Source organism: Capricornis sumatraensis, chromosome 5 (genome assembly GCF_032405125.1).
Source record: "Capricornis sumatraensis isolate serow.1 chromosome 5, serow.2, whole genome shotgun sequence".
NCBI lineage: Eukaryota > Metazoa > Chordata > Mammalia > Artiodactyla > Bovidae > Capricornis > Capricornis sumatraensis.
This window is the reverse complement of record NC_091073.1, coordinates 1,190,165-1,258,598: the sequence shown is the minus strand read 5'-3', so window position 1 is coordinate 1,258,598 and position 68,434 is coordinate 1,190,165.

The window sequence follows — 68,434 nt, the reverse complement described above, 5'->3', positions numbered from 1 at the left end:
CTGAGCAGAGCTGGAACTCTGACGTAGTGGAAGCGCACTCGGCTCCGACCAAGCAGTGATTGCAGCCTCACGGAACTGGCATGCCTCCACCTTTCCCAAGGAGGCTCGCTTCCCGCATGCTGTGAACTAGGCTTCCAGGCGGGGGCGCCTCGCGCCTCCTACAGGTCTTGGCTGAGGAGCTGCTTCCCTGAGCTGGGGCTGTGGTCGGGAGCCCAGACACGCAGGGGCAGGCCCAAACCACCTGCACATGTCTCTGCTGGGGAGGAGAGCACTAGGGAAATGACGTCTGTCAGACACCTTCTGGGCGCTCACCGAGTCAGCCTCCGCGTGTGTGGGGCTGCAGACCCCAGCCAGGGGCCCTGTGAGCCTTGTGCTCTCCGTGCTGTACTGAGTCTGGTAGGTCAAACAACCGCTGGAGGAGCCCTGCAGTTGCCCTCCCATTACCTCTAATAGAGCCCTCACTGCTGGAGCGCTTGGCAGTGTGCAACCCACCGGCAACTAAGCCCTCCACAGGAACGCCTGGGGAATAGGTGCAAAGGCAAGGCAGGAGTGGAGCTGAGGCCAAGAAGGCGCCAGTAGCATCTCCCAGTCTCGCGCAGCCTGCTCCTTCCTGGACTGGAAGCCTACCGCGAGGCAAGTCTGGGCAAGGCTCGCCCTGGGCAGAGCAGCCTCAGGCCAGCAACTCTGCCAGATCGGGTCTCTGAGCAGAGCTGGAGCTCGGCCGTCCTGGAGGCGCACTCGGCTCCGCCAAAGCAGTGAATGCAGCCGCACACAGCAGGGCTGTCTCCTCTTCTCCCGAGGAGGCTCGTTTCCCGCATGCTGTAAACTAGGCTTCCAGGCGGCGCTCCCTGCGCCTCCCACAGGTCTTGGCTCAGGAGCTGCTTCCCTGAGCTGGGGCTGTGGACGGGAGCCCAGACACGCAGGGGCAGGCCCCAACCCACCTGCACACGTCTCTGCTGGGGAGGCGAGCACTAGGGAAATGACGTCTGTCAGGCACCTTCTGGGCGCTCACCGAGTCAGCCTCCGCGTGAGTGGGGCTACAGATCCCAGCCAGGGGCCCTGTGAGCCTTGTGCTCTCCGTGCTCTGCTGAGTCTGGGCGGTCAAGCAACCGCTGGAGGAGCCCTGCAGTTGCCCTTCCATTGCCTCTAATAGAGCCCTCACTGCTGGAGCGCTTGGCAGTGTGCAACCCACCGGCAACTAAGCCCTCCACAAGAAAGCCTGGGGACTAGGTGCAAAGGCAAGGCAGGAGTGGAGCTGAGGCCAGGAAGGCGCCAGTAGCATCTCCCAGTCTCACGCAGCCCGCTCCGTTCTGGACTGGGAGCCTAGCCGTGAGGCAAATCTGGGCAAGGCTCGCCGAGAGCAGAGCAGACTCACGCCAGCACTCTGCCAGATCGGGCCTCTGAGCAGAGCCGGAACTCTGACGTAGTGGAAGCACACTCGGCTCCACCCAAGCAGTGATTGCAGCCTCACGGGTCTGGGATGCCTCCACCTCTCCCAAGGAGGCTCGCTTCCCGCATGCTGTGCACTAGGCTTCCAGGCGGGGGCGCCCCGCGCCTCCTACAGGTCTTGCCTGAGGAGCTGCTTCCCTGAGCTGGGGCTGTGGTCGGGAGCCCAGACACGCAGGGGCAGGCCCAAACCACCTGCACATGTCTCTGCTGGGGAGGAGAGCACTAGAGAAATGACGTCTGTCAGGCAACTTCTGGGCGCTCACCGAGTCAGCCTCCACGTGTGTGGGGCTGCAGACCCCAGCCAGGGGCCCTGTGAGCCTTGTGCTCTCCGTGCTGTACTGAGTCTGGTCGGTCAAGCAACCGCTGGAGGAGCCCTGCAGTTGCCCTCCAAATACCTCTAATAGAGCCCTCACTGCGGGAGCGCTTGGCAGTGTGCAACCCACCGGCAACTAAGCCCTCCACAGGAACGCCTGGGGACTAGGTGCAAAGGCAAGGCAGGAGTGGAGCTGAGGCCAGGAAGGCGCCAGCAGCATCTCGCAGTCTCGCGCAGCCCGCTCCTTCATGGACTGGAAGCCTATGTGCGAGGCTAGTCTGGACAAGGCTCGCCCAGGACAGAGCAGCCTATCGCAAGGAACTCTGCCAGATCCGGACTCTGAGCAAAGCTGGAGCTCAGCCGTACTGGAGGCCCACTCGGCTCGGCCAAAGCACTGAATGCAGCCGCACACAGCAGGGCTGCCTTCTCTTCTCCCGAGGAGGCTGGCTTCCCGCATGCTGTAAACTAGGCTTCCAGGAGGGGCCCCCTGCGCCTCCCACAGGTCTTGGCTCAGGAGCTGCTTCCCTGAGCTGGGGCTGTTGACTTGAGCCCAGACACGCAGGGGCAGGCCCCAACCACCTACAAACGTCTCTGCTGGGGAGGAGAGCACTAGGGAAATGACGTATGTCAGGCACCTTCTGGGCGCTAACTGAGTTAATATCCACGTGTGTGGGGCTGCAGACCCCAGCCAGGGGCCCTGTGAGCCTTGTGCTCTCCGTGCTGTGCTGAGTCTGGCCGGTCAAGCAACCGCTGGAGGAGCCCTGCAGTTGCCCTCCCATTGCCTCTAAAAGAGCCCTCACTGCTGGAGCGCTTGGCAGTGTGCAACCCACCGGCAACTAAGCCCTCCACAAGAACGCCTGGGGACTAGGTGCAAAGGCAAGGCAGGAGTGGAGCTGAGGCCAGGATGGCGCCAGTAGAATCTCCCAGTCTCGCGCAGCCTGCTCCTTCCTGGACTGGAAGCCTAGCCGTGAGGCAAGTCTGGGCAAGGCTCGCCCAGGGCAGCGCAGCCTCACGCCAGCAGCTCTGCCAGATCGGGCATCTGAGCAGAGCTGGAGCTCTGCCGTACTGGAGGCGCACTCGGCTCCGCCAAAGCAGTTAATGCAGCCACACGCAGCAGAGCTACCTTCTCTTCTCCCGAGGAGGCTCGCTTCCCGCATGCTGTAAACTAGGCTTCCAGGCAGGGCCCCCTGCGCCTCCCACAGGTCTTGGCTCAGGAGCTGCTTCCCTGAGCTGGGGCTGTGGACGGGAGCCCAGACACGCAGGGGCAGGCCCCAAGCACCTGCACACGTCTCTGCTGGGGAGGAGAGCACTAGCGAAATGACGTCTCTCAGGCACCTTCTGGGCGCTCACCGAGTCAGTTTCCGCGTGTGTGGGGCTGCAGACCCCAGCCAGGGGCCCTGTGAGCCTTGTGCTCTCCGTGCTGTGCTGAGTCTGGCCGGTCAAGCAAACGCAAGAGGCGACTTGCAGTAGCACTCCCTTTGCCTCTAAAAGAGCCCTCACTGCTGGAGCGCTTGGAAGTGTGCAACACACCGACTACTAAGCCCTCCACAAGAACGCATGGGGACTAGGTGCAAAGGCAAGGCCGGAGTGGAGCTGAGGCCAGGAAGGCGCCAGTCGCATCTCCCAGTCTCGCGCAGCATGCTCCTTCCTGGACTGGAAGCCTATGTGCGAGGCAAGTCTGAGCAAGGCTCGCCCAGGGCAGAGCAGCCTCACGCCAGCAGCTCTGCCAGATCGGGCCTCTGAGCAGAGCTGGAGCTCTGCCGTACTGGAGGCGCACTTGGCTCGGCCAAAGCAGTGAATGCAGCCCCACACAGCAGGGCTGCCTTCTCTTCTCCCAAGGAGGCTCGCTTCCCGCATGCTGTAAACTAGGCTTCCAGGCGGGGCCCCCTGCGCCTCCCACAGGTCTTGGCTCAGGAGCTGCTTCCCTGAGCTGGGGCTGTGGACGGGAGCCCAGACACGCAGGGCAGGCCCTAAGCACCGGCACACGTCTCTGCTGGGGAGGAGAGCACTAGGGAAATGACATCTGTCAGGCACCTTCTGGGCGCTCACCGAGTCAGCTTCCACGTGTTTGGGGTTGCAGACCCCAGCCAGGGGCCCTGTGAGCCTTGGGCTCTCCATGCTGTGCTGAGTCTGGTAGGTGAAGCAACCGCTGGAGGAGACCTGCAGTTGCCCTCCCATTGCCTCTAATAGAGCCCTCACTGCTGGAGTGCTTGGCAGTGTACAACCCACCGGCAACTAAGCCCTCCACAAGAACCTGGGGACTAGTTGCAAAGGCAAGGCAGGAGTGGAGCTGGGCCAGGAAAGCGGCAGTAGCATCTCCCAGTCTCGGGCACCCTGCTCCTTTCTGGACTGGAAGCCTAGCCGCGAGGCAAGTCTGGGCAAGGCTCCCCCAGGGCAGAGCAGCCTCACGCCAGCAACTCTGCCAGATCGGGCCTCTGAGCAGTGCTGGAGCTCTGCCGTACTGGAAGCGCACTCGGATCCGCCCAAGCAGTGAATGCAGCCGCACGCAGCCGGGCTGCCTTCTCTTCTCCCGAGGAAGCTCGCTTCCCGCATGCTGTAAACTAGGCTTCCAGGCGAGGCCCCCCGCGCCTCCCACAGGTCTTGACTCAGGAGCTGCTTCCCTGAGCTGAAGCTGTGGACGGGAGCCCAGACACGCAGGGGCAGGCCCCAACCACCTGCACACGTCTCTGCTGGGAAGGAGAGTACTAGGGAAATGACGTCTCTCAGGCACCTTCTGGGCTCTCCCGGAGTTCACCTCCGGAGTGTGGGGCTGCAGACCCCAGCCAGGGGCCCTGTGAGCATTTTGCTCTCCGTGCTGTGCTGAGTCTGGGCGGTCAAGCAACCGCTGGAGGAGCCCTGCAGTTGCCCTCCCATTGCCTCTATTAGAGCCCTCACTGCTGTAGCGCTTGGCAGTGTGCAAACCAACGGCAACTAAGCCCTCCACAAGAACGCCTGGGGACTAGGTGCAAAGGCAAGGCAGGAGTGGAGCTGAGGCCAGGAAGGCGCCAGTAGCATCTCCAAGTCTCGCGCAGCCTGCTCCTTCGTGGACTGGAATCTAGCCGCGAGGCCAGTCTGCGCAAGGTTCGCCCAGGGCAGAGTAGCCTCACGCCAGCAGCTCAGCCAGATCTGGCCTTGAGCAGAGCTGGAGCTCTGCCGTACTGGAGGGGCACTCGGCTCTGCCAAAGTAGTGATTGCAGCCGCACGCAGCTGGGCTGCCTTCTCTTGTACTGAGGAGGCTCGCTTCCGGCATGCTGTAAACTAGGCTTCCAGGCGGTGGCGCCCCACGCGTCCTACAGGTCTTAGCTGAGGAGCTGCTTCCCTGAGCTGGGGCTGTGGAAGGGAGTCCAGACACTCAAGGGCAGGCCCCAACCACCTGCACACGTCTCTGCTTGGGAGGAGAGCACTAGGGAAATGACGTCTGTCAGGCACCTTCTTTGCGCTCCCGGAGTTCCCCTCCGGTGTGTGGGGCTGCAGACCCCAGGCAGGGGCCCTGTGAGCCTTGTGCTTTCCGTGCTGTGCAGATTCTGGGCGGTCAAGCAAACGCAAGAGGCGACTTGCAGTAGCCCTCCCTTTGCCTCTAATAGAGCCCTCACAGCTGGAGCGCTTGGCAGTGTGCAACCCACCGGCAACTAATCCTTTAAAAAGAACGCCTGGAGACTAGGTGCAAAGGCAATGCAGGAGTGAAGCTGAGGCCAGGAAGGCGCCAGTAGCATCTCCCAGTCTCACGCAGCCCGCTCCTATCTGGACTGGAAGCCTAACGTGCGGCAGGTCTGGGCAAGGCTCGCCCAGGGCAGAGGAGCCTCACGCCAGCAACTCTGCCAGAGCGGGCCTCTGAGCAGAGCTGGAGCTGTGCCGTAATGGAGGGGCACTCGGATCCGCCAAAGCAGTGATTGCAGTCGCACGCAGCTGGGCTGCCTCACCTTCTCCCAAGGAGGCTCGCTTCCCGCATGCTGTAAACTAGGCTTCCAGGCGGGGCCCCCTGCGTCTCCCACAGGTCTTGGCTGAGGAGTTGCTTCCCTGAGCTGGGGCTGTGGACGGGAGCCCAGAATCGCAGGAGTAGGCCCTAACCACCTGCACACGTCTCTGCTGGGGAGGAGAGCTCCAGGGAAATGACGTCTGTCAGGCACCTTCTGGGCGCTCACCGAGTCAGCCTCCGCGTGTGTGGGGCTGCAGACCCCAGCCAGGGGTCCTGTGAGCCTTGTGCTCTCCGTGCTGTGCTGAGTCTGGGCGGTCAAGCAATCGCTTGAGGAGCCCTGCAGTTGCCCTCCCTTTGCCTCTAATAGAGACCTCACTGCTGGAGTGCTTGGCAGTGTGCTACCCACTGGCAACTAAGCCCTCCAAAAGAACGCCTGGGGACTAGGTGCAAAGGCAAGGCAGGAGTGGAGCTGAGGCCAGGAAGGCGGCAGTAGCATCTCCCAGTCTCGGGCAGCCTGCTCCTTTCTGGACTGGAAGCCTAGCCGCGAGGCAAGTCTGGGCAAGGCTCGCCCAGGGCACAGCAGCCTCACGCCAGCATCTGTGCCAGATCGGGCCTCTGAGCAGTGCTGGAGCTCTGCCGTACTGGAAGCGCACTCGGCTCCGCCCAAGAAGTGAATGCAGCCGCACGCAGCCGGCCTGTCTTCTCTTCTCCCGAGGAGGCTCGCTTCCCGCATGCTGTAAACTAGGCTTCCAGGAGGGGCCCCCTGATCCTCCCACAGGTCTTGGCTCAGGAACTCCTTCCCTGAGCTGGGGCTGTGGACGGGAGCCCAGACACGCAGAGGCAGGCCCCAACCACCTGCACACGTCTCTGCTGGGAAGGAGACAACTAGGGAAATGACGTCTGTCAGGCACCTTCTGGGCGCTCCCGAATTTCGCCTCCGGTGTGTGGGGCTGCAGACCCCAGCCAGGGGCCCTGTGAGCCTAGTGCTTTCCGTGCTGTGCTGAGTCTGGGCGGTCAAGCAAATGCAAGAGGCGACTTGCAGTAGCCCTCCCTTTGCCTCTGATAGAGCCCTCACTGCTGGAGCGCTTGGCAGTGTGCAACCCACCGGCAACTAAGCCCTCCACAAGAACGCCTGGGGACTAGGTGCAAAGGCAGGGCAGGAGTGGAGCTGAGGCCAGGAAGGCGCCAGTAGCATCTCCCAGTCTCGCGCAGCCCGCTCCTTTCTGGACTGGAAGCCTAACCCGAGGCAAGTCTGGGCAAGGCTCGCCCAGGGCACAGGAGGCTCACGCCAGCAACTATGAGAGATCGGGCCTTTGAGCAGAGCTGGAGCTCTGCCGTACTGGAGGGGCACTCGGCTCCGCCAAAGTACTGATTGCAGCCGCACGCAGCTGGGATGCCTTCTCCTGTACTGAGGAGGCTCGCTTCCGGCATGCTGTAAACTAGGCTTCCCGGCGGGGGCGCCCCGCGCCTCCTACCGGTCTTAGCTCAGGAGCTGCTTCCCTGAGCTGGGGCTGTGGAAGGGAGTCCAGACACTCAAGGGCAGGCCCCAACCACCTGCACAGGTCTCTGCAGGGGAGGAGAGCACTAGGAAAATGATGTCTGTCTCGCACATTCTGGGCGCTCCCGGAATTCCCCTCCGGTGTGTGGGGCTGCAGACCCCAGCCAGGGGCCCTGTGAGCCTTGGGCTCTCTGTCCTGTGCTGTCTGGGCGGTCAAGCAACCGCTGGAGGAGCCCTGCACTTGCCCTACCATTGCCTCTAATAGTGCCCTCACTGCTGGAGCGCTTGGCAGTGTGCAACCCACCGGCAACTAAGCCCTCCACAAGAACGCCTGGGGACTAGGTGCAAAGGAAAGGAAGGAGTGGAGCTGAGGCCAGGAACGTGCCAGTAGCAGCTCTCAGTCTCACGCAGCCTGCTCCTTCCTGTACTGGAAGCCTAGCCACGAGGCAAGTCTGGGCAAGGCTCGCCCAGGGCAGAGCAGCCTCACGCCAGCAACTCTGCCAGATCGGGCCTCTGAGCAGAGCTGGAGCACTGCCGTACTGGAGGGGCACTCGGCTCCGCCAAAGTATTGATAGCAGCCACAGGCAGCTGGGCTGGCTCCCCTTCTCCCGAGGAGTCTCGCTTCCCACATGCTGTAAACTAGGCTTCCAGGCGGGGCCCCCTGCGCCTCCCACAGGTCTTGGCTCAGGAGCTGTTTCCCTGAGCTGTGGCTGTGGACAGGAGCCGAGACACGCAGGGGCAGGCCCCAACCACCTGCACATGTCTAAGCTGGGGAGGAGAGCACTAGCGAAATGACGTCTGTCAGGCCCCATCTGGGCGCTCCCGGAGTTCACCTCCGGTGTGTGGGGCTGTAGACCCCAGCCAGGTCCCTGTGAGCCTTGTGCTCTCCGTGCTGTGCTGAGTCTGGGCGGTCAAGCAACCGCTGGAGGAGCCCTGCAGTTGCCCTCCCATTGCCTCTAATAGAGCCCTCACTGCTGGAGCGCTTGGCAGTGTGCAACCCACCGACAACTAAGCCCTCCACAAGAACGCCTGGGGACTAGCTGCAAAGGCAAGGCAGGAGTGGAGCTGAGGCCAGGAAGGCGCCAGTAGCATCTCCCAGTCTCGCGCAGCCCGCTCCATTCTGGACAGGAAGCCTACGCGAGGCAAGTCTGGGCAAGGCTCGCCTAGGGCACAGGAGGCTCACGCCAGCAACTATGAGAGATTGGGCCTTTGAGCAGAGCTGGAGCTCTGCCGTACTGGAGGGGCACTCAGCTCCGCCAAAGTACTGATTGCTTTCCCACGCAGCTGGGCTGCCTTCTCTTGTACTGAGGAGGCTCGCTTCTGGCATGCTGTAAACTAGGCTTCCCGGCGGGGGCGCCCCGCGCCTCCTACAGGTCTTAGCTGAAGAGCTGCTTCCCTGAGCTGGGGCTGTGGAAGGGAGTCCAGACACTCAAGGGCAGGCCCCAACCACCTGAACACGTCTCTGCTGGGGAGGAGAGCACTAGGAAATGACGTCTATCAGGCACCTTCTGCGCGCTCACCGACTCGGCCTCCGCGTGTGTGGGGCTGCAGACCCCAGCCAGGGGCCTTGTGAGCCTTGGGCTCTCCGTGCTGTGCTGAGTCTGGGCGGTCAAGCAGCCGCTGGAGGAGCCCTGCAGTTGCCCTCCCATTGCCTCTAATAGAGCCCTCACTGCTGGAGAGCTTGGCAGTGTGCAACCCACCGGCAACTAAGCCCTCCACAGGAACGCCTGGGAACTAGGTGCAAAGGCAAGGCAGGAGTGGAGCTGAGGCCAGGAAGGCGCCAGTAGCATCTCCCAGTCTTGCGCAGCCCGCTCCTTCCTGCACTGGAAGCCTATGTGCGAGGCAAGTCTGGGCAAGGCTCGCCCAGGACAGAGCAGCCTAACGCAAGCAACTCTGCCAGATCCGGACTCTGAGCAGAGCTGGAGCTCTGCCGTACTGGAGGTGCACTCGGCTCCGCCAAAGCAGTGAATGCAGCCGCACACAGCAGGGCTGTCTTCTCTTTTCCCGAGGAGCCTGGCTTCCCGCATGCTGTAAACTAGGCTTCCAGGAGGGGCCCCCTGCGCCTCCCACAGGTCTTGGCTCAGGAGCTGCTTCCCTGAGCTGGGGCTGTGGACTGGAGCCCAGACACGCAGGGGCAGGCCCCAACCACCTACACACGTCTCTGCTGTGGAGGAGAGCACTAGGGAAATGACGTCTGTCAGGCACCTTCTGGGCGCTAACTGAGTTAGCCTCCGCGTGTGTGGGGCTGCAGCCCCAAGCCAGGGGCCCTGTGAGCCTTGTGCTCTCCGTGCTGTGCTGAGTCCGGGCGGTCAAGCAACCTCTGGAGGATCCCTGCAGTTGCCCTCCCATTGCCTCTAATAGAGCCCTCACTGCTGGAGCGCTTGGCAGTGTGCAACCCACCGGCAACTAAGCGCTCCACAAGAACGCCTTGGGACTAGGTGCAAAGGCAAGGCAGGAGTGGACCTGAGGCCAGGAAGGCGCCAGTAACAACTCCCAGGCTCGCGCAGCCTGCTCCTTCCTGGACTGGAAGCCTATGTGCGAGGCAAGTCTGGGCAAGGCTCCCCCAGGGCAGAGCAGCCTCACGCCAGCAACTCTGCCAGATGGGGGCTCTGAGCAGTGCTGGATCTCTGCCGTACTGGAAACGCACTCGGCTCCGCCCAAGCAGTGAATGCAGCCGCACCCAGCCGGCTTGCCTTCTCTTCTCCTGAGGAGGCTCGCTTCCCGCATTCTGTAAACTAGGCTTCCAGGTGGGGCCCCCTGCGCCTCCCACAGGTCTTAGCTCAGGAACTCCTTCCCTGAGCTGGGGCTGTGGACGGGAGCCCAGACACGCAGGGGCAGGCCCAAACCACCTGCACACGTCTCTGCTGGGGAGGAGAACACTAGGGAAATGACGTCTTTCAGGCACCTTCTGGGCGCTCCCGGAGTTCGCCTCCGGTGTGTGGGGCTGCAGACCCCAGCCAGGGGCCCTGTGAGCCTTGTGCTTTCCGTGCTGTGCTGCGTCTGGGCGGTCAAGCAAACGCAAGAGGCGACTTGCAGTAGCCCTCCCTTTGCCTCTGATAGAGCCCTCACTGCTGGAGCGCTTGGCAGTGTGCAACCCACCGGCAACTAAGCCCTCCACAAGAACGCCTGGGGACTAGGTGCAAAGGCAGGGCAGGAGTGGAGCTGAGGCAGGGAAGGCGCCAGTAGCATCTCCCAGTCTCGCGCAGCCCGCTCCTTTCTGGACTGGAAGACTAACGCGAGGCAAGTCTGGGCAAGGCTCGCCCAGGGCACAGGAGGCTCACGACAGCAACTATGAGAGATCGGGCCTTTGAGCAGAGCTGGAGCTCTGCCGTACTGGAGGGGCACTCGGCTCCGCCAAAATACTCTTTGCATTCGCTCGCAGCTGGGCTGCCTTCTCTTGTACTGAGGAGGCTCGCTTCCGGCATGCTGTAAACTAGGCTTCCCGGCGGGGGCACCCCGCGCCTCCTAAAGGTCTTAGCTGAGGAGCTGCTTCCCTGAGCTGGGGCTGTGGAAGGGAGTCCAGACACTCAAGGGCAGGCCCCAACCACCTGCACACGTCTCTGCTGGGGAGGAGAGCACTCGGAAATTGACGTCTGTCTGGGACCTTCTGGGCGCTCCCGGAATTCCCCTCCGGTGTGTGGGGCTGCAGACCCCAGCCAGGGGCCCTGTGAGCCTTGGGCTCTCCGTGCTGTGCTGTCTGGGCGGTCAAGCAACCGCTGGAGGAGCCCTGCAGTTACCCTCCCATTGCCTCTAATAGAGCCCTCACTGCTGGAGCGCTTGGCAGTGTGAAACCCACCGGCAACTAAGCCCTCCACAAGAACGCCTGGGGACTAGGTGCAAAGGCAAAGCAAGAGTGGAGCTGAGGCCAGGAAGGCGCCAGTAGTATCTCCCAGTCTCACGCAGCCTGATCCTTCCTGGACTGGAAGCCTAGCCGCGAGGCAAGTCTGGGCAAGTCTCGCCCAGGGCAGAGCAGCCTCACGCCAGCAACTCTGCCAGATCGGGCCTCTGAGCACAGCTGGAGCACTACCGTACTGGAGGGGCACTCGGCTCCGCCAAAGTATAGATTGCAGCCGCACGCAGCTGGGCTGGCTCCTCTTCTCCGGAGGAGTCTCGCTTCCCGCATGCTGTAAACTAGGCTTCCAGGCGGGGCCCCCTGCGCCTCCCACAGGTCTTGGCTGAGGAGTTGCTTCCCTGAGCTGGGGCTGTGGACGGGAGCCCAGAATCGCAGGGGTAGGCCCTAACCACCTGCACACGTCTCTGCTGGGGAGGAGAGCTCCAGGGAAATGACGTCTGTCAGGCACCTTCTGGGCGCTCACCGAGTCAGCCTCCGCGTGTGTGGGGCTGCAGACCCCAGCCAGGGGTCCTGTGAGCCTTGTGCTCTCCGTGCTGTGCTGAGTCTGGGCGGTCAAGCAATCGCTTGAGGAGCCCTGCAGTTGCCCTCCCTTTGCCTCTAATAGAGACCTCACTGCTGGAGTGCTTGGCAGTGTGCTACCCACTGGCAACTAAGCCCTCCAAAAGAACGCCTGGGGACTAGGTGCAAAGGCAAGGCAGGAGTGGAGCTGAGGCCAGGAAGGCGGCAGTAGCATCTCCCAGTCTCGGGCAGCCTGCTCCTTTCTGGACTGGAAGCCTAGCCGCGAGGCAAGTCTGGGCAAGGCTCGCCCAGGGCACAGCAGCCTCACGCCAGCATCTGTGCCAGATCGGGCCTCTGAGCAGTGCTGGAGCTCTGCCGTACTGGAAGCGCACTCGGCTCCGCCCAAGAAGTGAATGCAGCCGCACGCAGCCGGCCTGTCTTCTCTTCTCCCGAGGAGGCTCGCTTCCCGCATGCTGTAAACTAGGCTTCCAGGAGGGGCCCCCTGATCCTCCCACAGGTCTTGGCTCAGGAACTCCTTCCCTGAGCTGGGGCTGTGGACGGGAGCCCAGACACGCAGAGGCAGGCCCCAACCACCTGCACACGTCTCTGCTGGGAAGGAGACAACTAGGGAAATGACGTCTGTCAGGCACCTTCTGGGCGCTCCCGAATTTCGCCTCCGGTGTGTGGGGCTGCAGACCCCAGCCAGGGGCCCTGTGAGCCTAGTGCTTTCCGTGCTGTGCTGAGTCTGGGCGGTCAAGCAAATGCAAGAGGCGACTTGCAGTAGCCCTCCCTTTGCCTCTGATAGAGCCCTCACTGCTGGAGCGCTTGGCAGTGTGCAACCCACCGGCAACTAAGCCCTCCACAAGAACGCCTGGGGACTAGGTGCAAAGGCAGGGCAGGAGTGGAGCTGAGGCCAGGAAGGCGCCAGTAGCATCTCCCAGTCTCGCGCAGCCCGCTCCTTTCTGGACTGGAAGCCTAACCCGAGGCAAGTCTGGGCAAGGCTCGCCCAGGGCACAGGAGGCTCACGCCAGCAACTATGAGAGATCGGGCCTTTGAGCAGAGCTGGAGCTCTGCCGTACTGGAGGGGCACTCGGCTCCGCCAAAGTACTGATTGCAGCCGCACGCAGCTGGGATGCCTTCTCCTGTACTGAGGAGGCTCGCTTCCGGCATGCTGTAAACTAGGCTTCCCGGCGGGGGCGCCCCGCGCCTCCTACCGGTCTTAGCTCAGGAGCTGCTTCCCTGAGCTGGGGCTGTGGAAGGGAGTCCAGACACTCAAGGGCAGGCCCCAACCACCTGCACAGGTCTCTGCAGGGGAGGAGAGCACTAGGAAAATGATGTCTGTCTCGCACATTCTGGGCGCTCCCGGAATTCCCCTCCGGTGTGTGGGGCTGCAGACCCCAGCCAGGGGCCCTGTGAGCCTTGGGCTCTCTGTCCTGTGCTGTCTGGGCGGTCAAGCAACCGCTGGAGGAGCCCTGCACTTGCCCTACCATTGCCTCTAATAGTGCCCTCACTGCTGGAGCGCTTGGCAGTGTGCAACCCACCGGCAACTAAGCCCTCCACAAGAACGCCTGGGGACTAGGTGCAAAGGAAAGGAAGGAGTGGAGCTGAGGCCAGGAACGTGCCAGTAGCAGCTCTCAGTCTCACGCAGCCTGCTCCTTCCTGTACTGGAAGCCTAGCCACGAGGCAAGTCTGGGCAAGGCTCGCCCAGGGCAGAGCAGCCTCACGCCAGCAACTCTGCCAGATCGGGCCTCTGAGCAGAGCTGGAGCACTGCCGTACTGGAGGGGCACTCGGCTCCGCCAAAGTATTGATAGCAGCCACAGGCAGCTGGGCTGGCTCCCCTTCTCCCGAGGAGTCTCGCTTCCCACATGCTGTAAACTAGGCTTCCAGGCGGGGCCCCCTGCGCCTCCCACAGGTCTTGGCTCAGGAGCTGTTTCCCTGAGCTGTGGCTGTGGACAGGAGCCGAGACACGCAGGGGCAGGCCCCAACCACCTGCACATGTCTAAGCTGGGGAGGAGAGCACTAGCGAAATGACGTCTGTCAGGCCCCATCTGGGCGCTCCCGGAGTTCACCTCCGGTGTGTGGGGCTGTAGACCCCAGCCAGGTCCCTGTGAGCCTTGTGCTCTCCGTGCTGTGCTGAGTCTGGGCGGTCAAGCAACCGCTGGAGGAGCCCTGCAGTTGCCCTCCCATTGCCTCTAATAGAGCCCTCACTGCTGGAGCGCTTGGCAGTGTGCAACCCACCGACAACTAAGCCCTCCAAAAGAACGCCTGGGGACTAGCTGCAAAGGCAAGGCAGGAGTGGAGCTGAGGCCAGGAAGGCGCCAGTAGCATCTCCCAGTCTCGCGCAGCCCGCTCCATTCTGGACAGGAAGCCTACGCGAGGCAAGTCTGGGCAAGGCTCGCCTAGGGCACAGGAGGCTCACGCCAGCAACTATGAGAGATTGGGCCTTTGAGCAGAGCTGGAGCTCTGCCGTACTGGAGGGGCACTCAGCTCCGCCAAAGTACTGATTGCTTTCCCACGCAGCTGGGCTGCCTTCTCTTGTACTGAGGAGGCTCGCTTCTGGCATGCTGTAAACTAGGCTTCCCGGCGGGGGCGCCCCGCGCCTCCTACAGGTCTTAGCTGAAGAGCTGCTTCCCTGAGCTGGGGCTGTGGAAGGGAGTCCAGACACTCAAGGGCAGGCCCCAACCACCTGAACACGTCTCTGCTGGGGAGGAGAGCACTAGGAAATGACGTCTATCAGGCACCTTCTGCGCGCTCACCGACTCGGCCTCCGCGTGTGTGGGGCTGCAGACCCCAGCCAGGGGCCTTGTGAGCCTTGGGCTCTCCGTGCTGTGCTGAGTCTGGGCGGTCAAGCAGCCGCTGGAGGAGCCCTGCAGTTGCCCTCCCATTGCCTCTAATAGAGCCCTCACTGCTGGAGAGCTTGGCAGTGTGCAACCCACCGGCAACTAAGCCCTCCACAGGAACGCCTGGGAACTAGGTGCAAAGGCAAGGCAGGAGTGGAGCTGAGGCCAGGAAGGCGCCAGTAGCATCTCCCAGTCTTGCGCAGCCCGCTCCTTCCTGCACTGGAAGCCTATGTGCGAGGCAAGTCTGGGCAAGGCTCGCCCAGGACAGAGCAGCCTAACGCAAGCAACTCTGCCAGATCCGGACTCTGAGCAGAGCTGGAGCTCTGCCGTACTGGAGGTGCACTCGGCTCCGCCAAAGCAGTGAATGCAGCCGCACACAGCAGGGCTGTCTTCTCTTTTCCCGAGGAGCCTGGCTTCCCGCATGCTGTAAACTAGGCTTCCAGGAGGGGCCCCCTGCGCCTCCCACAGGTCTTGGCTCAGGAGCTGCTTCCCTGAGCTGGGGCTGTGGACTGGAGCCCAGACACGCAGGGGCAGGCCCCAACCACCTACACACGTCTCTGCTGTGGAGGAGAGCACTAGGGAAATGACGTCTGTCAGGCACCTTCTGGGCGCTAACTGAGTTAGCCTCCGCGTGTGTGGGGCTGCAGCCCCAAGCCAGGGGCCCTGTGAGCCTTGTGCTCTCCGTGCTGTGCTGAGTCCGGGCGGTCAAGCAACCTCTGGAGGATCCCTGCAGTTGCCCTCCCATTGCCTCTAATAGAGCCCTCACTGCTGGAGCGCTTGGCAGTGTGCAACCCACCGGCAACTAAGCGCTCCACAAGAACGCCTTGGGACTAGGTGCAAAGGCAAGGCAGGAGTGGACCTGAGGCCAGGAAGGCGCCAGTAACAACTCCCAGGCTCGCGCAGCCTGCTCCTTCCTGGACTGGAAGCCTATGTGCGAGGCAAGTCTGGGCAAGGCTCCCCCAGGGCAGAGCAGCCTCACGCCAGCAACTCTGCCAGATGGGGGCTCTGAGCAGTGCTGGATCTCTGCCGTACTGGAAACGCACTCGGCTCCGCCCAAGCAGTGAATGCAGCCGCACCCAGCCGGCTTGCCTTCTCTTCTCCTGAGGAGGCTCGCTTCCCGCATTCTGTAAACTAGGCTTCCAGGTGGGGCCCCCTGCGCCTCCCACAGGTCTTAGCTCAGGAACTCCTTCCCTGAGCTGGGGCTGTGGACGGGAGCCCAGACACGCAGGGGCAGGCCCAAACCACCTGCACACGTCTCTGCTGGGGAGGAGAGCACTAGGGAAATGACGTCTTTCAGGCACCTTCTGGGCGCTCCCGGAGTTCGCCTCCGGTGTGTGGGGCTGCAGACCCCAGCCAGGGGCCCTGTGAGCCTTGTGCTTTCCGTGCTGTGCTGCGTCTGGGCGGTCAAGCAAACGCAAGAGGCGACTTGCAGTAGCCCTCCCTTTGCCTCTGATAGAGCCCTCACTGCTGGAGCGCTTGGCAGTGTGCAACCCACCGGCAACTAAGCCCTCCACAAGAACGCCTGGGGACTAGGTGCAAAGGCAGGGCAGGAGTGGAGCTGAGGCAGGGAAGGCGCCAGTAGCATCTCCCAGTCTCGCGCAGCCCGCTCCTTTCTGGACTGGAAGACTAACGCGAGGCAAGTCTGGGCAAGGCTCGCCCAGGGCACAGGAGGCTCACGACAGCAACTATGAGAGATCGGGCCTTTGAGCAGAGCTGGAGCTCTGCCGTACTGGAGGGGCACTCGGCTCCGCCAAAATACTCTTTGCATTCGCTCGCAGCTGGGCTGCCTTCTCTTGTACTGAGGAGGCTCGCTTCCGGCATGCTGTAAACTAGGCTTCCCGGCGGGGGCACCCCGCGCCTCCTAAAGGTCTTAGCTGAGGAGCTGCTTCCCTGAGCTGGGGCTGTGGAAGGGAGTCCAGACACTCAAGGGCAGGCCCCAACCACCTGCACACGTCTCTGCTGGGGAGGAGAGCACTCGGAAATTGACGTCTGTCTGGGACCTTCTGGGCGCTCCCGGAATTCCCCTCCGGTGTGTGGGGCTGCAGACCCCAGCCAGGGGCCCTGTGAGCCTTGGGCTCTCCGTGCTGTGCTGTCTGGGCGGTCAAGCAACCGCTGGAGGAGCCCTGCAGTTACCCTCCCATTGCCTCTAATAGAGCCCTCACTGCTGGAGCGCTTGGCAGTGTGAAACCCACCGGCAACTAAGCCCTCCACAAGAACGCCTGGGGACTAGGTGCAAAGGCAAAGCAAGAGTGGAGCTGAGGCCAGGAAGGCGCCAGTAGTATCTCCCAGTCTCACGCAGCCTGATCCTTCCTGGACTGGAAGCCTAGCCGCGAGGCAAGTCTGGGCAAGTCTCGCCCAGGGCAGAGCAGCCTCACGCCAGCAACTCTGCCAGATCGGGCCTCTGAGCACAGCTGGAGCACTACCGTACTGGAGGGGCACTCGGCTCCGCCAAAGTATAGATTGCAGCCGCACGCAGCTGGGCTGGCTCCTCTTCTCCGGAGGAGTCTCGCTTCCCGCATGCTGTAAACTAGGCTTCCAGGCGGGGCCCCCTGCGCCTCCCACAGGTCTTGGCTCAGGAGCTGCTTCCCTGAGCTGGGGCTGTGGACAGGAGCCCAGACACGCAGGGGCAGGCCCCAACCACCTGCACACGTCTCTGCTGGGGAGAAGAGCACTAGGGAAATGACGTCTGTCAGGCACTTTCTGCGTGCTCACCGACTCGGCCTCCGCGTGTGTGGGGCTGCAGACCCCAGCCAGGGGACCTGTGAGCCTCTAGCTCTCCGTGCTGTGCTGAGTCTGGGCGGTCAATCAGCCGCTGGAGGAGCCCTGCAGTTGCCCTCCCATTGCCTCTAATAGAGCCCTCACTGCTGGAGCGCTTGGCAGTGTGCAACCCCCCGGCACCTAAGCCCTCCACAGGAACACCTGGGAACTAGGTGCAAAGGCAAGGCAGGAGTGGAGCTGAGGCCAGGAAGGCGCCAGCAGCATCTCCCAGTCTCGAGCAGCCCGCCCCTTTCTGGACTGTAAGCCTAGGTGCGAGGCAAGTCTGGGCAAGGCTCGCCCAGGACAGAGCAGCCTAACGCAAACAGCTCTGCCAGATCCGGACTCTGAGCAGAGCTGGAGCTCTGCCGTACTGGAGGCGCACTCGGCTCCGCCAAAGCAGTGAATGCAGCCGCACACAGCAGGGCTGCCTTCTCTTCTCCCGAGGAGGCTGGATTCCCGCATGCTGTCAACTAGGCCTCCAGGAGGGGCCCCCTGCGCCTCCCACAGGTCTTGGCTCAGGAGCTGCTTCCCTGAGCTGGGGCTGTGGACTGGAGCCCAGACACGCAGGGGCAGGCCCCAACCACCTACACACGTCTCTGCTGGGGAGGAGAGTACTTGGGAAATGACGTCTGTCAGGCACCTTCTGGGCGCTCACCGAGGCAGCCTCCGCGTGTGTGGGGCTGCAGACCCCAGCCAGGGACCCTGTGAGCCTTGTGCTCTCCGTGCTGTGCTGAGTCTGGGCGGTCAAGCAACCGCTGGAGGAACCCTGTAGTTGCCCTCCCATTACCACTAATAGAGCCCTCACTGCTGGAGCGCTTGGCAGTGTGCAACCCACCGGCAACTAAGCCCTCCACAAGAACGCATGGGGACTAGGTGCAAAGGCAAGGCAGGAGTGGATCTGAGGCCAGGAAGGCGCCATTAGCATCTCCCAGTCTCGCGCAGCACCCTCCTTTCTGGACTGGAAGCCTAACGCGAGGCAAGTCGGGGCAAGGCTCGCCCAGGGTACAGCAGCCTCACGCCAGCAACTCTGAGAGATCGGGCCTTTGAGCAGAGCTGGAGCTCTGCCATACTGGAGGGGCACTCGGCTCCACCAACGTACTGATTGCAGCCACACGCACCTGGGCTGCCTTCTCTTGTACTGAGGAGGCTCGCTTCCGGCATGCTGTAAACTAGGCTTCCCGGTGGGGGCGCCCCGCGCCTCCTACAGGTCTTAGCTGAGGAGGTGCTTCCCTGAGCTGGGGCTGTGGAAGGGAGTCCAGACACTCAAGGGCAGGCCCCAACCAACTGCACACGTCTCTGCTGGGGAGGAGAGCACTAGGGAAATGACGTATGTCAGGCACCTTCTGGGCGCTCCCGGAGTTCCCCTCCGGTGTGTGGGGCTGCAGACCCCAGCCAGGGGCCCTGTGAGCCATGTACTTTCCGTGCTGTGCTGAGTCTGGGCGGTCAGGCAAACGCAAGAGGCGACTTGCAGTAGTCCTCCCTTTGCCTCTAATAGAGCCCTAACGGCTGGAGCGCTTGGCAGTGTGCAACCCACCGGCAACTAAGCCTTTCACAAGAACGCCTGGGGACTAGGTGCAAAGGCAAGGCAGGAGTGGATCTGAGGCCAGGAAGACGCCAATAGCATCTCCCACTCTCGCGCAGCCTGCTCCTTCCTGGCCTGAAAGCCTAGCCGCGAGGCAAGTCTGGGCAAGGTTCGCCCAGGGCAGAGTAGCCTCACGCCAGCAGCTCTGCCAGATCTGGCCTTGAGCATAGCTGGAGCTCTGCCGTACTGGAGGGGCACTCGGCTCCGCCAAAGCAGTGAATGCAGCCGCACACAACAGGGCTGCTTTCTCTTCTCCCGAGGAGGCTCGCTTCCCGCATGCTGTAAACTAGGCTTCCAGGCCGGGCCCCCTGCGCCTCCCACAGGTCTTGGCTCAGCAGCTGCTTCCCTCAGCAGGGGCTGTGGACGGGAGACCAGACACGCAGGGGCAAGCCCCAACCACCTGCACACGTCTCTGCTGGGGAGGAGAGAACTAGGGAAATGACGTCTGTCAGGCACCTTCTGGGCGCTCCCGGAGTTCAACTCCGGTGTGTGGGGCTGCAGACCCCAGCCAGGGGCCCTGTGAACCTTGTACTTTCCGTGCTGTGCTGAGTCTGGGCGGTCAAGCAAACCCAAGAGGCGACTTGCAGTAGCCCTCCCTTTGCCTCTAATAGAGCCCTCACGGCTGGAGCGCTTGGCAGTGTGCAACCCACCGGCAACTAAGCCTTTCACAAGAATGCCTGGGGACTAGGTGCAAAGGCAAGGCAGGAGTGGAGCTGAGGCCAGGATGGCGCCAGTAGCATCTCCTAGTCTCGCGCAGCCTGCTCCTTCCTGGACTGGAAGCCTAGCCGCGAGGCAAGTCTGGGCAAAGCTCGCACTAGGCAGAGCAGCCTCACGCTAGCAACTCTGCCAGATCGGGCCTCTGAGCAGAGCTGGAGCTCTGCCGTACTGGAGGGGCACTCGGCTCCGCCAAAGCAGTGATTGCAGCTGCACGCAGCTGGACTGGCTCCCCTTCTCCCGAGGAGACTCACTTCCCGCATGCTGTAAACTAGGCTTCCAGGCGTGGCCCCCTACACCTCCCACAGGTCTTGGCTCAGGAGCTGCTTCCCTGAGCTGGGGCTGTGGACGGGAGCCCAGACACACAGGGGCAGGCCCCAACCACCTGCACACGTCTCTGCTGGGGAGGAGAGCACTAGGGAAATGACGTCTGTCAGGCAATTTCTGGGCGCTCACCGAGTCAGCCTCCGCGTGTGTGGGGCTGTAGACACCAGCCAGGGGCCCTGAGAGCCTTGTGCTCTCCGTGCTGTGCTGAGTCTGGGCGGTCAAGCAACCGCTGGAGGAGCCCTGTAGTTGCCCTCCCATTGCATCTAATAGAGCCCTCACTGCTGGAGTGCTTGGCAGTGTGCAACCCACTGGCAACTAAGCCCTCCACAAGAACGCCTGGAGAGTAAGTGCAAAGGTAAGGCAGGAGTGGAGCTGAGGCCAGGAAGGCGCCAGTAGCATCTCCCAGTCTCACGCAGCCTGCCTCTTCTTGGACTGGAAGCCTAGCCACGAGGCAAGTCTGGGCAAGGCTCGCCCAGGGCAAAGCAGCCTCACGCCAGCAACTCTGCCAGATCGGGCCTCTGAGCGGAGCTGGAGCTCTGCCATACTGGAGGCACTCTCGGCTCCGCCCAAGCAGTGATTGCAGCCGCACGCATCTGGGCTGCTTCCTCTTCTCGCAAGGAGGGTCGCTTCCCCCATGCTGTGCACTAGGCTTCCAGGCGGGGGCGCCGCGCGCCTCCTTCAGGTCTTGGCTGAGGAGCTGCTTCCCTGAGCTGGGGCTGTGGACGGGAGCGCAGACACGCAGGGGCAGGCTCAAACCACCTGTACATTTCTCTGCTGGGGTGGGGAGCCCTAGGGAAATGACATCTGTGAGGCACCTTCTGGGCGCTCAGCGAGTCAGACTTCGCGTGTGTGGGGCTGCAGACCCCAGCGAGGGGCCCTGTGAGCCTTGTGCTCTCCATGCTGTGCTGAGTCTGGGCGGTCAAGCAACCTCTGGAGGAGCCCTGCAGTTGCACTCCCATTCTCTCTAATAGAGCCCTCACTGCTGGAACGCTTGGCAGTGTGCAACCCACCCACTACTAAGCCCTCCACAAGAACGCCTGGGGACTAGGTGCAAAGGCAAGGCAGGAGTGGAGCTGAGGCCAGGAAGGCGCCAGTAGCATCTCCCAGTTTCGCGCAGCCTGCTCCTTCCTGGACTGGAAGCCTAGCCGAGAGGCAAGTCTGGGAAATGCTCGCCCAGGGCAGAGCAGCCTCATGCCAGCAACTCTGCCAGATCAGGCCTCTGAGCAGAGCTGGAGCTCTGCGTACTGGAGGCGCACTCGGCTCCGCCAAAGCAGTGAATGCAGCCGCACACAGCAGGGCTGCCTTCTCTTCTCCCGAGGAGGCTCGCTTCCCGCATGCTGTAAACTAGGCTTCCAGGCGGGGCCCCCTGCGCCTCCCACATGTCTTGGCTCAGGAGCTGCTTCCCTGAGCTGGGGCTGTGGACGTGAGTCCAGACCCGCAGGGGCAGGCCCAAACAACCTGCACACGTCTCTGCTGGGGAGGAGAGCAATAGGGAAATGACGTCTGTCAGGCACCTTCTGGGCGCTCACCGAGTCAGCCTCCGCGTGTGTGGGGCTGCAGACCCCAGCCAGGGGCCCTGTGAGCCTTGTGCTCTCCGTGCTGTGCTGAGTCTGGGCGGTCAAGCAACCGCTGGAGGAGCCCAGCAGTTGCCCTCACATTGCCTCTAATAGAGCCCTCACTGCTGGAGAGCTTGGCAGTGTGCAACCCACTGGCAACTACTCCTTTCACAAGAACGCCTGGGGACTAGGTGCAAAGGCAAGGCAGGAGTGGAACTGAGGCCAAGAAGGCGCCAGTAGCATCTCCCAGTCTCACGCAGCCCGCTCCTATCTGGACTGGAAGCCTAACGTGTGGCAAGTCTGGGCAAGGCTCGCCCAGGGCAGAGCAGCCTCACGCCAGCAACTCTGCCAGATCGGGTCTCTGAGCAGAGCTGGAGCTGTGCCGTAATGGAGGGGCACTCGGATCCGCCAAAGCAGTGATTGCCGCCGCACGCAGCTGGATTGCCTCACATTCTTCCAAGGAGGCTCGCTTCCCGCATGCTGTAAACTAGGCTTCCAGCAGGGCCCCCTGCGCCTCCCACAGGTCTTGGCTCAGGAGCTGCTTCCCTGAGCTGGGGCTGTGGACGGGAGCCCAGACACGCAGGGGCAGGCCCCAACCACCTGCACACGTCTCTGCCTGGGAGGAGAGCACTAGGGAAATGACGGCACTCAAGCACCTTCTGGGCGCTCACCGAGTCAGCCTCTGCATGTGTCGGGCTGCAGACCCCAGCCAGGGGCCCTGTGAGCCTTGTGCTCTCCGTGCTGTGCTGAGTCTGGGCGGTCAAGCAAACGCAAGAGGCGACTTGTAGTAGCCCTCCCTTTGCCTCTAATAGAGCTCTCACGGCTGGAGGGCTTGGCAGTGTGCAACCCACCGGCAACTAAGCCTTTCACAAGAACGCCTGGGGACTAGGTGCAAAGGCAAGGCAGGAGTGGAGCTGAGGCCAGGAAGGCGCCAGTAGCATTTCCCACTCTCGCGCAGCCTGCTCCTTCCTGGACTGGAAGCCTAGCCGCGAGGCAAGTCTGGGCAAAGCTCGCCCTGGGCAGAGCAGCCTCACGCCAGCAACTCTGCCAGATCGGGCCTCTGAGCAGAGCTGGAGCTGTGCCGTACTGGAGGGGCACTCGGCTCCGCCAAAGCAGTGATTGCAGCCGCACGCAGCTGGGCTGGCTCCTCTTCTCCCGAGGACGCTCGCTTACCGCATGCTGTAAACTGGGCTTCCAGGCGGGGCCCCTGCGCCTCCCACAGGTCTTGGCTGAGGAGCTGATTCCCTGAGGTGGGGCTGTGGACGGGAGCCCAGACACGCAGGGCCAGGCCCCAACCACCTGCACATGTCTCTGCTTGGGAGGAGAGCACTAGGGAAATGACGTCTGTCAGGCACCTTCTGGGTGCTCACCGAGTCAGCCTCCGCATGTGTTGGACTGCAGACCCCAGCCAGGAGCCCTGTGAGCTTTCTGCTCTCCGTGCTGTGCTGACTCTGGGCGGTCAAGCAACCGCTGGAGGAGCCCTGCAGTTGCCCTCCCATTGCCTTTACTAGAGCCCTCACTGCTGGAGCGCTTGGCAGTGTGCAACCCACTGGCAACTAACCCCTCCACAAGAACGCCTGGGGACTAGGTGCAGAGGCAAGGCAGGAGTGGAGCTGAGGCCAGGAAGGCGCCAGTAGCATCTCCCAGTCTCGCGCAGCCCGCTCCTTTCTGGACTGGAAGCCTAACGCGAGGCAAGTCTGGGCAAGGCTCGCCCAGGGCACAGCAGCCTCACGCCAGCAACTCTGAGAGATCGGGCCTTTGAGCAGAGCTGGAGCTCTGCCATACTGGAGGGGCACTCGGCTCCGCCAAAGTACTGATTGCAGCCGCACGCACCTGGGCTGCCTTCTCTTGTACTGAGGAGGCTCGCTTCCGGCATGCTGTAAACTAGGCTTCCCGGCGGGGGCGCCCCGTGCCTCCTACAGGTCTTAGCTGAGGAGCCGCTTCCCTGAGCTGGGGCTGTGGAAGTGAGTCCAGACACTCAAGGGCAGGCCCCAACCACCTGCACACGTCTCTGCTGGGGAGGAGAGCACTAGGGAAATGACGTCTGTCCGGCACCTTCTGGGTGCTCACCGAGTCAGCCTCCGCGTGTGTGGGGCTGCAGACCCCAGCCAGGGGCCCTGTGAGCCTTGTGCTCTCCGTGCTGTGCTGAGTCTGGGCGGTCAAGCAACCGCTGGAGGAGCCGTGCAGTTGCCCTCCCATTGCCTCTAATAGAGCCCTCACTGCTGGAGCGCTGGGCAGTGTGCAACCCACCGGCAACTAAGCCCTCCAAAAGAACGCCTGGGGACTAGCTGCAAAGGCAAGGCAGGAGGGGAGCTGAGGCCAGGAAGGCGCCAGTAGCATCTCCCAGTCTCGCGCAGCCTGCTCCTTCATGGTCTGGAAGCCTAGCCGCGAGGCAAATCTGGGCAAGTCTCCCAGGGCAGAGCAGCCTCACGCCAGCAACTCTGCCTGATATGGCCGCTGAGCAGAGCTGGAGCTCTACCGTACTGGAGGCGCACTCGGATCCGCCAAAGCAGTGAATGCAGCCGCACACAGCAGGGCTGCCTCCTCTTCTCCCGAGGAGGCTCGCTTCCCGCATACTGTAAACTAGGCTTCCAGGCGGCGCTCCCTGCGCCTCCCAAAGGTCTTGGCTCAGGAGCTGCTTCCCTGAGCTGGGGCTGTGTTCGGGAGCCCAGATACGCAGGGGCAGGCCCCAACCACCTGCACACGTCTCCTCTGGGGAGGAGAGCACTAGGGAAATGACGTCTGTCAGGCACTTTCTGGGCGCTCACTGAGTCAGCCTCCGCGTGTGTGGGGCTGCAGACCCCAGCCAGGGGCCCTGTGAGCGTTGAGCTTTCCATGCTGTGCTGAGTCTGGGCGGTCAATCAACCGCTGGAGGAGCCCTCCAGTTGCCCTCCCATTGCCTCTAATAGAGCCCTCACTGCTGGAGCGCTTGGCAGTGTGCAACCCACCGGCAACTAAGCCCTCCAGAAGAAAGCCTGGGGACTAGGGGCAAAGGCAAGGCTGGAGTGGAGCTGAGGACAGGAAGGCGCCAGTAGCATCTCCCAGTCTCACGCAGCCCGCTCCGTTCTGGACTGGAAGCCTAGCGGCGAGGCAAGTCTGGGCAAGGCTCGCCGAGAGCAGAGCAGGCTCACGCCAGCACTCTGCCAGATCGGGCCTCTGAGCAGAGCTGGAACTCTGACGTAGTGGAAGCGCACTCGGCTCCGACCAAGCAGTGATTGCAGCCTCACGGAACTGGCATGCCTCCACCTCTCCCAAGGAGGCTCGCTTCCCGCATGCTGTGAACTAGGCTTCCAGGCGGGGGCGCCCCGCGCCTCCTACACGTCTTGGCTGAGGAGCTGCTTCCCTGAGCTGGGGCTGTGGTCGGGAGCCCAGACACGCAGGGGCAGGCCCAAACCACCTGCACATGTATCTGCTGGGGAGGAGAGCACTAGGGAAATGACGTCTGTCTGGCACCTTCTGGGCGCTCACCGAGTCAGCCTCCGCGTGTGTGGGGCTGCAGACCCCAGCCAGGGGCCCTGTGAGCCTTGTGCTTTCCGTGCTGTGCAGAGTCTGGGCGGTCAAGCAAATGCAAGAGGCGACTTGCAGTAGCCCTCCCTTTGCCTCTAATAGAGCCCTCAAGCTGGAGCGCTGGGCAGTGTGCAACCCACCAGCAACTAAGCCTTTCTCAAGAACGATAGGGGACTAGGTGCAAAGGCAAGGCAGGAGTGGAGCTGAGGCCAGGAAGGCGCCAGTAGCATCTCCCAGTCTCGCACAGCCCGCTCCGTTCTGGACTGGAAGCCTAGCCGCGAGGCAATTCTGGGCAAGGCTCGCCGAAAGCAGAGCAGACTCACGCCAGCACTCTGCCAGATCGGGCCTCTGAGCAGAGCCGGAACTCTGACGTAGTGGAAGCACACTCGGCTCCACCCAAGCAGTGATTGCAGCCTCACGGGTCTGGGATGCCTCCACCTCTCCCAAGGAGGCTCGCTTCCCGCATGTTGTGCATTAGGCTTCCAGGCGGGGGCGCCCCGCGCCTCCTACAGGTCTTGCCTGAGGAGCTGCTTCCCTGAGCTGGGGCTGTGGTCGGGAGCCCAGACACCCAGGGGCAGGACCAAACCACCTGCACACGTTTATGCTGGGGAGGAGAGCACTAGGGAAATGACGTCGGTCAGGCACCTTCTGGGCGCTCACCGAGTCAGCCTCCGCGTGTGTGGGGCTGCAGACCCCAGCCAGGGGCCCTGTGAGCCTTGTGCTCTCCGTGCTGTGCTGAGTCTGGGCGGTCAAGTAACCGTAAGAATACACTTCCAGTTGCCCTTACTTTGCCTCTAATAGAGCCCTCAAGCTGGAGCGCTTGGCAGTGTGCAACCCACTGGCAACTAAGCCCTCCACAAGAACTCCTGGGGACTAGGTGCAAAGGCAAGGCAGGAGTGGAGCTGAGGCCAGGAAGGCGCCAGTAGCATCTCCCAGTCTCGCACAGCCCGCTCCTTTCTGGACTAGAAGCCTAGCCGCGAGGCAAGTCTGGGCAAGGCTCGCCCAGGGCAGAGCAGCCTCACGCCAGCACTCTGCCAGATCGGGCCTCTGAGCAGAGCTGGAGCTCTGCCGTACTGGAGGTGCACTCGGCTCCACCAAAGCAGTGATTGCAGCCGCACGCATCTGGGCTGCCTCCTCTTATCCCAAGGAGGCTCGCTTCCCGCATGCTGTGCACTAGGCTTCCAGGCGGGGGCGCCCCGCGCCTCCTACAGGTCTTGGCTGAGGAGCTGCTTCCCTGAGCTGGGGCTGTGGACGGGAGCCCAGACACGCAGGTCAGGAACAAACCACCTGCACACGTATCTGCTGGGGAGGAGAGCACTAGGGAAATGACGTCTGTCAGGCACCTTCTGGGCACTCACCGAGTCAGCCTCCGCGTGTGCGGGGCTGCAGACCCCAGCCAGTGGCCCTGTGAGCCTTGTGCTCTCCGTGCTCTGCTGAGTCTGGGCGGTCAAGCAACCGCTGGAGGAGCCCTGCAGTTGCCCTCCCATTGCCTCTAATAGAGCCCTCACTGGTGGAGCGCTTGGCAGTGTGCAACGCAAAGGCAACTAAGCCCTCCACAAGAACGCCTGGGGACTAGGTGCAAAGGCAAGGCAGGAGTGGAGCTGAGGCCAGGAAGGCGCCAGTAGCATCTCCCAGTCTCGCGCAGCCCCCTCCTTTCTGGACTGGAAGCCTAACGCGAGGCAAGTCTGGGCAAGGCTCGCCCAGGGCACAGCAGCCTCACGAAAGCAACTCTGAGAGATCGGGCCTTTGAGCAGAGCTGGAGCTCTGCCGTACTGGAGGGGCTCTCGGCTCCGCCAAAGTACTGATTGCAGCCGCACACAGCTGGGCTGCCTTCTCTTGTACTGAGGAGGCTCGCTTCCGGCATGCTGTAAACTAGGCTTCCCGGCGGGGGCGCCCCGCGCCTCCTACAGGTCTTAGCTGAGGAGCTGCTTCCCTGAGCAGGGGCTGTGGAAGGGAGTCCAGACACTCAAGGGCAGGCCCCAACCACCTGCACACGTCTCTGCTGGGGAGGAGAGCACTAGGGAAATGACGTGTGTCTGGCACCTTCTGGGCGCTCCCAGATTTCCCCTCCGGTGTGTGGGGCTGCAGACCCCAGCCAGGGGCCCTGTGAGCCTTGTGCTTTCCGTGCTTTGCTGAGTCTGGGCGGTCAAGCAAACGCAAGAGGCTAATTGCAGTAGCCCTCCCTTTGCCTCTAATAGAACCCTTACTGCTGGAGCGCTTGGCAGTGTGCAACCCAGCGGCAAATAAGCACTCCACAAGAACGCCTGGGGACTAGGTGCAAAGGCAAGGCAGGAGTGGAGCTGAGGCCAGGAAGGCGCCAGTAGCACCTCCAAATCTCGCGCAGCCTGCTCCTTCCTGGACTGGAAGCCTAGCAGCGAGGCAAGTCTGGGCAAGGTTCGCCCAGGGCAGAGTAGCCTCACGCCAGCAGCTCTGCCAGATCTGGCCTTGAGCAAAGCTGGAGCTCTGCCGTACTGGAGGCACACTCGGCTCCGCCAAAGCAGTGAATGCAGCCGCACACAGCAGGGCTGCCTTCTCTTCTCCCAAGGAAGCTCGCTTCCTGCATGCTGTAAACTAGGTTTCCAGGCGAGGTCACCTGCGCCTCCCACAGGTCTTGGCTCAGGAGCTGCTTCCCTGAGCTGGGGCTGTGGATGGGAGCCCAGACACGCAGGATCAGGCCCCAACCACCTGCACACGTCTCTGCTGGGAATGAGAGCACTAGGGAAATGACGTCTGTCAGGCACCTTCTGGGCGCTCACCGAGTCAGCCTCCGCGTGTGTGGGGCTGCACACCCCAGCCAGGGGCCCTGTGAGCCTTGTGCTCTCCGTGCTGTGCTGAGTCTGGGCGGTCAAGCAACCGCTAGAGGAGCCCTGCAGTTGCCCTCCCATTGCCTCTAATAGAGCCCTCACTGCTGGAGCGCTTGGCAGTGTGCAACCCACCGGCAACTAAGCCCTCCACAAGAACGCCTGGGGACTAGGTGCAAAGGCAAGGCAGGAGTGGAGCTGAGGCCAGGAAGGCACCAGTAGCATCTCCCAGTCTCGCGCAGCCTGCTCCTTCCTTGACTGGAAACCTTGCCGCGAGGCAAGTCTGGGCAAGGTTCGCCCAGGGCACAGCAGCCTCACGCCAGCAGCTCTGCCAGATCTGGCCTTGAGCAGAGCTGGAGCTCTGCTGTACTGGAGGCACACTCGGCTCCGCCAAAGCAGTGAATGCAGCCGCACACAGCAGGGCTGCCTTCTCTTCTCCCGAGGAGTCTCGCTTCCCGCATGCTTTAAACTAGGCTTCCAGGCGGGGCCCCCTGCGCCTCCCAAAGGTCTTGGCTCAAGAGCTGCTTCCCTGAGCTGGGGCTGTGGACGGGAGCCCAGACACGCATGGGCAGGCCCCAACCACCTGCACACGTCTCTGCTGGAGAGGAGAGCACTAGGGAAATGACGTCTGTCAGGCACCTTCTGGGCGCTCCCGGAGTTCACCTCCGGTGTGTGGGGCTGCAGACCCCAGCCAGGGGCCCTGTGAGCCTTGTGCTCTCCGTGCTGTGCTGAGTCTGGGCGGTCAAGCAACCGCTGGAGGAGCCCTGCAGTTGCCCTCCCATTGCCTCTAATAGAGCCCTCACTGCTGGAGCGCTTGGCAGTGTGCAACCCAGCGGCAAATAAGCCCTCCACAAGAACGCCTGGGGACGAGGTGCAAAGGCAAGGCAGGAGTGGAGCTGAGGCCAGGAAGGCGCCAGTAGCATCTCCCAGTCTCACGCAGCCCGCTCCGTTATGGACTGGAAGCCTAACGTGCGGCAAGTCTTGGCAAAGCTTGCCAGGGCAGAGCAGCCTCACGCCAGCAACTCTGCCAGATCGGGGCTCTGAGCAGAGCTGGAGCTCTGCCGTAATGGAGGGGCAGTCGACTCCGCCAAAGCAGTGATTGCAGCCGCACGCAGCTGGGCTGGCTCCCTTTCTCCCAATGAGGCTCGCTTTCCGCATGCTGTAAACTAGGCTTCCAGGCGGGGCCCCCTGCGCCTCCCACAGGTCTTGGCTGAGGAGCTGCTTCCCTGAGCTGGGGCTGTGGACGGGAGCCCAGACATGCAGGGGCAGACCCTAACCACCTGCACACGTCTCTGCTGGGGAGGAGAGCACTAGGGAAATGACGTCTGTCAGGCACCTTCTGGGCGCTCACCGAGTCACCCTCCGCGTGTGTGGGGCTGCAGACCCCAGCCAGTGGCCCTGTGATCCTTGTGCTCTCCGTGCTGTGCTGAGTCTCGGCGGTCAAGCAACCGTAAGCATAGACTTCCAGTTGCCCTCACTTTGCCTCTAATAGAGCCCTCACTGCTGGAGCGCTTGGCAGTGTGCAACCCACCTGCAACTAAGCCCTCCACAAGAACGCCTGGGGACTAGGTGCAAAGGCAAGGCAGGAGTGGAGCTGAGGCCAGGAAGGCGCCAGTAGCATCTCCCAGTCTCGCGCAGCCCCCTCCTTTCTGGACTGGAAGCCTAACGCGAGGCAAGTCTGGGCAAGGCTCGCCCAGGGCACAGCAGCCTCACGAAAGCAACTCTGAGAGATCGGGCCTTTGAGCAGAGCTGGAGCTCTGCCGTACTGGAGGGGCTCTCGGCTCCGCCAAAGTACTGATTGCAGCCGCACACAGCTGGGCTGCCTTCTCTTGTACTGAGGAGGCTCGCTTCCGGCATGCTGTAAACTAGGCTTCCCGGTGGGGGCGCCCCGCGCCTCCTACAGGTCTTAGCTGAGGAGCTGCTTCCCTGAGCAGGGGCTGTGGAAGGGAGTCCAGACACTCAAGGGCAGGCCCCAACCACCTGCACACGTCTCTGCTGGGGAGGAGAGCACTAGGGAAATGACGTGTGTCTGGCACCTTCTGGGCGCTCCCAGATTTCCCCTCCGGTGTGTGGGGCTGCAGACCCCAGCCAGGGGCCCTGTGAGCCTTGTGCTTTCCGTGCTTTGCTGAGTCTGGGCGGTCAAGCAAACGCAAGAGGCTAATTGCAGTAGCCCTCCCTTTGCCTCTAATAGAACCCTTACTGCTGGAGCGCTTGGCAGTGTGCAACCCAGCGGCAAATAAGCACTCCACAAGAACGCCTGGGGACTAGGTGCAAAGGCAAGGCAGGAGTGGAGCTGAGGCCAGGAAGGCGCCAGTAGCACCTCCAAATCTCGCGCAGCCTGCTCCTTCCTGGACTGGAAGCCTAGCAGCGAGGCAAGTCTGGGCAAGGTTCGCCCAGGGCAGAGTAGCCTCACGCCAGCAGCTCTGCCAGATCTGGCCTTGAGCAAAGCTGGAGCTCTGCCGTACTGGAGGCACACTCGGCTCCGCCAAAGCAGTGAATGCAGCCGCACACAGCAGGGCTGCCTTCTCTTCTCCCAAGGAAGCTCGCTTCCCGCATGCTGTAAACTAGGTTTCCAGGCGAGGTCACCTGCGCCTCCCACAGGTCTTGGCTCAGGAGCTGCTTCCCTGAGCTGGGGCTGTGGATGGGAGCCCAGACACGCAGGATCAGGCCCCAACCACCTGCACACGTCTCTGCTGGGAATGAGAGCACTAGGGAAATGACGTCTGTCAGGCACCTTCTGGGCGCTCACCGAGTCAGCCTCCGCGTGTGTGGGGCTGCACACCCCAGCCAGGGGCCCTGTGAGCCTTGTGCTCTCCGTGCTGTGCTGAGTCTGGGCGGTCAAGCAACCGCTAGAGGAGCCCTGCAGTTGCCCTCCCATTGCCTCTAATAGAGCCCTCACTGCTGGAGCGCTTGGCAGTGTGCAACCCACCGGCAACTAAGCCCTCCACAAGAACGCCTGGGGACTAGGTGCAAAGGCAAGGCAGGAGTGGAGCTGAGGCCAGGAAGGCGCCAGTAGCATCTCCCAGTCTCGCGCAGCCTGCTCCTTCCTTGACTGGAAACCTTGCCGCGAGGCAAGTCTGGGCAAGGTTCGCCCAGGGCACAGCAGCCTCACGCCAGCAGCTCTGCCAGATCTGGCCTTGAGCAGAGCTGGAGCTCTGCTGTACTGGAGGCACACTCGGCTCCGCCAAAGCAGTGAATGCAGCCGCACACAGCAGGGCTGCCTTCTCTTCTCCCGAGGAGTCTCGCTTCCCGCATGCTTTAAACTAGGCTTCCAGGCGGGGCCCCCTGAGCCTCCCAAAGGTCTTGGCTCAAGAGCTGCTTCCCTGAGCTGGGGCTGTGGACGGGAGCCCAGACACGCATGGGCAGGCCCCAACCACCTGCACACGTCTCTGCTGGAGAGGAGAGCACTAGGGAAATGACGTCTGTCAGGCACCTTCTGGGCGCTCCCGGAGTTCACCTCCGGTGTGTGGGGCTGCAGACCCCAGCCAGGGGCCCTGTGAGCCTTGTGCTCTCCGTGCTGTGCTGAGTCTGGGCGGTCAAGCAACCGCTGGAGGAGCCCTGCAGTTGCCCTCCCATTGCCTCTAATAGAGCCCTCACTGCTGGAGCGCTTGGCAGTGTGCAACCCACCGGCAACTAAGCCCTCCACAAGAACGCCTGGGGACGAGGTGCAAAGGCAAGGCAGGAGTGGAGCTGAGGCCAGGAAGGCGCCAGTAGCATCTCCCAGTCTCACGCAGCCCGCTCCGTTATGGACTGGAAGCCTAACGTGCGGCAAGTCTTGGCAAAGCTTGCCAGGGCAGAGCAGCCTCACGCCAGCAACTCTGCCAGATCGGGGCTCTGAGCAGAGCTGGAGCTCTGCCGTAATGGAGGGGCAGTCGACTCCGCCAAAGCAGTGATTGCAGCCGCACGCAGCTGGGCTGGCTCCCTTTCTCCCAATGAGGCTCGCTTTCCGCATGCTGTAAACTAGGCTTCCAGGCGGGGCCCCCTGCGCCTCCCACAGGTCTTGGCTGAGGAGCTGCTTCCCTGAGCTGGGGCTGTGGACGGGAGCCCAGACATGCAGGGGCAGACCCTAACCACCTGCACACGTCTCTGCTGGGGAGGAGAGCACTAGGGAAATGACGTCTGTCAGGCACCTTCTGGGCGCTCACCGAGTCACCCTCCGCGTGTGTGGGGCTGCAGACCCCAGCCAGTGGCCCTGTGATCCTTGTGCTCTCCGTGCTGTGCTGAGTCTCGGCGGTCAAGCAACCGTAAGCATAGACTTCCAGTTGCCCTCACTTTGCCTCTAATAGAGCCCTCACTGCTGGAGCGCTTGGCAGTGTGCAACCCACCTGCAACTAAGCCCTCCACAAGAACGCCTGGGGACTAGGTGCAAAGGCAAGGCAGGAGTGGAGCTGAGGCCAGGAAGGCGCCAGTAGCATCTCCCAGTCTCGCGCAGCCCGCTCCTTTCTGGACTGGAAGCCTAGCCACGAGGCAAGTCTGGGCAATGCTCGCCCAGGGCACAGCAGCCTCACGCCAGCAACTATGAGAGATCGGGCCTTTGAGCAGAGCTGGAACTCTGCCGTACTGGAGGGGCACTCGGCTCCGCCAAAGTACTGATTGCAGCCGCACGCAGCTGGGCTGCCTTCTCTTGTACTGAGGAGGCTCACTTCCAGCATGCTATAAACTGGGCTTCCAGGCGGGGGCGCCCCGCGCCTCCTGCAGGTCTTAGCTGAGGAGCTGCTTCCCTGAGCTGGGGCTGTGGAAGGGAGAACAGACACTCAAGGGCAGGCCCCAACCACCTGCACACGTCTCTGCTGGGGAGGAGAGCACTAGGGAAATGACGTCTGTCAGGCACCTTCTGGGCGCTCCCAGAGTTCCCCTCCGGTGTGTGGGGCTGCAGACCCCAGCCAGGGGCCCTGTGAGCCTTGTGCTTTCCGTGCTGTGCAGAGTCTGGGCGGTAAAGCAAACGCAAGAAGTGACTTGCAGTTGCCCTCCCATTGCCTCTAATAGAGCCCTCACTGCTGGAGCGCTTGGCAGTGTGCAACCCACCGGCAACTAAGCCCTCCACAAGAACGCCTGGGGACGAGGTGCAAAGGCAAGGCAGGAGTGGAGCTGAGGCCAGGAAGGCGCCAGTAGCATCTCCCAGTCTCGCGCAGCCTGCTCCTTCCTGGACTGGAACCTAGCCACGAGGCAAGTCTGGGCAAGGCTCGCCCAGGGCAGAGCAGCCTCACGCCCGCAGCTCTGCCAGATTGGGCCTCTGAGCAGAGCTGGAGCTCTGCCGTACTGGAGCCGCACTCGGCTCCGCCAAAGCAGTGAATGCAGCCACACGCAGCAGGGCTGCCTTCTCTTCTCCCGAGGAGGCTGGCTTCCCGCATGCTGTAAACTAGGCTTCCAGGCGGGGCACCCTGCACATCCCACAGGTCTTGGCTGAGGAGCTGCTTCCCTGAGCTGGGGCTGTGGACGGGAGCCCAGACACGCAGGGGCAGGCCCCAACCACCTGAACACGTCTCTGCTGGGGAGGAGAGCACTAGGGAAACGACGTCTGTCAGGCAGCTTCTGGGCGCTCACCGAGTCAGTTTCTGCGTGTGTGGGGCTGCAGACCCCAGCCAGGGGCCCTGTGAGCCTTGGGCTCTCCGTTCTGTGTTGAGTCTGGGCGGTCAAGCAACCGCAAGAGGAAACTTGTAGTTGCCCTCCCTTTGCCTCTAATAGAGCCCTCACTGCTGGAGCGCTTGGCAGTGTGCAACACACCGGCAACTAACACGTCCACAAGAACGCCTGGGGACTAGGTGCAAAGGCAAGGCAGGAATGGAGCTGAGGCCAGGAAGGCGCCAGTAGCATCTCCCAGTCTCGCGCAGCCCGCTCATTTCTGGACAGGAAGCCTACGCGAGTCAAGTCTGGGCAAGGCTCGCCCAGGGCACAGCAGACTCATGGAAGCAACTCTGCCAGATCGGGCCTTTGAGCAGAGCTGGAGCTCTGCCGTACTGGACGGGCAATCGGCTCCGCCAAAGCAGTGATTGCAGCCGCACGCAGCTGGGCTGCCTTCTCTTCTACCGAGGAGGCTCGCTTCCCGCATGCTGTGCACTAGGCTTCCAGGCGGGGGCGCCCCGCTCCTCCTACAAGTCTTAGCTGAGGAGCTGCTTCCCTGAGCTGGGGCTGTGGAAGGGAGTCCAGACACTCAAGGGCAGGCCCCAACCACCTGCACACGTCTCTGCTGGGGAGGAGAACACTAGGGAAATGACGTCTGTCAGGCACCTTCTGGGTGCTCCCGGAGTTCGCCTCCGGTGTGTGGGGCTGCAGAGCCCAGCCAGGGGCCCTGTGAGCCTTGTGCTTTCCGTGCTGTGGTGAGGATGGGCGGTCAAGCAACCGCTGGAGGAGCCCTGCAGTTGCCCTCCCATTGCCTCTAATAGAGCCCTCACTGCTGGAGCGCTTGGCAGTGTGCAACCCACCGGCAACTAAGCCCTCCACAAGAACGCCTGGGGACTAGGTGCAAAGGCAAGGCAGGAGTGGAGCTGAGGCCAGGATGGCGCCAGTAGAATCTCCCAGTCTCGCGCAGCCTGCTCCTTCCTGGACTGGAATCCTAGCCGCGAGGCAAGTCTGGGCAAGGCTCGCCCAGGGCAGAGCAGCCTCACGCCAGCAGCTCTGCCAGATCGGGACTCTGAGCAGAGCTGGAGCTCTGCTGTAATGGCGGGGCACTCGACTCCGCCAAAGTGGAGATTGCAGCCGCACACAGCTGGGCTCGCTCCCCTTCTCCCAATGAGGCTCGCTTTCCGCATCCTGTAAACTAGGCTTCCAGGCGGGGCCCCCTGCGCCTCCCACAGGTCTTGGCTCAGGAGCTGCTTCCCTGAGCTGGGGCTGTGGACGGTAGCCCAGACACGCAGGGGTAGGCCACAACCACCTGCACATGTCTCTGCTGGGGAGGAGAGCACTAGGGAATTGACGTCTTTCAGGCACCTTCTGGGCGCTCAAGGAGTCAGCCTCCGCGTGTGTGGGGCTGCAGACCCCAGCCAGGGGCCCTGTGAGCCTTGTGCTCTCCGTGCTGTGCTGAGTCTGGGCGGTCAAGCAACCGCTGGAGGAGCCCTGCAGTTGCCCTCCCATTGCTTCTAATAGAGCCCTCACTGCTGGAGCGCTTGGCAGTGTGCAACCCACCGGCAACTAAGCCTTTCACAAGAACGCCTGGGGATTAGGTACAAAGGCAAGGCAGGAGTGGAGCTGAGGCCAGGAAGGCGCCAGTAGCATCTCCCAGTCTCACGCAGCCCGCTCCTATCTGGACTGGAAGCCTAACGTGCGGCAAGTCTTGGCAAGGCTCGCCCAGGGCAGAGCAGCCTCACGCCAGCAGCTCGGCCAGATCTGGCCTTGAGCAGAGCTGGAGCTCTGCTGTACTGGAGGCACACTCGGCTCCGCCAAAGCAGTGAATGGAGCCGCACACAGCAGGGCTGCCTTCTCTTCTCCCGAGGAGGCTCACTTCAAGCATGCTGTAAACTAGGCTTCCAGGCGGGGCCCCCTGCGCCTCCCAAAGGTCTTGGCTCAGGAGCTGCTTCCCTGAGCTGGGGCTGTGGACGGGAGCCCAGACACGCAAGGGCAGGCCCCAACCACCTGCACACGTCTCTGCTGGAGAGGAGAGCACTAGGGAAATGACGTCTGTCAGGCACCTTCTGGGCGCTCCAGGAGTTCAACTCCAGTGTGTGGGGCTGCAGACCCCAGCCAGGGGCCCTGTGAGCCTTGTGCTCTCCGTGCTGTGATGAGTCTCGGCGGTCAAGCAACCGTAAGAATAGACTTCCAGTTGCCCTCACTTTGCCTCTAATAGAGCCCTCACTGCTGGAGCGCTTGGCAGTGTGCAACCCACCGGCAACTAAGCCCTCCACAAGAATGCCTGGGGACTAGGTGCAAAGGCAAGGCAGGAGTGGAGCTGAGGCCAGGAAGGCGCCAGTAGCATCTCCCAGTCTCGCGCAGCCCGCTCCTTTCTGGACAGGAAGCCTACGCGAGGCAAGTCTGGGCAAGGCTCGCCCAGGGCAGAGGAGGCTCACGCCAGCAACTATGAGAGATCGGGCCTTTGAGCAGAGCTGGAGCTCTGCCGTACTGGAGGGGCACTCGGCTCCGCCAAAGTACTGATTGCATTCGCACGCAGCTGGGCTGCCTTCTCTTGTACTAAGGAGGCTCGCTTCCGGCATGCTGTAAACTATGCTTCCCGGCGGGGTCGCCCCGCGCCTCCTACATGTCTTAGCTGAGGAGCTGCTTCCCTGAGCTGGGGCTGTGGAAGGGAGTCCAGACACTCAAGGGCAGGCCCCAACCACCTGCACACGTCTCTGCTGGGGAGGAGAGCACTAGAAAAATGACGTCTGTCTGGCACCTTCTGGCGCTCCCGGAATTCCCCTCCGGTGTGTGGGGCTGCAGACCCCAGCCAGGGTCCCTGTGAGCCTTGTGCTCTCCGTTCTGTGCTGAGTCTGGGCGGTCAAGCAACCGCTGGAGGAGCCCTGCAGTTGCCCTCCCATTGCCTCTAATAGAGCTCTCACTGCTGTAGCGCTTGGCAGTGTGCAACCCACCGGCAACTAAACCCTCCACAAGAACGCCTGGGGACTAGGTGCAAAGGCAAGGCAGGAATGGAGCTGAGGCCAGAAAGGCGCCAGTATCATCTCCCAGGCTCACGCAGCCCGCTCCTTTCTGGAGTGGAAGCCTAACGTGCGGCAAGTCTGAGCAAGGCTCACCCAGGACAGAGCAGCCTCACGCAAGCAACTCTGCCAGATCGGGCCTCTGAGCAGAGCTGGAGGTCTGCCGTAATGGAGGGGCACTCGACTCCGCCAAAGCAGTGATTGCAGCCACACGCAGATGGGCTGGCTCCCCTTCTCCCAAGGAGGCTCGCTTCCCGCATGCTGTAAATGAGGCTTCCAGGCGGGGCCCCCTGCGCCTCCCACAGGTCTTGGCTGAGGAGCTGCTTCCCTGAGCTGGGGCTTTGGACGCGAGCCCAGAAACGCAGGGGCAGGCCCAAACCACCTGCACACGTTTCTGCTGGAGAGGAGAGCACTAGGGAAATGACGTCTGTCAGGCACCTTCTGGGCGCTCACCGAGTCAGCCTCCGCGTGTGTGGGGCTGCAGACCCCAGCCAGTGGCCCTGTGATCCTTGTGCTCTCCGTGCTGTGCTGAGTCTCGGCGGTCAAGCAACCGTAAGAATAGACTTCCAGTTGCCCTCCCATTGCCTCTAATAGAGCCCTCACTGCTGGAACGCTTGGCAGTGTGCAACCCACCGGTAACTAAGCCCTCCACAAGAACGCCTGGGGACTAGGTGCAAAGGCAAGGCAGGAGTGGAGCTGAGGCCAGGAAGGCGCCAGTAGCATCTCCCAGTCTCGCGCAGCCCGCTCCTTTCTGGACTGGAAGCCTAACGGGCGGCAAGTCTGGGCAAGGCTCGCCCAGGGCACAGCAGCCTCACGCCACCAACTCTGAGAGATCGGGCCTTTGAGCAGAGCTGGAGCTCTGCCGTACTGGAGGGGCACTCGGCTCTGCCAAAGTAGTGATTGCAGCCGCACGCCGCTGGGCTGCCTTCTCTTGTACTGAGGAGGCTCGCTTCCGGCATGCTGTAAACTAGGCTTCCAGGCGGGGGCGCCCCGCGCGTCCTACAGGTCTTAGCTGAGGAGCTGCTTCCCTGAGCTGGGGCTTTGGAAGGGAGTCCAGACACTCAAGGGCAGGCCCCAACCACCTGCACACGTCTCTGCTGGCTAGGAGAGCACTAGGGAAATGACGTCTGTCAGGCACCTTCTGGGCGCTCCCGGAGTTCCCCTCCGGTGTGTGAGGCTGCAGACCCCAGCCAGGTGCCCTGTGAGCCTTGTGCTTTCCGTGCTGTGCAGATTCTGGGCGGTCAAGCAAACGCAAGAGGCGACTTGCAGTAGCCCTCCCTTTGCCTCTAATAGAGCCCTCACGGCTGGAGCGCTTGGCAGTGTGCAACCCACCGGCAACTAAGCCTTTCACGAGAACGCCTGGGGACTAGGTGCAAAGGCAAGGCAGGAGTGAAGCTGAGGCCAGGAAGGCGCCAGTAGCATCTCCCAGTCTCGCGCAGCCTGCTCCTTCCTGGACTGGAAGCCTAGCCGCGAGGCAATTCTGGGCAAGGTTCGCCCAGGGCAGAGAAGCCTCACGCCAGCAGCTCTGCCAGATCTGGCCTTGAGCATAGCTGGAGCTCTGCCGTACTGGAGGGGCACTCGGCTCCGCCAAAGCAGTGATTGCAGCCGCACGCAGCTGGGCTGCCTCCCCTTCTCCCAGGGAGGCTCGAATCCCACATGCTGTAAACTGGGCTTCCAGTCGGGGCCCCCTGCACCTCCCACAGGTCTTGGCTGAGGAGCTGCTTCCCTTAGGTGGGGCTGTGGACGGGATCCCAGACACGCAGGGGCAGGCCCCAACCACCTGCACATGTCTCTGCTGGGGAGGAGAGCACTAGGGAAATGATGTCTGTCAGGAACCTTCTGGGCGCTCACCGAGTCAGCCTCCGCGTGTGTGGGACTGCAGACCCCAGCCAGGGGCCCTGTGAGCCTTGTGCTCTCCGTGCTGTGCTGAGTCTGGGCGGTCAGGCAACCGCTGGAGGAGCCCTGCAGTTGCCCTCCTATTGCCTCTAATAGAGCACTCACTGCTGGAGCGCTTGGCAGTGTGCAACCCACCGGCAACCAAGCCCTCCACAAGAACGCCTGGGGACTAGGTGCAAAGGCAAGGCAGGAGTGGAGCTTAGGCCAGGAAAGCGCCAGTATCATCTCCCAGTATCGCGCAGCCTGCTCCTTCCTGGACTGGAAGCCTAGCCGAGAGGCAAGTCTGGGCAAGGCTCGCCCAGGGCAGAGCAGCCTCACGCCAGCAACTCTGCCAGATCAGGCCTCTGAGCAGAGCTGGATCTCTGCCGTACTGGAGGCACACTCGTCTCCGCCAAAGCAGTGAATGCAGCCGCACACAGCAGGGCTGCCTTCTCTTCTCCCGAGGAGGCTCGATTCCCGCATGCTGTAAACTAGCCTTCCAGGCGGGGCCCCCTGCGCCTCCCACATGTCTTGGCTCAGGAGCTGCTACACTGAGCTGGGGCTGTGGACGGGAGCCCAGACACGCAGGAGCAGGCCCCAACCACCTGCACACGTCTCTGCTGGGGAGGAGAGCACTAGGGAAATGACATCTCTCAGGCACCTTCTTGGCGCTCACCGAGTCAGCCTCCGTGTGTGTGGGGCTTCAGACCCCAGCCAGGGGCCCTGTGAGCCTTGTGCTCTCCGTGCCGTGCTGAGTCTAGGCGGTAAAGCAACCGCTGGAGGAGCCCTGCAGTTGCCCTCCCATTGCCTCTAATAGAGCCCTCACTGCTGGAGCGCTTGGCAGTGTGCAACCCACCGGCAACTAAGCCCTCCACAAGAACGCCTGGGGACTAGGTGCAAAGGCAAGGCAGGAGTGGAGCTGAGGCCAGGAAGGCGTCAGTAGCATCTCCCAGTCTCTCGCAGCCCGCTCCTTCCTGGACTGGAAGCCTAACCACGAGGCAAGTCTGGGCAAAGTCGCCCAGGGCAGAGTAGCCTCACGCCTGCAACTCTGCCAGATCGGGCCTCTGAGCAGAGCTGGAGCTCTGCCGTACTGGAGGGGCTCTCGGCTCCGCCAAAGTACTGATTGCAGCCGCACACAGCTGGGCTGCCTTCTCTTGTACTGAGGAGGCTCGCTTCCGGCATGCTGTAAACTAGGCTTCCCGGTGGGGGCGCCCCGCGCCTCCTACAGGTCTTAGCTGAGGAGCTGCTTCCCTGAGCAGGGGCTGTGGAAGGGAGTCCAGACACTCAAGGGCAGGCCCCAACCACCTGCACACGTCTCTGCTGGGGAGGAGAGCACTAGGGAAATGACGTGTGTCTGGCACCTTCTGGGCGCTCCCAGATTTCCCCTCCGGTGTGTGGGGCTGCAGACCCCAGCCAGGGGCCCTGTGAGCCTTGTGCTTTCCGTGCTTTGCTGAGTCTGGGCGGTCAAGCAAACGCAAGAGGCTAATTGCAGTAGCCCTCCCTTTGCCTCTAATAGAACCCTTACTGCTGGAGCGCTTGGCAGTGTGCAACCCAGCGGCAACTAAGCACTCCACAAGAACGCCTGGGGACTAGGTGCAAAGGCAAGGCAGGAGTGGAGCTGAGGCCAGGAAGGCGCCAGTAGCACCTCCAAATCTCGCGCAGCCTGCTCCTTCCTGGACTGGAAGCCTAGCAGCGAGGCAAGTCTGGGCAAGGTTCGCCCAGGGCAGAGTAGCCTCACGCCAGCAGCTCTGCCAGATCTGGCCTTGAGCAAAGCTGGAGCTCTGCCGTACTGGAGGCACACTCGGCTCCGCCAAAGCAGTGAATGCAGCCGCACACAGCAGGGCTGCCTTCTCTTCTCCCAAGGAAGCTCGCTTCCCGCATGCTGTAAACTAGGTTTCCAGGCGAGGTCACCTGCGCCTCCCACAGGACTTGGCTCAGGAGCTGCTTCCCTGAGCTGGGGCTGTGGATGGAAGCCCAGACACGCAGGATCAGGCCCCAACCACCTGCACACGTCTCTGCTGGGAATGAGAGCACTAGGGAAATGACGTCTGTCAGGCACCTTCTGGGCGCTCACCGAGTCAGCCTCCTCGTGTGTGGGGCTGCACACCCCAGCCAGGGGCCCTGTGAGCCTTGTGCTCTCCGTGCTGTGCTGAGTCTGGGCGGTCAAGCAACCGCTAGAGGAGCCCTGCAGTTGCCCTCCCATTGCCTCTAATAGAGCCCTCACTGCTGGAGCGCTTGGCAGTGTGCAACCCACCGGCAACTAAGCGCTCCACAAGAACGCCTGGGGACTAGGTGCAAAGGCAAGGCAGGAGTGGAGCTGAGGCCAGGAAGGCGCCAGTAGCATCTCCCAGTCTCGCGCAGCCTGCTCCTTCCTTGACTGGAAACCTTGCCGCGAGGCAAGTCTGGGCAAGGTTCGCCCAGGGCACAGCAGCCTCACGCCAGCAGCTCTGCCAGATCTGGCCTTGAGCAGAGCTGGAGCTCTGCTGTACTGGAGGCACACTCGGCTCCGCCAAAGCAGTGAATGCAGCCGCACACAGCAGGGCTGCCTTCTCTTCTCCCGAGGAGTCTCGCTTCCCGCATGCTTTAAACTAGGCTTCCAGGCGGGGCCCCCTGCGCCTCCCAAAGGTCTTGGCTCAAGAGCTGCTTCCCTGAGCTGGGGCTGTGGACGGGAGCCCAGACACGCATGGGCAGGCCCCAACCACCTGCACACGTCTCTGCTGGAGAGGAGAGCACTAGGGAAATGACGTCTGTCAGGCACCTTCTGGGCGCTCCCGGAGTTCACCTCCGGTGTGTGGGGCTGCAGACCCCAGCCAGGGGCCCTGTGAGCCTTGTGCTCTCCGTGCTGTGCTGAGTCTGGGCGGTCAAGCAACCGCTGGAGGAGCCCTGCAGTTGCCCTCCCATTGCCTCTAATAGAGCCCTCACTGCTGGAGCGCTTGGCAGTGTGCAACCCACCGGCAACTAAGCCCTCCACAAGAACGCCTGGGGACGAGGTGCAAAGGCAAGGCAGGAGTGGAGCTGAGGCCAGGAAGGCGCCAGTAGCATCTCCCAGTCTCACGCAGCCCGCTCCGTTATGGACTGGAAGCCTAACGTGCGGCAAGTCTTGGCAAAGCTTGCCAGGGCAGAGCAGCCTCACGCCAGCAACTCTGCCAGATCGGGGCTCTGAGCAGAGCTGGAGCTCTGCCGTAATGGAGGGGCAGTCGACTCCGCCAAAGCAGTGATTGCAGCCGCACGCAGCTGGGCTGGCTCCCTTTCTCCCAATGAGGCTCGCTTTCCGCATGCTGTAAACTAGGCTTCCAGGCGGGGCCCCCTGCGCCTCCCACAGGTCTTGGCTGAGGAGCTGCTTCCCTGAGCTGGGGCTGTGGACGGGAGCCCAGACATGCAGGGGCAGACCCTAACCACCTGCACACGTCTCTGCTGGGGAGGAGAGCACTAGGGAAATGACGTCTGTCAGGCACCTTCTGGGCGCTCACCGAGTCACCCTCCGCGTGTGTGGGGCTGCAGACCCCAGCCAGTGGCCCTGTGATCCTTGTGCTCTCCGTGCTGTGCTGAGTCTCGGCGGTCAAGCAACCGTAAGCATAGACTTCCAGTTGCCCTCACTTTGCCTCTAATAGAGCCCTCACTGCTGGAGCGCTTGGCAGTGTGCAACCCACCTGCAACTAAGCCCTCCACAAGAACGCCTGGGGACTAGGTGCAAAGGCAAGGCAGGAGTGGAGCTGAGGCCAGGAAGGCGCCAGTAGCATCTCCCAGTCTCGCGCAGCCCGCTCCTTTCTGGACTGGAAGCCTAGCCACGAGGCAAGTCTGGGCAATGCTCGCCCAGGGCACAGCAGCCTCACGCCAGCAACTATGAGAGATCGGGCCTTTGAGCAGAGCTGGAACTCTGCCGTACTGGAGGGGCACTCGGCTCCGCCAAAGTACTGATTGCAGCCGCACGCAGCTGGGCTGCCTTCTCTTGTACTGAGGAGGCTCACTTCCAGCATGCTATAAACTGGGCTTCCAGGCGGGGGCGCCCCGCGCCTCCTGCAGGTCTTAGCTGAGGAGCTGCTTCCCTGAGCTGGGGCTGTGGAAGGGAGAACAGACACTCAAGGGCAGGCCCCAACCACCTGCACACGTCTCTGCTGGGGAGGAGAGCACTAGGGAAATGACGTCTGTCAGGCACCTTCTGGGCGCTCCCAGAGTTCCCCTCCGGTGTGTGGGGCTGCAGACCCCAGCCAGGGGCCCTGTGAGCCTTGTGCTTTCCGTGCTGTGCAGAGTCTGGGCGGTAAAGCAAACGCAAGAAGTGACTTGCAGTTGCCCTCCCATTGCCTCTAATAGAGCCCTCACTGCTGGAGCGCTTGGCAGTGTGCAACCCACCGGCAACTAAGCCCTCCACAAGAACGCCTGGGGACGAGGTGCAAAGGCAAGGCAGGAGTGGAGCTGAGGCCAGGAAGGCGCCAGTAGCATCTCCCAGTCTCGCGCAGCCTGCTCCTTCCTGGACTGGAAACTAGCCACGAGGCAAGTCTGGGCAAGGCTCGCCCAGGGCAGAGCAGCCTCACGCCCGCAGCTCTGCCAGATTGGGCCTCTGAGCAGAGCTGGAGCTCTGCCGTACTGGAGCCGCACTCGGCTCCGCCAAAGCAGTGAATGCAGCCACACGCAGCAGGGCTGCCTTCTCTTCTCCCGAGGAGGCTGGCTTCCCGCATGCTGTAAACTAGGCTTCCAGGCGGGGCACCCTGCACCTCCCACAGGTCTTGGCTGAGGAGCTGCTTCCCTGAGCTGGGGCTGTGGACGGGAGCCCAGACACGCAGGGGCAGGCCCCAACCACCTGAACACGTCTCTGCTGGGGAGGAGAGCACTAGGGAAACGACGTCTGTCAGGCACCTTCTGGGCGCTCACCGAGTCAGTTTCTGCATGTGTGGGGCTGCAGACCCCAGCCAGGGGCCCTGTGAGCCTTGGGCTCTCCGTTCTGTGTTGAGTCTGGTCGGTCAAGCAACCGCAAGAGGAAACTTGTAGTTGCCCTCCCTTTGCCTCTAATACAGCCCTCACTGCTGGAGCGCTTGGCAGTGTGCAACACACCGGCAACTAACACGTCCACAAGAACGCCTGGGGACTAGGTGCAAAGGCAAGGCAGGAATGGAGCTGAGGCCAGGAAGGCGCCAGTAGCATCTCCCAGTCTCGCGCAGCCCGCTCATTTCTGGACAGGAAGCCTACGCGAGTCAAGTCTGGGCAAGGCTCGCCCAGGGCACAGCAGACTCATGGAAGCAACTCTGCCAGATCGGGCCTTTGAGCAGAGCTGGAGCTCTGCCGTACTGGAAGGGCAATCGGCTCCGCCAAAGCAGTGATTGCAGCCGCACGCAGCTGGGCTGCCTTCTCTTCTACCGAGGAGGCTCGCTTCCCGCATGCTGTGCACTAGGCTTCCAGGCGGGGGCGCCCCGCTCCTCCTACAAGTCTTAGCTGAGGAGCTGCTTCCCTGAGCTGGGGCTGTGGAAGGGAGTCCAGACACTCAAGGGCAGGCCCCAACCACCTGCACACGTCTCTGCTGGGGAGGAGAACACTAGGGAAATGACGTCTGTCAGGCACCTTCTGGGTGCTCCCGGAGTTCGCCTCCGGTGTGTGGGGCTGCAGAGCCCAGCCAGGGGCCCTGTGAGCCTTGTGCTTTCCGTGCTGTGGTGAGGATGGGCGGTCAAGCAACCGCTGGAGGAGCCCTGCAGTTGCCCTCCCATTGCCTCTAATAGAGCCCTCACTGCTGGAGCGCTTGGCAGTGTGCAACCCACCGGCAACTAAGCCCTCCACAAGAACGCCTGGGGACTAGGTGCAAAGGCAAGGCAGGAGTGGAGCTGAGGCCAGGATGGCGCCAGTAGAATCTCCCAGTCTCGCGCAGCCTGCTCCTTCCTGGACTGGAATCCTAGCCGCGAAGCAAGTCTGGGCAAGGCTCGCCCAGGGCAGAGCAGCCTCACGCCAGCAGCTCTGCCAGATCGGGACTCTGAGCAGAGCTGGAGCTCTGCTGTAATGGCGGGGCACTCGACTCCGCCAAGGTAGAGATTGCAGCCGCACACAGCTGGGCTCGCTCCCCTTCTCCCAATGAGGCTCGCTTTCCGCATCCTGTAAACTAGGCTTCCAGGCGGGGCCCCCTGCGCCTCCCACAGGTCTTGGCTCAGGAGCTGCTTCCCTGAGCTGGGGCTGTGGACGGTAGCCCAGACACGCAGGGGTAGGCCACAACCACCTGCACATGTCTCTGCTGGGGAGGAGAGCACTAGGGAATTGACGTCTTTCAGGCACCTTCTGGGCGCTCAAGGAGTCAGCCTCCGCGTGTGTGGGGCTGCAGACCCCAGCCAGGGGCCCTGTGAGCCTTGTGCTCTCCGTGCTGTGCTGAGTCTGGGCGGTCAAGCAACCGCTGGAGGAGCCCTGCAGTTGCCCTCCCATTGCTTCTAATAGAGCCCTCACTGCTGGAGCGCTTGGCAGTGTGCAACCCACCGGCAACTAAGCCTTTCACAAGAACGCCTGGGGATTAGGTACAAAGGCAAGGCAGGAGTGGAGCTGAGGCCAGGAAGGCGCCAGTAGCATCTCCCAGTCTCACGCAGCCCGCTCCTATCTGGACTGGAAGCCTAACGTGCTGCAAGTCTTGGCAAGGCTCGCCCAGGGCAGAGCAGCCTCACGCCAGCAGCTCGGCCAGATCTGGCCTTGAGCAAAGCTGGAGCTCTGCTGTACTGGAGGCACACTCGGCTCCGCCAAAGCAGTGAATGGAGCCGCACACAGCAGGGCTGCCTTCTCTTCTCCCGAGGAGGCTCACTTCAAGCATGCTGTAAACTAGGCTTCCAGGCGGGGCCCCCTGCGCCTCCCAAAGGTCTTGGCTCAGGAGCTGCTTCCCTGAGCTGGGGCTGTGGACGGGAGCCCAGACACGCAAGGGCAGGCCCCAACCACCTGCACACGTCTCTGCTGGAGAGGAGAGCACTAGGGAAATGACGTCTGTCAGGCACCTTCTGGGCGCTCCAGGAGTTCAACTCCAGTGTGTGGGGCTGCAGACCCCAGCCAGGGGCCCTGTGAGCCTTGTGCTCTCCGTGCTGTGATGAGTCTCGGCGGTCAAGCAACCGTAAGAATAGACTTCCAGTTGCCCTCACTTTGCCTCTAATAGAGCCCTCACTGCTGGAGCGCTTGGCAGTGTGCAACCCACCGGCAACTAAGCCCTCCACAAGAATGCCTGGGGACTAGGTGCAAAGGCAAGGCAGGAGTGGAGCTGAGGCCAGGAAGGCGCCAGTAGCATCTCCCAGTCTCGCGCAGCCCGCTCCTTTCTGGACAGGAAGCCTACGCGAGGCAAGTCTGGGCAAGGCTCGCTCAGGGCAGAGGAGGCTCACGCCAGCAACTATGAGAGATCGGGCCTTTGAGCAGAGCTGGAGCTCTGCCGTACTGGAGGGGCACTCGGCTCCGCCAAAGTACTGATTGCATTCGCACGCAGCTGGGCTGCCTTCTCTTGTACTAAGGAGGCTCGCTTCCGGCATGCTGTAAACTAGGCTTCCCGGCGGGGTCGCCCCGCGCCTCCTACATGTCTTAGCTGAGGAGCTGCTTCCCTGAGCTGGGGCTGTGGAAGGGAGTCCAGACACTCAAGGGCAGGCCCCAACCACCTGCACACGTCTCTGCTGGGGAGGAGAGCACTAGGAAAATGACGTCTGTCTGGCACCTTCTGGCGCTCCCGGAATTCCCCTCCGGTGTGTGGGGCTGCAGACCCCAGCCAGGGTCCCTGTGAGCCTTGTGCTCTCCGTTCTGTGCTGAGTCTGGGCGGTCAAGCAACCGCTGGAGGAGCCCTGCAGTTGCCCTCCCATTGCCTCTAATAGAGCTCTCACTGCTGTAGCGCTTGGCAGTGTGCAACCCACCGGCAACTAAACCCTCCACAAGAACGCCTGGGGACTAGGTGCAAAGGCAAGGCAGGAATGGAGCTGAGGCCAGAAAGGCGCCAGTATCATCTCCCAGGCTCACGCAGCCCGCTCCTTTCTGGAGTGGAAGCCTAACGTGCGGCAAGTCTGAGCAAGGCTCACCCAGGACAGAGCAGCCTCACGCAAGCAACTCTGCCAGATCGGGCCTCTGAGCAGAGCTGGAGGTCTGCCGTAATGGAGGGGCACTCGACTCCGCCAAAGCAGTGATTGCAGCCACACGCAGATGGGCTGGCTCCCCTTCTCCCAAGGAGGCTCGCTTCCCGCATGCTGTAAATGAGGCTTCCAGGCGGGGCCCCCTGCGCCTCCCACAGGTCTTGGCTGAGGAGCTGCTTCCCTGAGCTGGGGCTTTGGACGCGAGCCCAGAAACGCAGGGGCAGGCCCAAACCACCTGCACACGTTTCTGCTGGAGAGGAGAGCACTAGGGAAATGACGTCTGTCAGGCACCTTCTGGGCGCTCACCGAGTCAGCCTCCGCGTGTGTGGGGCTGCAGACCCCAGCCAGTGGCCCTGTGATCCTTGTGCTCTCCGTGCTGTGCTGAGTCTCGGCGGTCAAGCAACCGTAAGAATAGACTTCCAGTTGCCCTCCCATTGCCTCTAATAGAGCCCTCACTGCTGGAGCGCTTGGCAGTGTGCAACCCACCGGTAACTAAGCCCTCCACAAGAACGCCTGGGGACTAGGTGCAAAGGCAAGGCAGGAGTGGAGCTGAGGCCAGGAAGGCGCCAGTAGCATCTCCCAGTCTCGCGCAGCCCGCTCCTTTCTGGACTGGAAGCCTAACGGGCGGCAAGTCTGGGCAAGGCTCGCCCAGGGCACAGCAGCCTCACGCCAGCAACTCTGAGAGATCGGGCCTTTGAGCAGAGCTGGAGCTCTGCCGTACTGGAGGGGCACTCGGCTCTGCCAAAGTAGTGATTGCAGCCGCACGCCGCTGGGCTGCCTTCTCTTGTACTGAGGAGGCTCGCTTCCGGCATGCTGTAAACTAGGCTTCCAGGCGGGGGCGCCCCGCGCGTCCTACAGGTCTTAGCTGAGGAGCTGCTTCCCTGAGCTGGGGCTTTGGAAGGGAGTCCAGACACTCAAGGGCAGGCCCCAACCACCTGCACACGTCTCTGCTGGGGAGGAGAGCACTAGGGAAATGACGTCTGTCAGGCACCTTCTGGGCGCTCCCGGAGTTCCCCTCCGGTGTGTGAGGCTGCAGACCCCAGCCAGGTGCCCTGTGAGCCTTGTGCTTTCCGTGCTGTGCAGATTCTGGGCGGTCAAGCAAACGCAAGAGGCGACTTGCAGTAGCCCTCCCTTTGCCTCTAATAGAGCCCTCACGGCTGGAGCGCTTGGCCGTGTGCAACCCACCGGCAACTAAGCCTTTCACAAGAACGCCTGGGGACTAGGTGCAAAGGCAAGGCAGGAGTGAAGCTGAGGCCAGGAAGGCGCCAGTAGCATCTCCCAGTCTCGCGCAGCCTGCTCCTTCCTGGACTGGAAGCCTAGCCGCGAGGCAATTCTGGGCAAGGTTCGCCCAGGGCAGAGAAGCCTCACGCCAGCAGCTCTGCCAGATCTGGCCTTGAGCATAGCTGGAGCTCTGCCGTACTGGAGGGGCACTCGGCTCCGCCAAAGCAGTGATTGCAGCCGCACACAGCTGGGCTGCCTCCCCTTCTCCCAGGGAGGCTCGAATCCCACATGCTGTAAACTGGGCTTCCAGGCGGGGCCCCCTGCACCTCCCACAGGTCTTGGCTGAGGAGCTGCTTCCCTTAGGTGGGGCTGTGGACGGGAGCCCAGACACGCAGGGGCAGGCCCCAACCACCTGCACATGTCTCTGCTGGGGAGGAGAGCACTAGGCAAATGATGTCTGTCAGGAACCTTCTGGGCGCTCACCGAGTCAGCCTCCGCGTGTGTGGGACTGCAGACCCCAGCCAGGGGCCCTGTGAGCCTTGTGCTCTCCGTGCTGTGCTGAGTCTGGGCGGTCAGGCAACCGCTGGAGGAGCCCTGCAGTTGCCCTCCTATTGCCTCTAATAGAGCGCTCACTGCTGGAGCGCTTGGCAGTGTGCAACCCACCGGCAACTAAGCCCTCCACAAGAACGCCTGGGGACTAGGTGCAAAGGCAAGGCAGGAGTGGAGCTTAGGCCAGGAAAGCGCCAGTATCATCTCCCAGTATCGCGCAGCCTGCTCCTTCCTGGACTGGAAGCCTAGCCGAGAGGCAAGTCTGGGCAAGGCTCGCCCAGGGCAGAGCAGCCTCACGCCAGCAACTCTGCCAGATCAGGCCTCTGAGCAGAGCTGGAGCTCTGCCGTACTGGAGGCACACTCGTCTCCGCCAAAGCAGTGAATGCAGCCGCACACAGCAGGGCTGCCTTCTCTTCTCCCGAGGAGGCTCGATTCCCGCATGCTGTAAACTAGCCTTCCAGGCGGGGCCCCCTGCGCCTCCCACATGTCTTGGCTCAGGAGCTGCTACACTGAGCTGGGGCTGTGGACGGGAGCCCAGACACGCAGGAGCAGGCCCCAACCACCTGCACACGTCTCTGCTGGGGAGGAGAGCACTAGGGAAATGACATCTCTCAGGCACCTTCTTGGCGCTCACCGAGTCAGCCTCCGTGTGTGTGGGGCTTCAGACCCCAGCCAGGGGCCCTGTGAGCCTTGTGCTCTCCGTGCCGTGCTGAGTCTAGGCGGTAAAGCAACCGCTGGAGGAGCCCTGCAGTTGCCCTCCCATTGCCTCTAATAGAGCCCTCACTGCTGGAGCGCTTGGCAGTGTGCAACCCACCGGCAACTAAGCCCTCCACAAGAACGCCTGGGGACTAGGTGCAAAGGCAAGGCAGGAGTGGAGCTGAGGCCAGGAAGGCGTCAGTAGCATCTCCCAGTCTCTCGCAGCCCGCTCCTTCCTGGACTGGAAGCCTAACCACGAGGCAAGTCTGGGCAAAGTCGCCCAGGGCAGAGTAGCCTCACGCCTGCAACTCTGCCAGATCGGGCCTCTGAGCAGAGCTGGAGCTCTGCCGTACTGGAGGCGCACTCGGCTCTGCCAAAGCAGTGAATGCAGCCGCACACAGCAGGGCTGCCTTCTCTTCTCCCAAGGAGGCTCGCTTCCCGCATGCTGTAAACTAGGCTTCCAGGCGGGGCCCCCTGCGCCTACCACAGGTCTTGGCTCAGGAGCTGCTTCCCTGAGCTGGGGCTGTGGACGGGAGCACAGACACGCAGGGGCAAGCCCAAACCACCTGCAAACGTCTCTGCTGGGGAGGAGAGCACTAGGGAAATGACGTCTGTCAGGCACTTTCTGGGCGCTCACCGAGTCCGCCTCCGCGTGTGTGGGGCTGCAGACCCCAGCCAGGGGCCCTGTGAGCCTTGTGCTCTCCGTGCTGTGCTGAGTCTGGACGGTCAAGCAACTGCTGGAGGAGCCCTGCAGTTGCCCTCCCATTGCCTCTAATAGAGCCCTCACTGCTGGAGCGCTTGGCAGTGTGCAACCCACCGGCAACTAAGCCCTCCACAAGAACGCCTGGGGACTAGGTGCAAAGGCAAGGCAGGTGTGGAGCTGAGGCCAGGAAGGCGCCAGTAGCATCTCCCAGTCTCGCGCAGCCCGCTCCTTTCTGGACTGGAAGCCGAGCCTCGAGGAAAGTCTGGGCAAGGCTCGCCCAAGGCAGAGCAGCCTCACGCGAGCACTCTGCCAGATCGGGCCTCTGAGCAGAGCTGGAGCTCTGCCGTAATGGAGGGGCACTCGGCTCCGCCAAAGTCCTGATTGCAGCCGCACGCAGCTGGGCTGCCTTCTCTTGTACTGAGGAGGCTCGCTTCCGGCATGCTGTAAACTAGGCTTCCCGGCGGGGGCGCCCCGCGCCTCCTACAGGTCTTAGCTGAGGAGCTGCTTCCCTGAGCTGGGGCTGTGGAAGGGAGTCCAGACACTCAAGGGCAGGCCCCAACCACCTGCACACCTCTCTGCTGGGGAGGAGATCACTAGGGAAATAACATCTGTCAGGCACCTTCTGGGCGCTCACGGAGATCCCCTCCGGTGTGTGTAGGGCTGCAGACCCCAGCCAGGGGCCCTGTGAGCCTTGTACTTTCCGTGCAGTGCTGAGTCTGGGCGGTCAAGCAAACGCAAGAGGCGACTTGCAGTAGCCCTCACTTTGCCTCTAATAGAGCCCTCACGGAGGGAGCGCTTGGCAGTGTGCAACCCACCGGCAACTAAGTCTTTCACAAGAACGCCTGGGGACTAGGTGCAAAGGCAAGGCAGGAGTGGAGCTGAGGCCAGGAAGGCGCCAGTAGCATCTCCCAGTCTCGCGCAGCCTGCTCCTTCCTGGACTGGAAGCCTAGCCGCGAGGCAAGTCTGGGCAAAGCTCGCCCTGGGCAGAGCAGCCTCACGCCAGCAACTCTGCCAGATCGGGCCTCTGAGCAGAGCTGGAGCTCTGCCGTACTGGAGGGGCACTCGGCTCCGCCAAAGCAGTGATTGCAGCCGCACGCAGCTGGGCTGGCTCCTCTTCTCCCGAGGAGACTCGCTTCCTGCATGCTGTAAACTAGGCTTCCAGGCGGGGCCCCGTGCACCTCCCACAGGTCTTGGCTGAGGAGCTGCTTCCCTGAGGTGGGGCTGTGGACGGGAGCCCAGACACGCAGGGGCAGGCCCCAACCACCTGCACATGTCTCTGCTGGGGAGGAGAGCACTAGGGAAATGACGTCTGTCAGGCACCTTCTGGGCGCTCCCGGAGTTCACCTCCCGTGTGTGGGGCTGCAAACCCCAGCCAGGGGCCCTATGAGCCTTGTGATCTCCGTGCTGTGCTGAGTCTGTGCGGTCAAGCAACCGCACAAGGAAACTTGAGGTTGCCCTCCCTTTGCCTCTAATACAGCCTTCACTGATGGAGCGCTTGGCAGTGTGCAACCCACCGGCAACTAAACCTTTCACAAGAACGCCTGGGGACTAGGTGAAAAGGCAAGGCAGGTGAGGAGCTGAGGCCAGGAAGGCGCCAGTAGCATCTCCCAGTCTCGCGCAGCCTGCTCTTTCCTGGACTGGAAGCCTAGCCGAGAGGCAATTCTGGGCCAAATTCCCCTGGGCAGAGCAGCCTCATGCCAGCAACACTGCCAGATCGGGCCTCTGAGCAGAGCTGGAGCTCTGCCGTACTGGAGGCGCACTCGGCTCCGCCAAAGCTGTGAATGCAGCCGCACACAGCAGGGCTGCCTCCTCTTCTCCGGAGGAGGCTCGCTTCCCGCATGCTGTAAACTAGGCTTCCAGGCGGGGCCCCCTGCGCCTTCCACAGGTTTTGGCTCAGGAGCTGCTTCCCTGAGCTGGGGCTGTGGACGGGAGCTCAGACAGGCAGGGGTAGGCCCCAACCACCCGCACACGTCTCTGCCTGGGAGGAGAGCACTAGGGAAATGACGGCACTCAGGCACCTTCTGGGCGCTCCCGGAGTTCACCTCCGGTGTGTGGGGCTGCAGACCCCAGCCAGGGGCCCTGTGAGCCTTGTGCTCTCCGTGCTGTGCTGAGTCTGGGCGGTCAAGCAACCGCTGGAGGAGCCCTGCAGTTGCCCTCCCATTGCCTCTAATAGAGCCCTCACTGCTGGAGCGCTTGGCAGTGTGCAACCCACCGGCAACTAAGCCCTCCACAAGAACGCCTGGGGACGAGCTGCAAAGGCAAAGCAGGAGTGGAGCTGAGGCCAGGAATGCGCCAGTAGCATCTCCCAGTCTCGCGCAGCCCGCTCCTTTCTGGACAGGAAGCCAACGCGAGGCAAGTCTGGGCAAGAATCGCCCAGGGCACAGGAGGCTCACGCCAGCAACTATGAGAGATCGGGCCTTTGAGCAGAGCTGGAGCTCTGCCGTACTGGAGGCGCACTCGGCTCCGCCAAAGCAGTGAATGCAGCCGCACACAGCAGGGCTGCCTTCTCTTCTACCGAGGAAGCTCGCTTCCCGCATGCTGTAAACTAGGTTTTCAGGCGGGGCCCCCTGCGCCTCCCACAGGTCTTGGCTCAGGAGCTGTTTCCCTGAGCTGGGGCTGTGGACGGGAGCCCAGACACGCAGGATCAGGCCCCAACCACCTGCACTCGTCTCTGCTGGGAAGGAGAGCACGAGGGAAATGACGTCTCTCAGGCACCTTCTGGGCGCTCCCGGAGTTCACCTCCGGTGTGTGGGGCTGCAGACTCCAGCCAGGGGCCCTGTGAGCCTTGTGCTCTCCGTGAGGTGCTTTGTCTGGGCGGTCAAGCAACCGCTGGAGGAGCCCTGCAGTTGCCCTCCCATTGCCTCTAATAGAGCCCTCACTGCTGTAGCGCTTGGCAGTGTGCAACCCACCGGCAACTAAACCCTCCACAAGAACGCCTGGGGACTAGGTGCAAAGGCAAGGCAGGAGTGGAGCTGAGGCCAGGAAGGCGCCAGTATCATCTCCCAGGCTCACGCAGCACGCTCCTTTCTGGAGTGGAAGCCTAACGTGCGGCAATTCTGAGCAAGGCTCACCCAGGACAGAGCAGCCTCGCGCAAGCAACTCTGCCAGATCGGGCCTCTGAGCAGAGCTGGAGGTCTGCCGTAATGGAGGGGCACTCGGCTCCGCCAAAGCAGTGATTGCAGCCGCACACAGCAGGGCTGCCTTCTCTTCTCCCGAGGAAGCTCGCTTCCCGCATGCTGTAAACGAGGCTTCCAGGCAGGGCCCCCTTCGCCTCCCACAGGTCTTGGCTGAGGAGCTGCTTCCCTGAGCTGGGGCTTTGGACGGGAGCCCAGAAACGCAGGGGCAGGCCCTAACCACCTGCACACGTTTCTGCTGGAGAGGAGAGCACTAGGGAAATGACGTCTGTCAGGAACCTTCTGGGCGCACACCGAGTCAGCCTCCGCGTGTGTGGGGCTGCAGACCCCAGCCAGTGGCCCTGTGATCCTTGTGCTCTCCGTGCTGTGCTGAGTCTCGGCGGTCAAGCAACCGTAAGAATAGACTTCCAGTTGCCCTCCCATTGCCTCTAATAGAGCCCTCACTGCTGGAGCGCTTGGCAGTGTGCAACCCACCGGCAACTAAGCCCTCCACAAGAACGCCTGGGGACTAGGTGCAAAGGCAAGGCAGGAGTGGAGCTGAGGCCAGGAAGGCGCCAGTAGCATCTCCCAGTCTCACGCAGCCCGCTCCTTTCTGGACTGGAAGCCTAACGTGCGGCAAGTCTGGGCAAGGCTCGCCCAGGGCACAGCAGCCTCACGCCAGCAACTCTGAGAGATCGGGCCTTTGAGCAGAGCTGGAGCTCTGCCGTACTGGAGGGGCACTCGGCTCTGCCAAAGTAGTGATTGCAGCCGCACGCCGCTGGGCTGCCTTCTCTTGTACTGAGGAGGCTCGTTTCCGGTATGCTGTAAACTAGGCTTCCAGGAGGGGGCGCCCCGCGCGTCCTACAGGTCTTAGCTGAGGAGCTGCTTCCCTGAGCTGGGGCTTTGGAAGGGAGTCCAGACACTCAAGGGCAGGCCCCAACCACCTGCACACGTCTCTGCTGGGGAGGAGAGCACTAGGGAAATGACGTCTGTCAGGCACCTTCTGGGCGCTCCCGGAGTTCCCCTCCGGTGTGTGAGGCTGCAGACCCCAGCCAGGGGCCCTGTGAGCCTTGTGCTTTCCGTGCTGTGCAGATTCTGGGCGGTCAAGCAAACGCAAGAGGCGACTTGCAGTAGCCCTCCCTTTGCCTCTAATAGAGCCCTCACGGCTGGAGCGCTTGGCAGTGTGCAACCCACCGGCAACTAAGCCTTTCACAAGAACGCCTGGGGACTAGGTGCAAAGGCAAGGCAGGAGTGAAGCTGAGGCCAGGAAGGCGCCAGTAGCATCTCCCAGTCGCGCGCAGCCTGCTCCTTCCTGGACTGGAAGCCTAGCCGCGAGGCAATTCTGGGCAAGGTTCGCCCAGGGCAGAGAAGCCTCACGCCAGCAGCTCTGCCAGATCTGGCCTTGAGCATAGCTGGAGCTCTGCCGTACTGGAGGGGCACTCGGCTCCGCCAAAGCAGTGATTGCAGCCGCACGCAGCTGGGCTGCCTCCCCTTCTCCCAGGGAGGCTCGAATCCCGCATGCTGTAAACTGGGCTTCCAGGCGGGGCCCCCTGCGCCTCCCACAGGTCTTGGCTGAGGAGCTGCTTCCCTGAGGTGGGGCTGTGGACGGGAGCCCAGACACGCAGGGGCAGGCCCCAACCACCTGCACATGTCTCTGCTGGGGAGGAGAGCACTAGGGAAATGATGTCTGTCAGGCACCTTCTGGGCGCTCACCGAGTCAGCCTCCGCGTGTGTGGGACTGCAGACCCCAGCCAGGGGCCCTGTGAGCCTTGTGCTCTCCGTGCTGTGCTGAGTTTGGGCGGTCAAGCAACCGCTGGAGGAGCCCTGCAGTTGCCCTCCCATTGCCTCTAATAGAGCGCTCACTGCTGGAGCGCTTGGCAGTGTGCAACCCACCGGCAACTAAGCCCTCCACAAGAACGCCTGGGGACTAGGTGCAAAGGCAAGGCAGGAGTGGAGCTTAGGCCAGGAAAGCGCCAGTATCATCTCCCAGTATCGCGCAGCCTGCTCCTTCCTGGACTGGAAGCCTAGCCGAGAGGCAAGTCTGGGCAAGGCTCGCCCAGGGCAGAGCAGCCTCACGCCAGCAACTCTGCCAGATCAGGCCTCTGAGCAGAGCTGGAGCTCTGCCGTACTGGAGGCACACTCGTCTCCGCCAAAGCAGTGAATGCAGCCGCACACAGCAGGGCTGCCTTCTCTTCTCCCGAGGAGGCTCGCTTCCCGCATGCTGTAAACTAGCCTTCCAGGCAGGGCCCCCCTCGCCGCCCACATGTCTTGGCTCAGGAGCTGCTACACTGAGCTGGGGCTGTGGACGGGAGCCCAGACACGCAGGGGCAGGCCCCAACCACCTGCACACGTCTCTGCTGGGGAGGACAGCACTAGGGAAATGACATCTCTCAGGCACCTTTTTGGCGCTCACCGAGTCAGCCTCCGTGTGTGTGGGGCTTCAGACCCCAGCCAGGGGCCCTGTGAGCCTTGTGCTCTCCGTGCCGTGCTGAGTCTAGGCGGTAAAGCAACCGCTGGAGGAGCCCTGCAGTTGCCCTCCCATTGCCTCTAATAGAGCCCTCACTGCTGGAGCGCTTGGCAGTGTGCAACCCACCGGCAACTAAGCCCTCCACAAGAACGCCTGGGGACTAGGTGCAAAGGCAAGGCAGGAGTGGAGCTGAGGCCAGGAAGGCGTCAGTAGCATCTCCCAGTCTCGCGCAGCCCGCTCCTTCCTGGACTGGAAGCCTAACCACGAGGCAAGTCTGGGCAAGGTCGCCCAGGGCAGAGTAGCCTCACGCCAGCAGCTCTGCCAGATCGGGCCTCTGAGCAGAGCTGGAGCTCTGCCGTACTGGAGGCGCACTCGGCTCTGCCAAAGCAGTGAATGCAGCCGCACACAGCAGGGCTGCCTTCTCGTCTCCCGAGGAGGCTCGCTTCCCGCATGCTGTAAACTATGCTTCCAGGCGGGGCCCCCTGCGCCTACCACAGGTCTTGGCTCAGGAGCTGCTTCCCTGAGCTGGGGCTGTGGACGGGAGCCCAGACACGCAGGGGCAGGCCCAAACCACCTGCAAACGTCTCTGCTGGGGAGGAGAGCACTAGGGAAATGACGTCTGTCAGGCACCTTCTGGGCGCTCACCGAGTCAGCCTCCGCGTGTGTGGGGCTGCAGACCCCAGCCAGGGGCCCTGTGAGCCTTGTGCTCTCCGTGCTGTGCTGAGTCTGGACGGTCAAGCAACTGCTGGAGGAGCCCTGCAGTTGCCCTCCCATTGCCTCTAATAGAGCCCTCACTGCTGGAGCGCTTGGCAGTGTGCAACCCACCGGCAACTAAGCCCTCCACAAGAACGCCTGGGGACTAGCTGCAAAGGCAAGGCAGGAGTGGAGCTGAGGCCAGGAAGGCGCCAGTAGCATCTCCCAGTCTCGCGCAGCCCGCTCCATTCTGGACAGGAAGCCTACGCGAAGCAAGTCTGGGCAAGGCTCGCCTAGGGCACAGGAGGCTCACGCCAGCAACTATGAGAGATCGGGCCTTTGAGCAGAGCTGGAGCTCTGCCGTACTGGAGGGGCACTCGGCTCCGCCAAAGTACTGATTGCATTCCCACGCAGCTGGGCTGCCTTCTCTTGTACTGAGGAGGCTCGCTTCTGGCATGCTGTAAACTAGGCTTCCCGGCGGGGACGCCCCGCGCCTCCTACAGGTCTTAGCTGAGGAGCTGCTTCCCTGAGCTGGGGCTGTGGAAGGGAGTCCAGACACTCAAGGGCAGGCCCCAACCACCTGAACACGTCTCTGCTGGGGAGGAGAGCACTAGGAAAATTTCGTCTGTCTGGCACCTTCTGGGGGCTCCCGGAATTCCCCTCCTGTGTGTGGGGCTGCAGACCCCAGCCAGGGGCCCTGTGAGCCTTGGGCTCTCCGTACTGTGCTGTCTGGGCGGTCAAGCAACCGCTCAGGAGCCATGCAGTTGCCCTCCCATTGCCTCTAATAGAGCCCTCACTGCTGGAGCGCTTGGCAGTGTGCAACCCACCGGCAACTAAGCCCTCCAGAAGAACGCCTGGGGACTAGGTGCAAAGGCAAGGCAGGAGTGGACCTGAGGTCAGGAAGGCGCCAGTAGCATCTCCCAGTCCCGCGCAGCCTGCTCCTTCCTGGACTGGAAGCCTAACCACGAGGCAAGTCTGGGCAAAGTCGCCCAGGGCAGAGTAGCCTCACGCCTGCAACTCTGCCAGATCGGGCCTCTGAGCAGAGCTGGAGCTCTGCCGTACTGGAGGCGCACTCGGCTCTGCCAAAGCAGTGAATGCAGCCGCACACAGCAGGGCTGCCTTCTCTTCTCCCAAGGAGGCTCGCTTCCCGCATGCTGTAAACTAGGCTTCCAGGCGGGGCCCCCTGCGCCTACCACAGGTCTTGGCTCAGGAGCTGCTTCCCTGAGCTGGGGCTGTGGACGGGAGCACAGACACGCAGGGGCAAGCCCAAACCACCTGCAAACGTCTCTGCTGGGGAGGAGAGCACTAGGGAAATGACGTCTGTCAGGCACTTTCTGGGCGCTCACCGAGTCAGCCTCCGCGTGTGTGGGGCTGCAGACCCCAGCCAGGGGCCCTGTGAGCCTTGTGCTCTCCGTGCTGTGCTGAGTCTGGACGGTCAAGCAACTGCTGGAGGAGCCCTGCAGTTGCCCTCCCATTGCCTCTAATAGAGCCCTCACTGCTGGAGCGCTTGGCAGTGTGCAACCCACCGGCAACTAAGCCCTCCACAAGAACGCCTGGGGACTAGGTGCAAAGGCAAGGCAGGTGTGGAGCTGAGGCCAGGAAGGCGCCAGTAGCATCTCCCAGTCTCGCGCAGCCCGCTCCTTTCTGGACTGGAAGCCGAGCCTCGAGGAAAGTCTGGGCAAGGCTCGCCCAAGGCAGAGCAGCCTCACGCGAGCACTCTGCCAGATCGGGCCTCTGAGCAGAGCTGGAGCTCTGCCGTAATGGAGGGGCACTCGGCTCCGCCAAAGTCCTGATTGCAGCCGCACGCAGCTGGGCTGCCTTCTCTTGTACTGAGGAGGCTCGCTTCCGGCATGCTGTAAACTAGGCTTCCCGGCGGGGGCGCCCCGCGCCTCCTACAGGTCTTAGCTGAGGAGCTGCTTCCCTGAGCTGGGGCTGTGGAAGGGAGTCCAGACACTCAAGGGCAGGCCCCAACCACCTGCACACCTCTCTGCTGGGGAGGAGATCACTAGGGAAATAACATCTGTCAGGCACCTTCTGGGCGCTCACGGAGATCCCCTCCGGTGTGTGTAGGGCTGCAGACCCCAGCCAGGGGCCCTGTGAGCCTTGTACTTTCCGTGCAGTGCTGAGTCTGGGCGGTCAAGCAAACGCAAGAGGCGACTTGCAGTAGCCCTCACTTTGCCTCTAATAGAGCCCTCACGGAGGGAGCGCTTGGCAGTGTGCAACCCACCGGCAACTAAGTCTTTCACAAGAACGCCTGGGGACTAGGTGCAAAGGCAAGGCAGGAGTGGAGCTGAGGCCAGGAAGGCGCCAGTAGCATCTCCCAGTCTCGCGCAGCCTGCTCCTTCCTGGACTGGAAGCCTAGCCGCGAGGCAAGTCTGGGCAAAGCTCGCCCTGGGCAGAGCAGCCTCACGCCAGCAACTCTGCCAGATCGGGCCTCTGAGCAGAGCTGGAGCTCTGCCGTACTGGAGGGGCACTCGGCTCCGCCAAAGCAGTGATTGCAGCCGCACGCAGCTGGGCTGGCTCCTCTTCTCCCGAGGAGACTCGCTTCCTGCATGCTGTAAACTAGGCTTCCAGGCGGGGCCCCGTGCACCTCCCACAGGTCTTGGCTGAGGAGCTGCTTCCCTGAGGTGGGGCTGTGGACGGGAGCCCAGACACGCAGGGGCAGGCCCCAACCACCTGCACATGTCTCTGCTGGGGAGGAGAGCACTAGGGAAATGACGTCTGTCAGGCACCTTCTGGGCGCTCCCGGAGTTCACCTCCCGTGTGTGGGGCTGCAAACCCCAGCCAGGGGCCCTATGAGCCTTGTGATCTCCGTGCTGTGCTGAGTCTGTGCGGTCAAGCAACCGCACAAGGAAACTTGAGGTTGCCCTCCCTTTGCCTCTAATACAGCCTTCACTGATGGAGCGCTTGGCAGTGTGCAACCCACCGGCAACTAAACCTTTCACAAGAACGCCTGGGGACTAGGTGAAAAGGCAAGGCAGGTGAGGAGCTGAGGCCAGGAAGGCGCCAGTAGCATCTCCCAGTCTCGCGCAGCCTGCTCTTTCCTGGACTGGAAGCCTAGCCGAGAGGCAATTCTGGGCCAAATTCCCCTGGGCAGAGCAGCCTCATGCCAGCAACACTGCCAGATCGGGCCTCTGAGCAGAGCTGGAGCTCTGCCGTACTGGAGGCGCACTCGGCTCCGCCAAAGCTGTGAATGCAGCCGCACACAGCAGGGCTGCCTCCTCTTCTCCGGAGGAGGCTCGCTTCCCGCATGCTGTAAACTAGGCTTCCAGGCGGGGCCCCCTGCGCCTTCCACAGGTTTTGGCTCAGGAGCTGCTTCCCTGAGCTGGGGCTGTGGACGGGAGCTCAGACAGGCAGGGGTAGGCCCCAACCACCCGCACACGTCTCTGCCTGGGAGGAGAGCACTAGGGAAATGACGGCACTCAGGCACCTTCTGGGCGCTCCCGGAGTTCACCTCCGGTGTGTGGGGCTGCAGACCCCAGCCAGGGGCCCTGTGAGCCTTGTGCTCTCCGTGCTGTGCTGAGTCTGGGCGGTCAAGCAACCGCTGGAGGAGCCCTGCAGTTGCCCTCCCATTGCCTCTAATAGAGCCCTCACTGCTGGAGCGCTTGGCAGTGTGCAACCCACCGGCAACTAAGCCCTCCACAAGAACGCCTGGGGACGAGCTGCAAAGGCAAAGCAGGAGTGGAGCTGAGGCCAGGAATGCGCCAGTAGCATCTCCCAGTCTCGCGCAGCCCGCTCCTTTCTGGACAGGAAGCCAACGCGAGGCAAGTCTGGGCAAGAATCGCCCAGGGCACAGGAGGCTCACGCCAGCAACTATGAGAGATCGGGCCTTTGAGCAGAGCTGGAGCTCTGCCGTACTGGAGGCGCACTCGGCTCCGCCAAAGCAGTGAATGCAGCCGCACACAGCAGGGCTGCCTTCTCTTCTACCGAGGAAGCTCGCTTCCCGCATGCTGTAAACTAGGTTTTCAGGCGGGGCCCCCTGCGCCTCCCACAGGTCTTGGCTCAGGAGCTGTTTCCCTGAGCTGGGGCTGTGGACGGGAGCCCAGACACGCAGGATCAGGCCCCAACCACCTGCACTCGTCTCTGCTGGGAAGGAGAGCACGAGGGAAATGACGTCTCTCAGGCACCTTCTGGGCGCTCCCGGAGTTCACCTCCGGTGTGTGGGGCTGCAGACTCCAGCCAGGGGCCCTGTGAGCCTTGTGCTCTCCGTGAGGTGCTTTGTCTGGGCGGTCAAGCAACCGCTGGAGGAGCCCTGCAGTTGCCCTCCCATTGCCTCTAATAGAGCCCTCACTGCTGTAGCGCTTGGCAGTGTGCAACCCACCGGCAACTAAACCCTCCACAAGAACGCCTGGGGACTAGGTGCAAAGGCAAGGCAGGAGTGGAGCTGAGGCCAGGAAGGCGCCAGTATCATCTCCCAGGCTCACGCAGCACGCTCCTTTCTGGAGTGGAAGCCTAACGTGCGGCAATTCTGAGCAAGGCTCACCCAGGACAGAGCAGCCTCGCGCAAGCAACTCTGCCAGATCGGGCCTCTGAGCAGAGCTGGAGGTCTGCCGTAATGGAGGGGCACTCGGCTCCGCCAAAGCAGTGATTGCAGCCGCACACAGCAGGGCTGCCTTCTCTTCTCCCGAGGAAGCTCGCTTCCCGCATGCTGTAAACGAGGCTTCCAGGCAGGGCCCCCTTCGCCTCCCACAGGTCTTGGCTGAGGAGCTGCTTCCCTGAGCTGGGGCTTTGGACGGGAGCCCAGAAACGCAGGGGCAGGCCCTAACCACCTGCACACGTTTCTGCTGGAGAGGAGAGCACTAGGGAAATGACGTCTGTCAGGTACCTTCTGGGCGCACACCGAGTCAGCCTCCGCGTGTGTGGGGCTGCAGACCCCAGCCAGTGGCCCTGTGATCCTTGTGCTCTCCGTGCTGTGCTGAGTCTCGGCGGTCAAGCAACCGTAAGAATAGACTTCCAGTTGCCCTCCCATTGCCTCTAATAGAGCCCTCACTGCTGGAGCGCTTGGCAGTGTGCAACCCACCGGCAACTAAGCCCTCCACAAGAACGCCTGGGGACTAGGTGCAAAGGCAAGGCAGGAGTGGAGCTGAGGCCAGGAAGGCGCCAGTAGCATCTCCCAGTCTCACGCAGCCCGCTCCTTTCTGGACTGGAAGCCTAACGTGCGGCAAGTCTGGGCAAGGCTCGCCCAGGGCACAGCAGCCTCACGCCAGCAACTCTGAGAGATCGGGCCTTTGAGCAGAGCTGGAGCTCTGCCGTACTGGAGGGGCACTCGGCTCTGCCAAAGTAGTGATTGCAGCCGCACGCCGCTGGGCTGCCTTCTCTTGTACTGAGGAGGCTCGTTTCCGGTATGCTGTAAACTAGGCTTCCAGGAGGGGGCGCCCCGCGCGTCCTACAGGTCTTAGCTGAGGAGCTGCTTCCCTGAGCTGGGGCTTTGGAAGGGAGTCCAGACACTCAAGGGCAGGCCCCAACCACCTGCACACGTCTCTGCTGGGGAGGAGAGCACTAGGGAAATGACGTCTGTCAGGCACCTTCTGGGCGCTCCCGGAGTTCCCCTCCGGTGTGTGAGGCTGCAGACCCCAGCCAGGGGCCCTGTGAGCCTTGTGCTTTCCGTGCTGTGCAGATTCTGGGCGGTCAAGCAAACGCAAGAGGCGACTTGCAGTAGCCCTCCCTTTGCCTCTAATAGAGCCCTCACGGCTGGAGCGCTTGGCAGTGTGCAACCCACCGGCAACTAAGCCTTTCACAAGAACGCCTGGGGACTAGGTGCAAAGGCAAGGCAGGAGTGAAGCTGAGGCCAGGAAGGCGCCAGTAGCATCTCCCAGTCGCGCGCAGCCTGCTCCTTCCTGGACTGGAAGCCTAGCCGCGAGGCAATTCTGGGCAAGGTTCGCCCAGGGCAGAGAAGCCTCACGCCAGCAGCTCTGCCAGATCTGGCCTTGAGCATAGCTGGAGCTCTGCCGTACTGGAGGGGCACTCGGCTCCGCCAAAGCAGTGATTGCAGCCGCACGCAGCTGGGCTGCCTCCCCTTCTCCCAGGGAGGCTCGAATCCCGCATGCTGTAAACTGGGCTTCCAGGCGGGGCCCCCTGCGCCTCCCACAGGTCTTGGCTGAGGAGCTGCTTCCCTGAGGTGGGGCTGTGGACGGGAGCCCAGACACGCAGGGGCAGGCCCCAACCACCTGCACATGTCTCTGCTGGGGAGGAGAGCACTAGGGAAATGATGTCTGTCAGGCACCTTCTGGGCGCTCACCGAGTCAGCCTCCGCGTGTGTGGGACTGCAGACCCCAGCCAGGGGCCCTGTGAGCCTTGTGCTCTCCGTGCTGTGCTGAGTTTGGGCGGTCAAGCAACCGCTGGAGGAGCCCTGCAGTTGCCCTCCCATTGCCTCTAATAGAGCGCTCACTGCTGGAGCGCTTGGCAGTGTGCAACCCACCGGCAACTAAGCCCTCCACAAGAACGCCTGGGGACTAGGTGCAAAGGCAAGGCAGGAGTGGAGCTTAGGCCAGGAAAGCGCCAGTATCATCTCCCAGTATCGCGCAGCCTGCTCCTTCCTGGACTGGAAGCCTAGCCGAGAGGCAAGTCTGGGCAAGGCTCGCCCAGGGCAGAGCAGCCTCACGCCAGCAACTCTGCCAGATCAGGCCTCTGAGCAGAGCTGGAGCTCTGCCGTACTGGAGGCACACTCGTCTCCGCCAAAGCAGTGAATGCAGCCGCACACAGCAGGGCTGCCTTCTCTTCTCCCGAGGAGGCTCGCTTCCCGCATGCTGTAAACTAGCCTTCCAGGCAGGGCCCCCCTCGCCGCCCACATGTCTTGGCTCAGGAGCTGCTACACTGAGCTGGGGCTGTGGACGGGAGCCCAGACACGCAGGGGCAGGCCCCAACCACCTGCACACGTCTCTGCTGGGGAGGACAGCACTAGGGAAATGACATCTCTCAGGCACCTTTTTGGCGCTCACCGAGTCAGCCTCCGTGTGTGTGGGGCTTCAGACCCCAGCCAGGGGCCCTGTGAGCCTTGTGCTCTCCGTGCCGTGCTGAGTCTAGGCGGTAAAGCAACCGCTGGAGGAGCCCTGCAGTTGCCCTCCCATTGCCTCTAATAGAGCCCTCACTGCTGGAGCGCTTGGCAGTGTGCAACCCACCGGCAACTAAGCCCTCCACAAGAACGCCTGGGGACTAGGTGCAAAGGCAAGGCAGGAGTGGAGCTGAGGCCAGGAAGGCGTCAGTAGCATCTCCCAGTCTCGCGCAGCCCGCTCCTTCCTGGACTGGAAGCCTAACCACGAGGCAAGTCTGGGCAAGGTCGCCCAGGGCAGAGTAGCCTCACGCCAGCAGCTCTGCCAGATCGGGCCTCTGAGCAGAGCTGGAGCTCTGCCGTACTGGAGGCGCACTCGGCTCTGCCAAAGCAGTGAATGCAGCCGCACACAGCAGGGCTGCCTTCTCGTCTCCCGAGGAGGCTCGCTTCCCGCATGCTGTAAACTATGCTTCCAGGCGGGGCCCCCTGCGCCTACCACAGGTCTTGGCTCAGGAGCTGCTTCCCTGAGCTGGGGCTGTGGACGGGAGCCCAGACACGCAGGGGCAGGCCCAAACCACCTGCAAACGTCTCTGCTGGGGAGGAGAGCACTAGGGAAATGACGTCTGTCAGGCACCTTCTGGGCGCTCACCGAGTCAGCCTCCGCGTGTGTGGGGCTGCAGACCCCAGCCAGGGGCCCTGTGAGCCTTGTGCTCTCCGTGCTGTGCTGAGTCTGGACGGTCAAGCAACTGCTGGAGGAGCCCTGCAGTTGCCCTCCCATTGCCTCTAATAGAGCCCTCACTGCTGGAGCGCTTGGCAGTGTGCAACCCACCGGCAACTAAGCCCTCCACAAGAACGCCTGGGGACTAGCTGCAAAGGCAAGGCAGGAGTGGAGCTGAGGCCAGGAAGGCGCCAGTAGCATCTCCCAGTCTCGCGCAGCCCGCTCCATTCTGGACAGGAAGCCTACGCGAAGCAAGTCTGGGCAAGGCTCGCCTAGGGCACAGGAGGCTCACGCCAGCAACTATGAGAGATCGGGCCTTTGAGCAGAGCTGGAGCTCTGCCGTACTGGAGGGGCACTCGGCTCCGCCAAAGTACTGATTGCATTCCCACGCAGCTGGGCTGCCTTCTCTTGTACTGAGGAGGCTCGCTTCTGGCATGCTGTAAACTAGGCTTCCCGGCGGGGACGCCCCGCGCCTCCTACAGGTCTTAGCTGAGGAGCTGCTTCCCTGAGCTGGGGCTGTGGAAGGGAGTCCAGACACTCAAGGGCAGGCCCCAACCACCTGAACACGTCTCTGCTGGGGAGGAGAGCACTAGGAAAATTTCGTCTGTCTGGCACCTTCTGGGGGCTCCCGGAATTCCCCTCCTGTGTGTGGGGCTGCAGACCCCAGCCAGGGGCCCTGTGAGCCTTGGGCTCTCCGTACTGTGCTGTCTGGGCGGTCAAGCAACCGCTCAGGAGCCATGCAGTTGCCCTCCCATTGCCTCTAATAGAGCCCTCACTGCTGGAGCGCTTGGCAGTGTGCAACCCACCGGCAACTAAGCCCTCCAGAAGAACGCCTGGGGACTAGGTGCAAAGGCAAGGCAGGAGTGGACCTGAGGTCAGGAAGGCGCCAGTAGCATCTCCCAGTCCCGCGCAGCCTGCTCCTTTCTGGACTGGAAGCCTATGTGCGAGGCAAGTCTGGGCAAGGCTCCCCCAGGGCAGAGCAGCCTCACGCCAGCAACTCTGCCAGATCGGGGCTCTGAGCAGTGCTGGAGCTCTGCCGTACTGGAAGCGCACTCGGCTCCGCCCAAGCAGTGAATGCAGCCGCACGCAGCCGGCTTGGCTTCTCTTCTCCTGAGGAGGCTCGCTTCCCGCATTCTGTAAACTAGGCTTCCAGGCGGGGCCCCCTGCGCCTCCTACAGGTCTTGGCTCAGGAACTCCTTCCCTGAGCTGGGGCTGTGGACGGGAGCCCAGACACGCAGGGGCAGGCCCAAACCACCTGCACACGTCTCTGCTGGAGAGGAGAGCACTAGGGAAATGACGTCTTTCAGGCACCTTCTGTGCGCTCCCGGAGTTCGCCTCCGGTGTGTGGGGCTGCAGACCCCAGCCAGGGGCCCTGTGAGCCTTGTGCTTTCCGTGCTGTGCTGCGTCTGGGCGGTCAAGCAAACGCAAGAGGCGACTTGCAGTAGCCCTCCCTTTGCCTCTGATAGAGCCCTCACTGCTGGAGCGCTTGGCAGTGTGCAACCCACCGGCAACTAAGCCCTCCACAAGAACGCCTGGGGACTAGGTGCAAAGGCAAGGCAGGAGTGGAGCTGAGGCCAGGACGGCGCCAGTAGCATCTCCCAGTCTCGCGCAGCCCGCTCCTTTCTGGACTGGAAGCCTAACGCGAGGCAAGACTGGGCAAGGCTCGCCCAGGGCACAGGAGGCTCACAACAGCAACTATGAGAGATCGGGCCTTTGAGCAGAGCTGGAGCTCTGCCGTACTGGAGGGGCACTCGGCTCCGCCAAAGTACTGATTGCAGCCGCACGCATCTCGGCTGCCTTCTCTTGTACTGAGGAGGCTCGCTTCCGGCATGCTGTAAACTAGGCTTCCCGGCGGGGGCGCCCCGCGCCTCCTACAGGTCTTAGCTGAGGAGCTGCTTCCCTTAGCTGGGGCTGTGGAAGGGAGTCCAGACACTCAAGGGCAGGCACCAACCACCTGCACACGTCTCTGCTGGGGAGGAGAGCAGTAGGAAAATGACGTCTGTCTGGCAACTTCTGGGTGCTCCCGGAATTCCCCTCCGGTGTGTGGGGCTGCAGACCCCAGCCAGGGGACCTGTGAGCCTTGGGCTCTCCGTGCTGTGCTGTCTGGGCCGTCAGGCAACCGCTGGAGGAGCCCTGCAGTTGCCCTCCCATTGCCTCTAATAGAGCCCTCACTGCTGGAGCGCGTGGCAGTGTGCAACCCACCGGCAACTAAGCCCTCCACAAGAACGCCTGGGGACTAGGTGCAAAGGCAAGGCAGGAGTGGAGCTGAGGCCAGGAAGGCGCCAGTAGCATCTCCCAGTCTTGCGCAGCCTGCTCCTTCCTGGACTGGAAGCCAAACCGCGAGGCAAGTCTGGGCAAGGCTCGCCCAAGGCAGAGCAGCCTCACGCCAGCAACTCTGCCAGATCGGGCCTCTGAGCAGAGCTGGAGCACTGCCGTACTGGAGGGGCACTCGGCTCCGCCAATGTATTGATTGCAGCCGCACGCAGCTGGGCTGGCTCCTCTTCTCCCGAGGAGTCTCGCTTCCCGCATGCTGTAAACTAGGCTTCCAGGCGGGGCCCCCTGCGCCTCCCACAGGTCTTGGCTCAGGAGCTGCTTCCCTGAGCTGGGGCTGTGGACAGGAGCCCAGACACGCAGGGGCAGGCCCCAACCACCTGCACACGTCTCTGCTGGGGAGGAGAGCACTAGGGAAATGACGTCTGTCAGGCACCTTCTGCGCGCTCACCGACTCGGCCTCCGCGTGTGTGGGGCTGCAGACCCCAGCCAGGGGCCCTGTGAGCCTTGTGCTCTCCGTGCTGTGCTGCGTCTGGGCGGTCAAGCAGCCAATGGAGGAGCCCTGCAGTTGCCCCCCATTGCCTAAAATAGAGCCCTCACTGCTGGAGCGCTTGGCAGTGTGCAACCCACCGGCAACTAAGCCTTTCACAAGAACGCCTGGGGACTAGGTGCAAAGGCAAGGCAGGAGTGGAGCTGAGGCCAGGAAGGCGCCAGTAGCATCTCCCAGTCTCACGCAGCCCACTCCTATCTGGACTGGAAGCCTAACGTGCGGCAAGTCTGGGCAAGGCTCGCCCAGGGCAGAACAGCCTCACGCCAGCAGCTCTGCCAGATCGGGCCTCTGAGCAGAGCTGGAGCTCTGCCGTAATGGAGGGGCACTCGGCTCCGCCAAAGCAGTGAATGCAGCCGCACACAGCAGGGCTGCCTTCTCTTCTCCCGAGGAGGCTCGCTTCCCGCATGCTGTAAACTCGCCTTCCAGGCAGGGCCCCCCTCGCCGCCCACATGTCTTGGCTCAGGAGCTGCTACACTGAGCTGGGGCTGTGGACGGGAGCCCAGACACGCAGGGGCAGGCCCCAACCACCTGCACACGTCTCTGCTGGGGAGGACAGCACTAGGGAAATGACGTCTGTCAGGCACCTTCTGGGCGCTCACCGAGTCAGCTTCCGCGTGTGTGGGGCTGCAGACCCCAGCCAGGGGCCCTGTGAGCCTTGTGCTCTCCGTGCTGTGCTGAGTCTGGGCGGTAAAGCAACCGCTGGAGGAGCCCTGCAGTTGCCCTCCCATTGCCTCTAATAGAGCCCTCACTGCTGGAGCGCTTGGCAGTGTGCAACCCACAGGCAACTAAGCCCTCCACAAGAACGCCTGGGGACTAGCTGCAAAGGCAAGGCAAGAGTGGAGCTGAGGCCAGGAAGGCGCCAATAGCATCTCCCAGTCTCGCGCAGCCCACTCCATTCTAGACAGGAAGCCTACGCGAGGCAAGTCTGGGCAAGGCTCGCCTAGGGCACAGGAGGCTCACGCCAGCAACTATGAGAGATCGGGCCTTTGAGCAGAGCTGGAGCTCTGCCGTACTGGTGGGGCACTCGGCTCCGCCAAAGTACTGATTGCATTCCCACGCAGCTGGGCTGCCTTCTCTTGTACTGAGGAGGCTCGCTTCTGGCATGCTGTAAACTAGGCTTCCCGGCGGGGGCGCCCCGCGCCTCCTACAGGTCTTAGCTGAGGAGCTGCTTCCCTGAGCTGGGGCTGTGGAAGGGAGTCCAGACACTCAAGGGCAGGCCCCAACCACCTGAACACGTCTCTCCTGGGGAGGAGAGCACTAGGAAAATGACGTCTGTCTGGCACCTTCTGGGCGCTCCCGGAATTCCCCTCCGGTGTGTGGGGCTGCAGACCCCAGCCAGGGGCCCTGTGAGCCTTGGGCTCTCCGTAATGTGCTGTCTGGGCGGTCAAGCAACCGCTGGAGGAGCCATGCAGTTGCCCTCCCATTGCCTCTAAAGAGCCCTCACTGCTGGAGCGCTTGGCAGTGTGCAACCCACCGGCAACTAAGCCCTCCACAAGAACGCCTGGGGACTAGGTGCAAAGGCAAGACAGGAGTGGAGCTGAGGCCAGAAAGGCGTCAGTAGCATCTCCCAGTCTCACGCAGCCTGCTCCTTCCTGGACTGGAAGCCTAGCCGCGAGGCAAGTCTGGGCAAGGCTCGCCCAGGGCAGAGCAGCCTCACGCCAGCAACTCTGCCAGATCGGGCCTCTGAGCAGAGCTGGAGCACTGCCGTACTGGAGGGGCACTCGGCTCCGCCACAATATTGATTGCAGCCGCACGCAGCTGGGCTGGCTCCTCTTCTCCCGAAGAGTCTCGCTTCCCGCATGCTGTAAACTAGGCTTCCAGGCGGGGCCCCGGACGGGAGCCCAGAAATGCAGGGGCAGGCCCTAACCACCTGCACACGTCTGTGCTGTGGAGGAGAGCACTAGGAAAATGACGTCTGTCAGGCACCTTCTGGGCGCTAACCGAGTCAGCCTCCGCGTGTGTGGGGCTGCAGACCCCAGCCAGTGGCGCTGTGATCCTTGTGCTCTCCGTGCTGTGCTGAGTCTCCGCGGTCAAGCAACCATAAAAATTGACTTCCAGTTGCCCTCACTTTGCCTCTAATAGAGCCCTCACTGCTGGAGCGCTTGGCAGTGTGCAACCCACCGGCAACTAAGCCCTCCACAAGAACGCCTGGGGCTAGGTGCAAAGGCAAGGCAGGAGTGGAGCTGAGGCCAGGAAGGCGCCAGTAGCATCTCCCAGTCTCGCGCAGCCCGCTCATTTCTGGACTGGAAGTCTAACGCGAGGCAAGTCTGGGCAAGGCTCGCCCAGGGCACAGCAGCCTCACGCCAGCAACTATGAGAGATCGGGCCTCTGAGCAGAGCTGG